General features: G+C 38.7%; 1 pseudogene; it reads left to right on the top strand.

The window, feature by feature from the left end:
• Positions 1–52034: 52034 nt before the first annotated feature.
• On the top strand, positions 52035–52677 carry LOC137487376 (glycogenin-1 pseudogene; annotated as a pseudogene).
• The last annotated feature ends 19412 nt before the right edge of the window (positions 52678–72089 follow it).

The raw sequence follows: 72089 nt of genomic DNA, 5'->3' as shown, positions 1-72089 counted from the left end.
AAAAATCTCAAACAGTGAACAAGTGAAAGTTAAATAAATGCTAAATAAATGTTGAATAAATACATTTTTAGTTTTGGGTGAACTATTCCTTTTAAATAGGGTCCAGAGATCATCAATGCATCAATTTATTAGAATTAATCTTTATTTCTTTCTATAGCCCTTTTGCTATAGCAGCTTAACACTGAAATTCTATTAAATTGAAACTGTGTCAGTCCAACTGAATGATTGAATTTACAGTAGTACAAATCCTTTAATTGACATCAGCTTTGCCACAACAAATTTGTGAAGGACAACGTGGTTTAACTATCTACTGTGTGGCAATATGAAAGCAGTCCGAAATAAATGTAATGTAAGCTATGCAAGCATTTTGTGAGGTGGTGGGAGTGAGGTAGCGCTTCCTTCAGTGCTACCAATTTAATACAGCACATAAAAGCTAAACAATCAACAGAGTACAGCATGTTCTCTAAACTTATGCAAAACACTGGCACTGTGATAAACTGCTGGAACAGCCTTCACTGCATCTCTTTCTTTGTGCTGTCTCTGAATGAAGATATGGAGCAAAAATTGTGCAGCGAGATGTGTTTACAGAGTTGGAAATTTGAAATTAAGTAACCAGCACTAGGGTAAAGGCCTGCTTACTGTGATTAAAATCAATGTATGCCACACATTTTCATACGATTATGGTTTCTATGATTATGAGCTTAAAACATATTGTGTTTAATGAGGTAAAGCTTAATTGCTGTATTGAATAAACCTCAACATGAAGAGTTTTTGATGCTCATGCTTAGTATACTGCAGTTTTATTAAAATTCTCCAACTGTTAGTATAAGAAATTGCATTTAGCTAATCTGGAAAACTACACAAGTTTAAACAATAGTTAGGGCTTTTATATTTGTAAAAACCCAGCTAATGTTGTTTTTGTGGTTTACTGTTTTTGACATTAAATCAAGAAATGATGTAAAGAATACTCTGTGAAAATATAACCTTGATATATTTAATATTGGTGAGATAGGATATGTCAAAGGGTTCTTCATTTTAGACTCTGAAAATCATCTTTTTGAAATATGTTCAATTTCAAGACAATAGCTATTGAATGTGGTACAGCAGCTTTATTTTAAAATAAAATATTATTAGAAAATATTGCAAAATTTATAATAATATAATACAATATAATATCCATTTATTAATTTTCTTTTTGGCTCAGTCCCTTTATTAATCCAGGGTCGCCACAGCAGAATGACCTGCCAACTTAATCAGCACATATTTTACGCCGCGGATATCCTTCCAGCTGCAACCCATCACTGGGAATCATCCACACACACGCATTCACACACATACACTACGGACAATTTGGCCTACCCAATTCACCTGTACTGCATGTCTTTGCACTGTGGGGGAAACCGGAACACCCGGAGGAAACCCACACGAACGCAGGGAGAACATGCAAACTCCACACAGAAATGCCAACTGACCCAGCCGAGGCAACCTTCTCGGATTAATAAAGGGACTAAGCTGGAAAGAAAATGAGTTAATGAATGAATAATGTAATATAATATATATTGAATTAGGGCGAAGCAGTGGCGCAGTAGGTAGCGCTGTCGCCTCACAGCAAAAAGGTTGCTGGGTCGCTGGTTTAAGCCTCGGCTCAGTTGGCGTTTCTGTGTGGAGTTTGCATGTTCTCCTGCGTTCGCGTGGGTTTCCTCTGAGTGCTCCGGTTACCCCCACAGTCCAAAGACATGTGGTACAGGTGAATTGGGAGGGCTAAATTGTCCGTAGTGTGTGTGTGTGTGTGTGTGTTTGTTTCCCAGAGATGGGTTGCGGCTGGAAGGGCATCCGCTGCGTAAAAACTTGCTGGATAAGTTGGCGGTTCATTCCGCTGTGACAACCCCGGATTAATAAAGGGACTAAGCCGACAAAAAAAATCAATGAATGAATATACTGCATGAAAAAGGGACTAAGCTGAAAAGAAAATGAATGAATGAATGAATAATATAATATAATATAATATAATATAATATAATATAATATAATATAATATAATATAATATAATATAATTCAATATAATATAATATAATATAATATAATATAATATAATATAATATAATATAATATAATATAATATAATATAATATATCAATAACTATAAAATTCCAACCTCTTTCTGGATTATGTGCCAATTATGACATGATAGTTCATCATGACAGTTACAATATGCTGTAACATCAAACAAAACAAACAAACAAAGAGTTGCTAAATTGTACATGCTGTACTTGTATTGAGTAGCTAGACTTTAATATGACTTAATACACTATAGTATTTTTTTTTGTTAGCAAAATCGGCTGTACTGTATATAGATTAGCAAAAAAAAAAAAAAAGTATATTAAGAGACAAACTTTCCTTCAAATTCCTTCCCAGCTTTGTCTGGGAATGAGTCTTGCTCATTGTCCTCAAAAAATTACTTAAGTTTTATGTCACATTAGCTGTTAAACTATTTGCTTTCTGTTCCTCAACTGCTGACCTTAGCATGAGAATTAGCATCAATGTGTTCTCTCACCAAATTATTTTGTGTTGTATCATCTATAAAATTCACTTCAAATAAGACATATGTAGAATTGTAAAACAAACTGTTCTTGAAATGTTGGCGATAAAGTGTAAAAATCTCAACAGAAAGTGTGAGCAGACTAAATTTGCTAAAGCCTGTCATTCCAGAGACTGACCTGACGTTCACGCTTGTTGGGACATAATAAATTACAATTAAATTTCAGTAAAAAATTCAGTTTTGACATTACATTTGAAAATTATACACCACGTTATTGCATTATTGATTTTTGATAAATACATGCATGCAGCTTGATTAGCATTAATAGTATGTTGTATATTCCTTAACATATTTAATAATTAATATTAATAATAATTATTTTAAGTCCTTACATTTACACAGCACTTCTCTGGACACTCAAATTGTTTTAAACACATTTTTGGGGGAAATTTCCTTATCCACCATCAGTGTCCAGCATCCACCTGAATGACATGACGGCAGCCATATTGCGTGATGAAGCCAATTATGATATGCGGATGGTTAGGAGGCCATGGTGGACAGAGGCCAGTGAACAAATTCGGCCAAGATGCCAGGATTAAACCCCTACCCTTTTTAACGGACATTATGGGATTTAAAACGACCACAGAGAGTCAGGACCCTTTAGATTCCTTGAAGTTTTAATTATATATTTTTTTACATTATATAGAGAACAACAAGTTTCAGCATTCCAAAGCTAAAGTAATTTCACATTTAAAATGTCAATAACTCAGATGTTATTTTCTACAAATTTATGAGGCCATTTACAGTTTGTAGGTCCGAACAAAGCAATTAAAAATCTTCATTTATTTACTGAGCAGTAGTTAAGCTCCTCTAGGCTGTTTACTTATGTGGAGAAGATGGACTTCATTTCATAATCATTTGTTTATTTACTTGCTACTGTGTTTCCCCAAACGGACAAAGAGATTAATTCTGAAAAGGACAGCAGAGCCCAAGTTGCAGTCTGGATGAAACGCCACTGCAGTTTGTGAACAAGTCCAAAGCTCATCAAAACCGGGTTTGTTGTTAGATGCATGGAAATACACACCCACTGATGCCGGGCCGACACTTTCTAATTAAACCTGCTGCGTGTCGTGCAGTGGAGATGAAAGAGCTCTTTTTTGCTCTTCTGTGAGATTCTCGTTCTTAGTCTTCACATGCGCTGTAGCGAGGCCAGCCGTGAGTTCAGAAAGATGAGCGGAGCTGACGATTGTGAATGTTGCTTTGAGGGATTTTCTCACTATACTGCAAACAAACAGGAGAAAGAGAATGTCTCATTAGACACATCTAAATGGTGGATGTTATATTGTAAATAATGTATGTCCAAAAACAGCCCTTCATCTTTCTTTTGATGTTGTATCCACAGATGGGTATAATATACCCTACATAAATGTATTTGAAATAAAAATACAACTAATATATACATGTTTAAAACAGCTCTGATAAAAATTGAAGCACTGACTACACTTTTGTACACCGTTAAGCGTCTTAATGCATTTGTGTAAACGAAGAAATTACACAGTAAAGAGATCTCAAACCAAGTACTGTAAAACCCAATAAGTTAAGGTAACTCAAACCATTTGAGGAAACTGATTGCAACAAACTATTTAGGTTCAAAAATTAATTCTAATGAGTAGTGTAAACTTAATCCTTTTGAGTAAACTAAGCAATTTGAGCATACTAAAACCCAATAAATGAAGAGACCTCAAACCAATTAAGTACTGTAAAACCCAATGAGTTAAGGCCACTCAAAACCATTTGGAAACCGACTGCTGCTAACCATTTGAGTTAAAAAACTAATTCTAATGAGTACTGTAAACTAAATCCATTTCAGTAAACAAAGCAATTTGAGCACAGTTAAGGCCCGTTCCCACTAAGTGGTTTGGTACAGTACAGTCCACTGTCAAAAGTTGAACAACAGTACCACTTTTTGGCACCCTTTCGAAGGTACCAAACACGAGAAAGGTTATCAAAAGGTGGAGCTTGTGTGGAGCTAGCCAGAATGAAAACAAAGGAACTGCCATGTTTTAAATACACAGCCGAGAGATTACACCGTAAAACTATATGCATATAATAACGAGCCATGGATGACCCAAGCTCAAACAAACCTTGTCGTTGTCTTAATGTACACAAAGCCACGAAGAACAAAATTGCTGTGTCCTGTTGTTGTTTTATTAGGCCGTCTAAAAGTTTTAGCACTTTTTTCTTTTCACTTTCTTCAGAGAGCTTGCGATTGCATCTATATTTGATTTAACGAACTTCTTGAGGTGATCATAATGATGTGTGCATGATTATTGAAGTATCTCTGTCATTGGATCCTTTCAGAAAGAAAAAGACAAACGTGAGAGTGACGCATTGTTTCAGCAACCTGAATCATGAACAAACTGCCCTGTTTATCATCGCTTTTTGGACTATTACGAATTTGGAATGACAGAATTACTCTCTAACAGAGCTTACATGTGCTGCTGAAGATTACAGACACAGATGAGAGGTTTAAACTGACTGTGGGCTATGTTGCATGTTATTTTTTTAACCTAAATAAGGACTAAATGTATGTTGTGTGCAGTTTTTCTGTAAGTGGTAACATATCGGTGACTGTAAGGGTCTGTATGTGTTCATATGTGTTGCATTTAAATATTAATTTATATAATTGCAGATGTAACAGTAGGGTATTTCGCACTTCGTCGTCATTGATCTGCGGTTATAATCAAATTATGTTCATAGACAGGTTAGTAATGAACATTTATACAGTTTTTATATTTATTTTGTATAAAGCCTCAGTGTTGTGAGAAGTGCTTCTTATATGATATGTGAATGACCTGTACAGCTTTACTGTAGACATTTATTAGAGCGAGAATGACGTCAACTGAATTTCTGTTGTATACCACGCCCACCAAAAGGAAGCCACAGCCATATCACCCTGCAGCCCAAGACCGGTTACTCACTGAAGCTAAGCAGGGCTGAGCCTGGTTAGTACCTGGATGGGAGACCACTAGGGAACACTAGGTTGCTGTTGGAAGTGGTGTTAGTGAGGCCAGCAGGGGGCACTCAACCGGTGGTCTATGTGAGTCTTAATGCCCCAGTAAAAGTGAAGGGGACACTACACTGTCAGTGGGCGCCGTCTTTCGGATGAGACGTTAAACCGAGGTCCTGACTCTCTGTGGTCATTAAAAATCCCATGGCACTTCTCGTGAAAGAGCAAGGGTGTAACCCCGGTGTCCTGGCCAAAGTCCCTCTATTGGCCCATACGATCATGGCCTCCCAATCATCCCCTCAATAGCTGGTGTGCGGTGAGCGCACTGGCACCGTTGTCCTGTGGCTGCCGTCGCATCATCCAAGTAAATGCTGCACACTGGTGGTGGTGTGAAGAGAACCCCCCCCCCCCCCCCCCCCCCCCCTCATGATTGTGAAGCGCTTTGGGTGTATGGCCATACACAATAAATGTGCTATATAAATACACATCACTCACACCAAAAGGGTACCCTTGGCAGTGGAACTGCAAGTCTAATAAAGGTGACCCGAACCGAACCGAACTGTACCATACTGTACCAGTCAGTGGAAATGGTCCATAAAACCCAATAAATAAAGGGAACCCAAACCAACTAAGTGCTGTAAAACTCAATGAGTTAAGGCAACTCAAACTGTTTGAGGAAACTGATGCTACAAACCATTTAAGTAAAAAAAACTAATTTATGAGTACTGGGAACTTCATTTATGTTGAAATAACAATGTATTTAATTAACTCATTACCTTCAACACTGAGTTTAAAACTCTTTTCAAATAAGTAAAATTTGAGTTAACCACATTTCATTTGATAAAGTTGACTGTTAGGTTTTACAGTGTACAAGTAAAAGTAAAGCCTCAAAAATGTACTTAAGTAAATGGTATCATTACTGCAACTGTTTTTAGTTTTATGCTGGTAACTAGACCACATAACTATACTCATTTAAAGAAAATACCTTATTTTAATGTAAAAAAAAAAAAAAAAAAAGTCAGTTTTTAGCAGGAAAGAAGCCAAGCAACATCGCTCTGCAATATCACCTAACAAGTTGGTCCATGTATCATCAGCTTTATACAAGCTCACAGCATTCAGCATGTAGTTTTGCACTTGTTAAGAACAACAGCTGCCACTTCATAAAATATCTCTAGGCCTATATCTTTATAAATAATAAATAGCTTAAATTCAGCTTAAATTCAACATGTAATTCTGTTAAAAACATTTTTTTTTTTTTTGTGGTAAAAAATACTTAACATATCTGAAAACAATTTGTCCTGCATTTGGCAAAATCCAACAGGGGACAAACCCATGGACCATGAGAAAATCCTAAGGACCCTTTTCGCAAGCCTGTTATGATACGTTTACAGGGAGCAATTCCAATGGACCTTCGGAAGATCCTAAGGATCCTTTTCACAAGCCTGTTATGACGCATTTAACAGTAGTCAGCATCTTAAATCCTTAAAAGTTTTTAATATTTAGATTTTTTTAAATGTATGAACATTTATATGTATTAATATATGGAGAATATCATCTTTGTTTCAAATTAGAAAAAATGTATTACCCCTCCAGTACATTTGACCTTGCTCTCTCTGCTGCTGTCATTAGTCTCACACAATTTTTTTCTTTTTTCTGTAAGTCTGGATAACACCATTGGGGAGTTTTTCTTTTATTATTTGAGCAAATAAAATAAAATATGTTTTCCCCACTATGACAACTTAGATAACTGAATTGACAACTGAGATACTCGAAAATGTGAAAAGGGTCTAGAAAAGGATTAAGACTTTCTTTAGAAAAAAAAGCATTCCAAAAACAAGCATTGCTCTTTTAAATAGCACTTAGAAAATATTTGAAAAATAATTACAATTATTTTATTATTCTAATAATTATTTTGTCTTCAATTGTATACATTTTGATGGCTGTCACTAACGCCAAAAAAAAAAAAAAAAGTTACAGAAGCAAAATAAAAGAGTAAAATATTCAAATCCAACTATTTAAAAACTGAAAAAAAAAACAAAAAAAAAAAAACTTGTGAACTGGTGGTACTTTCACCGACTCGGTCCCAGTCATTCCCCTCTCTGGCCAGCAGAGGTCATCATCACCGGACATCATCACCAGAGATTACATCATCCACTTAAACTGATAAGCGCACACACCTGTTCCTCATCCCGATAACGACCCACACTCACCTATTTAAGCCACACGCTCACTACAGTTCTGTGCGAAGTCTTGTTCTGCCCCAGCTAACACTACTGAGTGTTTCCTGATCATTGCCTGCTTACCCGTTGACAACTTTGGACAGTATTCTCGACTCTGTATTGCCTGCCGCCTGCCCTGAACTCTAGCCTGCATCCTGACTTAGATCCTCGCCACCTGCCTTTGACCTAAGCATGATTACTCACCTTGTAATTGCCAGGCGCCAGGCCTTCGACTAACTACAACTCTGTTTTATGTGAGTACACGCCGTACACGCTTAACATCTGTGTGCTGTCTGTTATTAAACTCTGTTTAAAAAAATATACTGCAAATGAATGCCTCTGTGTCAGACCCTCCGTTACAGGTACATTTTTGTTTGTAACGGAGCATTTTTGTTTGTTTTCTTTGATTGGGTCAGTACAGAATCACAGCCAATTGAGGTCTTTTATTAACTAACATATTTAAAAAAATAAAAATAAATAAGTGAATAAGAGAGTCCATCGAAATCTAGTCAAATGAGCTCAGTAGTGCCTTATAAAATCTCTGACACTTAGAACAGTCTGCTGCTGCATCAAGAAATGCAACTTGAATCTTTGTTCCTCATGCTGAAACATGTACATAAGCTCTGTGCAGTGAAGCTGCTGGTTCTCCAGGCCCGGGGTCCGTTCTTCGTACCTCGCTTAAATGATCTAAGATGATTTGGCAGATCCTGGATCTTTTAATCTCGATAACTGATCTCTCGCTAATTTGGTTCTTTAAACAAGTTCGCGAATCAGATTAGAATGTCTGGATAAACTGATCTGAGATCGCTGCGTGTGTTGTGAAGGACAGATCTATCGATCCTCGAAATCATGATCAGCAATGCAACGATTGGCTGACGGCACAGCAGCGTAATGACATCATCTGATTAATATTCAATTATCCATGTGAGCAAAATTACATCAAATTAGCAGTAAACAGTTTGTTGAATATGACACGCAATAACCTTCCACATTTGTTGTGAGCTGCAGGCTTTACACTTTCATGTGTCAAGTGTATTCATCATGTATTTCAATGCATATCAGTGTATTTAGTTCTACATTTAGAAAAGATTTTCTTTATTATAGTAGCCGTTTTTAATCGGTGTAAAGAATAACTGGTTGTTTACAAAAGCATTTTGATATTGGTAAAGGCGTCTGCAACTTTTGTGAAGCATCAAATCACCGGCATATTAACTGTCAAAACATGTTCATGACCGCATATGTATTATTGCTTTAAAAAAAAGGGTCACATATTGTGCATTTCTATTATACACAATTTGTACTAAAGCGATCTAAAAAGATTATATCAATAAGTTTTCTCTTTGTACCACCAGGTGGCAGTCTTTGTACTTTCATTTCAAGGGTGCAGATTGCATAAGTTTTATTAATATGTATAACTTTATTTATTTTATTAATGACTATAACTTTATATATATATATATATAGTTAAAAAATATGTACCATTTTCCCAAGTGTATATAACTACTACTGTAAGAAAAAATCAGAATTCGGAACATACTTTCTGTATTATCTTTGCTTGAACTGAGCCGGTCTAATCCTGTTTATATGATTTGAACCTGCTCCCGATCAGGTTTGACCTAGCAGAACTGTTGCTATGACAACAACTCTCGGATCAGTTTTGAAGAACGAAATGATCCTGGATCTTGTCAAATCGTCAATATCCAAATCCAGCTAACTGAGTAATCCACGTACGAAGAACGGACCCCCGAACTCAACTTGGATAATCAAAACAACTCTGAAATTTTCATTCTGGGAAATTCAGACATTGAGTTGTCAGTGTCAAAATCCAAGGGAGCATTCAGACTTTCATGAGTGACAGATGCAAAAGCAAATGTCTATTATGATTCATGGAGCAGCAGAACAAACGGCATTAGTAACAGGCAGATGTGTGCAAAGTTACTATTGACATAGAGGCATATATTGGGAGAGTACCAAGACATTTTCTGCCATCAAGATGATGTATTCCATGTTGATGATTAATAGATCAAGACTTGCTCTGCATGTGCCACAATGGTCTGATTTGGTAGACACAGACTGAATGTGCTTGACTGGTCAGTCTGCAATCCATACTAAAACTGTATGGGTCTTCATGAAAAGGCGAAACATTTTTTCAATATTTTCAAAATTCAAAAGATATTCCAAAATTTCTTGTAAAACTTAAACAGTCAGTATCCTCAATTTCCAGATGAATAAACATTGTATCAAAGGGAAAGTTAATGTGACATCATGTTAAACATGTCACTGTCACAACAATTTTTTTTTTTTTTTTTTTTTTTTTTTTTTTTTTTTTTTTGCGCAGCGTGTTGCAGCCATCAAAATCAATATTTTGGTACACTGCTCAAAAATAAATAAAAGCTATACTTTTTAATCGAAGTATAGCATCACGTGAATAAAACCTGAACTCCAGCAGACCTCTCTGGTCAATACCAATAGAATAATATAATAGAAAAAAAAATATCAGTTTGTAACATCAAGCAGCAAAACAGCCTATTTTTAACATCTAAAATTAATAGAAGTGAATGAGACCAGAAGTCTCGGGCCAAAAAGATTCAAATGATTGTGCCTAAAGAACAAGGTGAATATGGTTAATTTAGTTTACCCAATTCACTTATAGTGTGTGTCTTTGAACTGAGGGGGAAACCAGAGAACATGTAAACTTCACACAGAAATGCCAACTGACTCAAACGTGACAATTACAACCACTAAATCACAGTACCACCTTAAACTAACATCACCAATATGGGTATAGTAAGATCCTTCTGTGCCTACTGGTAGACGGCTGTTATCATCCATTCACATGGTTAAACAGCTATAGATTGCATACAGCAGCTTAACAAAAGTTTCCATTATTGTATTGTATTAACGTCTACCCCTAGGCCAACCCTAAACGATATCTTTCAACATTGAGATGTGAAAATAAGGGATGGCCACCATAATGAGGGATATACGGCGATATTTGGTGGTATAGTTGTGTATAGGGAGGATAATGTTTATTAATGTATCTGTAATGCCACCCTTCAGAGAATTACTGAAAATACGGGAGAAATGCATGAAAATAACTTTATGGGATGATAGCGGGATAGAACTGTAAAATAAGAGAGAATCCTGGGAGGGTTGACGAGTATGCCCTAAACCTAACGGGCACAGTAATGTAAAAACAGATCTGAATTTGAAGTCTTCCCTATTAGTATAGCTGATTAACCATGTGAATGGATGATAACATAAACAAAATAATTACATACATATTTTCATCCATTCATTTAAACTATCTCTGCCGATAACCACTGTCAGAGAAATTTATAAAAGAAAATTAAAGAGATTGAGGAGCAGGGAGATAGAGGAATAAAGGTGAATTTGAAAGAAAATAAATGGATTTGGACCCAACCCAAGATTGAACTTGTGCCTTGCTCCACACTGAAGGAGGAAAGTGGACAGGAGAAAAGAGCAGTGGCCACGAGTGATAGAAAAGAGAAAACATTCAAAGGCTTGCTGTTCGGCTTCACAGTCCATCTTTATTCAGATGATGGTTTACTTTCAGTTTTGTCTTTTCTTCACACTGACCCATGCTCCCCATGTGTCCTGTCTCTTTTCTTTTGTGCATGCTTGTTAAAGCCTGCTGTGAGGCATTTTTATCCATCAAATGACATCTGTAAGTTTTCCACGCTGAGGGAAACCTCAGGCTCTAAAATGCATGTCCTTCAGAGATGTGGCTTTAAATGCTGGTGTTTGACAGAGATATGAATTATATCTCAGTTTGAATCAGGGAAAAAAGAAAAGCGGAATCAAAGGAGGATGCTTTTGTGTAATTCAGCAGGAGCACATGCTATGAGGAGAATTCAGGAAGAATGAGAAGCACCTGCTGATTGTGCCGTTTATTTCGTGGGATGTCGCCTCATTCGCTAAAGGAATTATGCAAATGGGGTAATGGCACAAACGTGGTCACCAGTTTAGTGCTAAATTGAATTTGCATCTTTCAATTCATGATCTTGTGGGTTGTGTTTCAGAGGGCAGTTTGTGAAGGATGTAGTGGGTTATTGTTCTCTGTAACACTGGGACTGCATCATCTCTGTATTACTGCAAACCAAGGACAGAATTTGCTCAGTAAAATTGCCAAAGGGTGCTTGGTTACACATGGACCCACATTTAGTGAATTTTTGCTCTGTAAAATTATACTACAAGTATGCTATTGTAAAGGTGTTATCTCTATTTTATCTAGTAAATGTCTGCTATATTATTTGCTATTAAACATAACAGCACTTTTAAAGGTCGCATGAAATGAAAATAAAGTTTTTTAGATGTTAGTATCAGTATTATTTATTTTTAGGATATCTAAAAGCTAGTGTGCTCCAAAACAGTGACAAAATTAGCATTTAGAAAATACAAAACTGATACGAACACAAAGCTTGTAGTTTGTCATTTCTGCCCAAATGGATCAGCGGTTTTATTCACGTCAACACATACTACAGTTTGTCATCACATCTCAACCAATTAAATGCTCTAGTATTTAATAAGCCTGGACGCTTATTTGCTTTTCATTTGATGCACTTGAGCTCAACCACCCTCCATGCAGCTAATTAAAATGTTATAACTTGATTTAAAGGGTGTTATCAGTGGCTATCAGCTGATAGACATGGGTTAGTAGGGGCCTTCTGCGACTACTAGTAGGCTCAGTAGGCTATTCTCCATCCAAATGGTTAATCAGCTATAGATCACATACTGCTGCGGCTGGAAGTTAATGAGAATTCTTTATTCATTCATTCCTTTTCTTTTCGGCTAAGATACTTTAATTTGGGGCCACCATAGTGGAATGAACCGCCAACTTATCCAGCATATGTTTTATGCAGCAGATGCCCTTCCAGCTGCAAATCATCTCTGGGAAACATCCATACACACTCATTCACACTTATACACTACGGACAATTTAGCTTACCCAACTCACCTGTACTGCATGTCTTTGGACTGTGTGGGAAACCGGAGCACCCGGAGGAAACCCACGCAAACGCAGGGAGAACATGCAAACTCCACACAGAAATCCCAACTGACCCAGCCGAGGCTCGAACCAGTGACTTTCTTGCTGTGAGGCGACAGCACTACCTACTGCACCACTGCATCGCCAGAATTATTTATATTATTTAACAAATTTCCCATTAATTGTATTTTATCAACATCTACTCCTACCCCAACCCTAAAACCAACTGTCACAGTAATGTAGAAACAGATCCGGAGAAATCTCTATTATAATAGCTGATTAACCACGAGAATTACACTTACTGGCCCATATCTATCAGCTGATAACCACTGATAACGTCCATTCAATCGAGTAATAACATTCGAAGCAGGTGCTCACTGGCAGAGCTGTGATTAAAAACAAAATGCTATTGGCTTTTTTTTTTTTTTTTTAAAGAGGAGGAGCTACACTATGTCCCACCCTCCCTTTGTGTTACGGTTGAGATCACGTCAAGCATTGAAAAAAAAAATAGCATATTTCAAAGCACATTATTGGACCTTTAACAAATTTGAAGATGTGATTTGGTCATTTAGAGTTTTTTTTTTTTTTAATCAAGTGCAACTGACTTTTTAAAAAGTGTTATTATTACATGTTTTTTCACATGAACCATCTTTCAGAACGACATTTCTTGTGTGTTTCCTGTGTGATTTAACATGAGTTATTTATTTACTAATACACTAATGCAAGTTTCGTTATTGTTACAAAATTGACCTTTTATTTTAGTCATTTAGCAGACACTTTTATCTATGACCTCGTTTACACTAATACCTTTTAGTTTTAAAATGCTGTTTTAGAATGAAATTGATCCGCATCCACCCTGGCATTTCACCCAGCATTTCTGAACAACTCTTTTTAACCTCAATCTCATTTAATTTTAAGATTTAATCTCATTTGTTAAATTTGATATTTAATTCATCTTGTTGTCTATATCTAATGACGTATTCCCCGACTTTGGTCTTTTGAATCTATTACTTGTTCTCAGGTAATGTGTTTTGGCTGGGCGCAAATAATATATTAATTAATGTAACTGGCCGCGTATACTGATTCTGCACATTTGACTGATTGCTTGCCTTTATTTCCTATATTGTGTAAACTTATTGTACATTATGCTTTTATAATGGCTATTATTGATTATTAAAGGGCACCTATGGTGAAAAATCAACTTTTCAAGCTGTTTGGACAGACATATGTGTAGATGTAGTGCATAGACTGTCATATTGGGGTAATATAAAATCACCTAGTCTTTTTTTTTTTAAATTTAACAACATAAAACGGTGGACCAATTGGAGCGGCTTTCAGACCGACCACAACTTGAGGTAGGAGTGCGGTTACCCCGCCCACCGAATTGATTGACAGCTGCACGTATTAACATGTCCCGGTAGTCTTGTTATAATCATATCAACAAGACCAGATGTGCACAAAGCAACCTGGAATAAAAGGTCTGTTCAGTTTGCTAGGATCATCAGTCATCATCAAATGTGATCAAGAGTAACTTTTGCATGTTTCAAAACAGTTCACGTGTGTAATGAATTACATTGATTTACTTCAGAACACTGTCAGAACAATTATAAAGGAAGATGCTTCAATCCCAGTTTGTAGACATTGAATCAGGTTTATTTAGTACACTAACATAACAGATATCCATATAGCAGTGGAGATTAACCTGTATCCTGTCACATTTGTGTGCAAAAAGAGTGTAAAGCTAAACATGCTCTGTCTGTGTGTGTTTGTGTGTGCACGTGCATGAACTTTGTAAAGACATTGTGTGTGACTCATCGATGCAACTGCACAACAAATACTCATTGGTAAAGTTCTAACTGTAGTATTTCTCACAAACGCTACGTGAGATCATTTTCCTTTAAGTCTGTCTGTTGTCTGACGCAGCCGAGGGAGGAGAATAAGGCACGCAGAAAGGCACATAAAAACGGTAGGCGGGGAGGACTAGCCTTAGAGGCGCAGAACAAAAAAAAAAAGCCCCCTGGTGCAAAAATGTATAAAATAGAATCTTGTAAAAGTTATAATGAAAAATATGACAGGTGTTTTGGGCTAAAACTTTACAGACACATTCTGGAGATGCAAAACACTTATATTAAATCTGAAAAAATGGTAACCTACAGTAGGTGCCCTTTAAACTGACATTCAGCAAAAGAGAGGGTATGTTTTGTATTTTCAATAAGGGTGAAAGGAGGCAGTTCTGCTATAGGCTCCGTTTTGTTATAAATATACATATAGTAAAGATGACAGTCATATAAATATAGCTACACGAAGCCTCAACATTTTTGGTGTTTGTTAAGTTAATATCAAAATGAAAATTCCTTGTATCATGTTTTCATTTTATTGTTGAGAATGTGAAACAACGTAGCCAGGGTGATGTGAATGAGGTTTCCTTTGAAGTCTTACCCGACGTGTCCTCTGGAATTTGTTTTCCATATCAAACTTGCAAAGTCTAAACTTACAAGGAAAGCATGCAAGACTGAACTTTGTATAAAACTTTGTAGGCTACTTAATATTGAGGAAAAAACCCCAATCAGATGTCTCCATTTTCCCCCATCCACACTAGCACGGAGCAGCAGCATTTTAAAATGAAAATGGCCTCTTCAGGGTTTCCAAAACGCTTTGTTTTTGGTGCTCGAAAACTCTGGTGTAGTGCGGATGGATGGCATAACTTACACGCAAAACCAGCAAGCAAAACCTACGCGTTTTTAAGCTAAAACGTAATACTGTAAACGGGGCCTAAAGCAAAGTTTCACAAACTCTGTCCTGGAGGGCTGGTGTCCAACTTGCCTCAACACAACTGCCTGGAAGTTTCTAGTATACCTTGATTAACTGGTTCAGGTGTGTTTAATTGTGGTTGAAGTTAAAATCTGCAGGACACCGACCCTCAAGGACTGAGTTTTGGCACCCCTGATCTGAAGCAACTTGCAATGAAGATGGGTTTAAGCAACTCATCGTAAAGAGACAGTACTTGCATCAGATGCTAACAATACCTGAATTTGTCAAAAATATATACAAGCTGGAGTAGGTAGGGACTAAAAAAAAGACTGTTTATTTTTGCTCATGAAAACAAGGGGCTTTTAGATGCCTTTTTAATTTTGCTGCCAAGAATTCAGCAGTTTGTAGGGTCTTGGGGAGATCTTTCCACCAACATGAAACAGTAAGCCAAAAGGTTCTGGAAAGGTATGTAGAGCCTTGTGATGGTACCAAGTCAGCACTCACTTTCTGATCCAAGGCTTCTATCTGGATGTAGATTTGTAGAAAAAAACGTTGAAGAGTGTGCAGAGCTTGTGAGCAAGCATCAAAGCGTCACCTGTGCCATAATATATTTACTAGTCCAACTAAAGATTGAGATTATCAGCAAAACAAAAGCAAATATTTAGCTGCTTAAATGTATTTCATAAACTGCATGAAAAATAGATAAAGTAGCTAAATTGGCTGATCAGCAAACTAATCTCACTCATCAACTAGAAAGAAAAAGCTGGTTTGCTAAGTTGTTATTCTTCTCTCTTCTTATAATACTATTCAGTGAGAAATGTCTTATGGTAAATTGTATTCTACTTTGCCTTGTGGCAGTCAGCCCTGAGCACCATAGTGGCTTTATTTCTTGCTGTTCCAGTTCACATTGAGCAATCCAACAGATGTGTCACATGAATTATTCACATCTTGCCAAAAAAAACTATATTTGGTTGTCCTGTTAAGCCAGGTAATGAAAGATCTTCATATCATCTAATGGCATACTTCATCAGGCATTTTATCAAGTATTTTGGACGCCAAAAATGCCTTTTGTGAAAGTATTTAGTTATTCATTCATTCATTCATTCATTTTCTTTTCAACTTAGTCACTTTACTAATCAGGGGCACCACAGTGGAATGAACCGCCAGTATTTAATTATGAATTACTTATTATTTTGGGGCCATCATTTAAGCACATTTAATTAAAATCCTGCTCATATTGAATAGCATCTGATTATATCTAATATTTTATTGCTGAACTATGACACAAAAGTGATGCAGTTGTTTAGAAATTTCAGCTCTCAAGGATTTTTCACAGTGTCTTTTAAAATCCTCGCTCCTGTGAACCGTTTGACGTCCATTTCCACTCAGTGTTGGCTTATATTTGTGAAGTAGTCATTCTCCACAGAGAGCAGGGGATGATTGTGTGTGTGTGTGTGTGTGTGTGTGCGTGTGTGTGCGTGTGTGTGTGTAAAATATCTCATCCGAGCAAAATAGAGGTGTTAGATGATTTGAATATTGTCAGAACAGAAGAAGGGTGTGCATTTAGATATAGCCCTATTCCAGAGGTTTCACCCTCTATGGTGTATGTGACAGTGACTAAATGAGTGTTTGTTTGCGTGTGTGTTGGTATATGCGACCAAATTAATTTGCAGACAACACCACATCACCAAGAGCAAATTAATTTGCATACAACACCGCATCACATTAGTTTTCAGCAAATGTTTTTCCAAGTGAAGACAATGACAGACATAGAGAAATTTTATATTCATCAATACTGTCAGACATCAAAGACCTGTCTGTCAGAGACGAGGGGAAAAGAGTGAGTTTCCTGTTCCTGTCCATTTTGGCAAAAACACTCTTCTCTTTCTTTCATCATGACATAGATTTTGTTCATTTTAAGGCTCATTTATAGTGGTATTTGTAAAAAAAATATGTAATATACACTGTTACGATTTTTGTAAAGTACACAATATATTACTGTAATGTGAACTGTATTTTACTGTAGAATATTTTTTGCAGTCTGTTACTGTATTTTAAAGATGTATTGTGAACAATACTGTATATTTTACAGGTGAGACAATCAAGGAAACCTGGACACGTCCCCTGCCTCAAGTCTCACGGAGGAGCCCTGAAAGCTAAAACGAGGAGAGACACCAGTGCTGGACAAGAGAAGACCGGGCCCAGGCATATTGTTTTACTTTTGCTTTCAGTTTGACGGCATTCTCAGTGAGGAGCTGCCACCTGTTTGTTTTATTTACTAATTAAAAACGTATTAAAAGTTTGTCGGTTCTCCGCTCTCCAAAATCTGATAATGCAGAGGAACACAAGTGCCTGTTTTTTTTTAAGATCAAAACTTATCAGTTTTTTTTTCAATAAAATAATATTGCATAGGTTTCAGACATTTTGTGCTTCGTAAAATACACATTGTTGTCTATGGAGATGGCAGTAATAAGTATTTTTTACACACTCTGACAATGTGTGTTATATCCAATAGCTCTAATCTCTCCACTACAGTACATAAGGGTTGTGTTTTGCCATGTCATAACCCAGACGCATCATCGCCATGGAAAATAATAGTGATGCAATCTAACCAATGTTTACGTTAGAAAACTTAGACAAAGGGGTCAGCTGAGGTATTAAAAATTCATGTGTACTATGCTTAACTAACTTAAAAACTGTAGAATACTCAAGACATTTTACTTATATAGTTTTGAATGGGGAAAAGTGTAACAGTCAATATAGAGCACAAAGTCCCATCTAGTACAGGAGCCAGTCATCAACTGCTATAGACTGAAGATTCTCCAGGGGGAAGCTCGGATCAGTCATGTGCTTTTACGACAGGTTTTGTGTCAACAAATGCACTGAAATACTAGCAAATAGTAGCAAATAGTACATATATGAGAAATATATCCACATAAAGCTTAAAATTTGTGCTTTTAAAATGAACCAACTACACTTGTAAACAAAAGTTTTCTGGTTTTGTAATCTGCATTAAACAAACGCGAGGTACAGTTCATCTGGTCAAAGGTACATCACATGACAGCAACTTCTCAAACACCCACAAACTTGCAAACAAAGAGTCACTGTAATTTCTGGAAGAGATTCATTATCAAGACCAAGATTTGAATTAGTTTAGAAGACCAGCACAATCATCCAGACCATGATATGATGTAAAATGGCCATAAATGAGGTTGGTGTCATGATCTTGTCTTTTTGAGTGCATATACACAGTAGCTCGGGCAGCTTTAAAAAAACGCAGATTTTGTTTTACTCAAATGTTTAGAAACAAAACTTATAAGACAGTTGTTTAATTTTATTAGTGATTCTAAATGTGTAATGTAATGTAAGCTTGGCAAATTTTGGAGAATCTGATGTTTTCCCATTTAGACAGAATGCCCGAGCATACTGCCTAAGAGGCGTTTCAAAGATGGCTGTCGAGTAAAACGACTTGCCTTAAAGTGACTTTGACTAACTACAGTTGAACAGGGTAAACTTCCCTTCCCCTTAACTTTAACCTAAAGTACTTTTTTCTTTCTTCTTTTTGAGAAATACACTATAATATGTGCACATTTTTATTAGCACTAGGATTATAATTAGCATGAGAATCTATACAACTGTTTAGCATTGTAAATAACTTTGAATGCAGTAATTTTATGATACCCCTTCTCTGTTTAAATGTTAAATATAATCAAACTGATTTTTTGATAGTTTTTTTAAAGTAACAATTAGCAAGAGAGTTAACCTGTACTCTCATCATCAGTTTCACACATCCTGTGTTTATTTCGGCACCCATATTAATAGGTTACAATATTCACACTGCACTTGTGAGCAGCAGTTCCTGTTGATGAAACATGTTATATGCAATGGAATTATAATAAAATTTACCAATGCACTTTTTTTGCAAAATAGGCTGTTATATAGCAATTAGAAATGCTGGAATTACTCTAATGTTATTTAAACACACACAAACACGCACAAACTCTCACACCCACACACGCACATGCACATCAGTCGAGGTTGATTTAAGTTCAGCATGAACTGACAGGCACACAAATAGAATTTACATTCACTAAATCTGACTGAAAGATTTAAGCCATTTATAGCTTCGCTGGGATTTGGCTTCTATGTAAATTAAATAAATCTGAATGTAAGTTTGCTTTCCTCTCCTAATGTAAATGAGATATTTAAGGATCAACTTTGTAATAATTCTCAATAGGTTTTTTCTGTTAAGCATACTATAATTTTACCTGTTTCTAAAGGAAAGATGCAATGGAATAACCTACAAATCCTGGAAAATAGCCATGTTATATTCTTCTTATTATGTATTTTTATTAGGAGTTGCAGCAAACACTGTCACGATGTGAGCCTGCTGTTGTAGTTAAGCTGCAGTAACATAACCTCAACATAAACTCTATAAATCGTAATTTTGCAGCATTTATAAATTTTATGATATTGCAAAAAATATTGTTCAGCAAATGGATCTTCGCGAAAATTATTTTAGTGGTGTTTTAGTAAATACATACATTAAGTATCGTATCATACATCCATAGGCCGTATCATACACCCTGCACAAGGTGCAAGGTGGTCTAAAGTCCAGCTTAGAGCACGTTAGTTATGCGCCTATGTGGGTTTAAACATTTACAAATTGCTTAATGCACACATGATGTGCAGTGCAATACACAAATATCTTTACATATATATAAAAAAAAAAATTAAGGATGAAAATGTTAACTACCACTAACATACCTCCACGCCTTATTATTAATATTTTTTTTCAGTTAATTCATGGCAATTTGCATTTTTGTTATAATGCTGTTATTATTATTATTATTATTATTATTATTAACAATATTATTTATTGTATGCATATTTATGCTTGTTTTAATAAAAACAAGTTTAGATTTTTCCACCTGTAGGGTTTTGGAGATGAATGTATCACCTTATGGGGTATAAGAATAGGATGTGTTTTTAGAAATAAGTTATTTTTATCTTTGACCACACTTTGTTATTATTATTCATTTATTAGTTTGCTGGAAATCAGAACTGAATTTAGAAATAGTTTTGAAACAAAACTTTGTGCGTAAACTAAATTAAACATGTATGGATGTACTCAGTGAAGTGAGTACAACACCGTTTCCTTATCCACGAAAGTAAAGGAGTAAAGTAAATAGTAAATGTAAAGCAAAGAGGCTAAATGGTAGAGGCTCATTCTTTATCCTTGCGTAGATGGTCTGTTTAATTGTTTTCTCATTAGTAAAGCTCTGAGTTTTTCTATTTTTCTAGTTTTTCCACTGACAAAGTCCATCATGTAAATAGCAAATGTGTCATGACGTGAAGCAAATTACTCTTAAAGGGAATGGGAGATGAGAGATTCTGATTGGTTTAATGCACGTTGTGCTCAGGGCCGAATTTAGAACACATTGGGCCCTGGGGCTATTGCAAATTCAAAGGCCTCTCTGAACTATTTAGAAAGCAAACTATATATATATATATATATATATATATATATATATATATATATATATATATATATATATATATATATATATATATATTTATTGTAGCGAGTCTACTGATGCCACGTCGCCCTGGTCACAAATTCACCCCAGCTGGAACCTCATGAGCACCGGATCGCTCACAGCTGGACCTCATCAGCCAGGGAGAGATAAAAGCCAGCCCCACACAGGAGGAAGACAAGCTTCATTTTCACATTACTCCCTGCGCTAACGCTTGTGTCTCTCTGTCTCTCCCACAGCCGACTCCAGCTCGTGAACGATCCAGCACCAGAACTCTCACCTTCCTTCACCACCTCCCCGGAGCACTCGAGCACGCACCTCAAGAAGAGCACCCTTTAAATCACGTATATCACTTGTAAATAAAGCACCCTCCGGGGACCTGGTTGTAACTCTACTCAACTGTGTTTGTGTAACCCTCGCTACAACTGGTGGAGAATGCGGGCATTGCAGAGGGAAAAATTCAGAAGAAACACTTACCAGTAAGAAGAAATAACCGCTGTATTTTTCTTTGTGTGTTACAGACAGGCATCTGCTCTCTCTCTCACTAACGCTTCCTCTTACTCGGCTGTCAACATCCCAGCGCCATGTCTTTGGAAAAGGTACTGATCCACCTAGCGGAGATCTCCAGCAAACAGAATTCCATCTCTGAGCAACTTACAGCCAGACAGGATCGACTAGAACAACAGCTCCGCCAGGCGGCCAGACACCATCCGATTCCTGAAGTGAGTGCGCATCATCATCTCACCAAACTCAGCGACCTGGATGATATTGACGCTTACCTGCATACATTTGAAGTAATTGCCGAGAGAGAAGACTGGCCGAAGGAAAACTGGGCGAGAATGTTGGCTCCATTTCCCACAGGAGAAGCACAACGAGCATATTTCCACTTGAGACACCCAAAAATAAAGATTATAAAGCGTTAAAAACAGTGATATTAGCCAGAATGGGGCTTTCCACGATCAGCGCAGCACAACAGTTTTCCCAGTGGTCTTATGATGAGAAATGGCCAGTACGTACCCAAGCAGCTCAACTTTCTCGGTTGGGAAGATTGTGGTTATTGGGAGGAGATCCTTCGGCGGTCCAGGTCGCACACTCACCAGCATGAGAAATCCTGAATCACTGGCCACCCTGGTGGAGGCGATCGAGCTGGCTGAAGCTCACATCGCCAGAGACAATGGGGAGAGAGCGGCTCTGCCACCCCGGAGGGTATAAGTGCACCATGGCGACCGGTGGGGGGTACAGCACGACCAGGCGGCAGACCAGCGGTCCCCAGCCCGATGGACGAGCCGATGCCCACCGAGCCGACCACGCACTCGACCCCGGCCTGGACAGCAGGTTGCGTGGTACACTGCAACATCCCTCCCGAAGCTCCCACCCATAAAGTCCAACTAGAGGGAAAAACACAAACGGCCACGTTAGACACAGGAAGCGCCATCACTCTGGTCCACCCGAAGACCTTAAAATACCAGCATGAAGGTAAAAGCCGAATTCCAATTACGTGTGTGCACGGCGATACCTGCCACGTACCTGCTCGAAGAGTGACCTTCGTGGCTAAACCAGGCAGCTGGCGCATCGAAGTCGGGGTTGTTCCGGATCTTCTTGTGGCCCTCCTACTGGGCAGAGACTGGCCGGGGTTCGATGAACTCCTTACTCACCACCACGCTCTATCGGCTCATTCCAAGAAGAAGAACAAGTCACGGCCTCATCTGGACCGCAAACCAGCGCTGATGACTACCGAGAGCGACAGAGGGGGTGAGTCATCTACATCCGCTAATTTGTACTTTGATCTGTTCAACAGATAACCGCAGGAGGCGATTTTGGCAGAGCACAAAGGGAAGATGAGACGCTCAAACACTGCTGGCCACAAGTAAGAGTTATTGACGGTAATGAGCGACTTCCCAGCCCTCACCCCCTCCCACACTTTATTGTGGAAAATGGTCTGCTGTACTGTGTTGCAGAGAGGCGGGGGAAAAGAAGACACTACTGGTCGTTCCGAGGACCAAGAGGGAGACGGTCTTAGAATTGGCACATACTCACCCGATGGCTGGACATCTGGGAGCGGCCAACACGGTGAAGAGAATCCACGATCGTTTCCACTGGCCAGGTCTAGACGGAAAGGTAAAAAGGTATTGCCAGGCATGCGACATCTGCCAGAGAACCTCTCCCCAACCACCACCCCCCAGCCCTCTAATACCACATGAACACATCCTTGTTATCCTCGATTATGCCACCAGATACCCTGAAGCGATTCCCCTGAGGAAAGCCACATCATCGGCCATCGCAAAGGAGCTATTTTTATTATGCAGTCGAGTGGGAATTCCAGCAGAGATACTGACCGACCAGGGCACCCCCTTCATGTCCCGGTTGACCTCTTCAGACCTCTGCCACCTCCTCAAGGTAAAACAAATAAAAACCTCAGTGTACCATCCACAGACTGACGGCCTTCTAGAGAGGTTTAACAAAACTCTGAAGCAGATGCTTCGACGGGTGGTGGCAGAGGACGGGCGGGACTGGGACCTCATGATTGAACTGCTGTTTGGCCGCCAACCCGCGGGCTATTGGATGTGGCTCGTCAAGCCTGAGAACAGGAGCCAGCCCCCCAGCGGTCGGTGATTGAACACGTACGGGACATGAGAGATCGCATTGAGAAAGTCATGCCCATCGTCAAACAACACCTGACCGAAGCCCAGCGTGCCCAGCAGAGATTATATAACTGGTCCGCCCAACCCAGAGAGTTCCACCCAGGGGACAAGGTGATGATTTTGATACCCACCACAACCTCAAAGTTCCACGCATCCTGGAAGGGACCATACACGGTGGTAGAAAGGGTAGGGCCGGTAAACTATCGAGTCCGTCAGCCGGTACGAAGACGGGAAGAACAACTATACCACATCAATCTGATGAAGAAGTGGGTTGCAGCTCCAGGACACCTAGTTGCCTTCACTGAAGAAAGTTCTCCCATCGTCCACATAGGTGAGCAACTCACACCAAATCAGAAGGCGGAGCTGCAAGCCTTGGTTGGTCAGGTCAAGGATGTGTTCTCGGAGAAACCGGGCCGAACCACCATCATCCAGCATAACATCATCACTCCACCTAGCACCATCGTCCGGCAGAGGCCTTATCGAGTACCAGAGGCTCGCTGGCTGGCTATCAACGAGGAGATCCAGAAGATGAGAAGGTTAGGAATCATCGAACCATCCCGTAGCCTGTGGTCCAGCCCAATAGTGATGGTCCCCAAACCCGATGGCACCCTCCGTTTCTGCAACAACTTCAGGAAACTCAACGAGATCTCCAAGTTCGATGGGTGGAGCCCGATTCACCTCCACCATCGACCTCACCAAAGGCTACTGGCAATTACCACTAAGTGAAGATGCCAAGGAGAAAACCGCCTTCTCCACACCCGGTGGGCACTGGCAATACCGGGTTCTTCACTTCGGGCTCCAAGGGGCCCCAGCCACATTCCAAAGAATGATGGACATCTTGCTGAGGCCCCACCAGCCATATGCAGCAGCATATTTGGACGACCTCATCGTCCATTCCGAGTCATGGGAGGAACATGGTTACGGAGGGTGCTCTTAGATCTTCGACGGGCTGGGCTCACAGCTAATCCCAAGAAATGCCACCTGGGGCTAGCCGAAGCCAGATACCTCGGATTCCACATTGGAAGAGGTCTCATACAGCCACAACAAAACAAGATCAAAGCACTACAAGAAACTTCACAACCCACCACAAAGACCCAGGTACGTGCATTTCTGGGGTTAGCGGGCTACAATAGATGTTTTATACCTAACTTCTCATCCATAGCCCGCCCTCTGACAGACCTGACCAGAAAGGGGCGGAGCCGGAGAGGATAAGATGGAACAGCTGGACCTCATCAGCCAGGGAGAGATAAAAGCCAGCTCCACACAGTAGGAAGACGAGCTTCATTTTCACTTGACTCCCTGCGCTAACACTTTTGTCTCTCTGTCTCTCCCACAGCTGACTCCAGCTCGTGAACGATCCAGCACCAGAACTCTCACCTTCCTTCACCACCTTCCCGGAGCACTCGAGCACGCTCCTCAAGAAGAGCACCCTTTAAATCACGTATATCACTTGTAAATAAAGCACCCTCCGGGGACTTGTTTGTAACTCTACTCAACTGTGTTTGTGTTTTCCCTCTGCCTCGCTATATATATGTGTATATATATATACACACACACACATATATATACATATATATACACACACACACACACACATATATATATATATATATACATATATATATATATATATATACAYATATATATATATATATATATATATATATATATATAATGTATGTGTGTATGTATATGTATATATATATATATGTATGTATATATATATATAATATTTATACATTGCTCTAAATAGTTCAGTTAGACCTACTGTAAAGCATAACCGAATGTATTTACATAAGATAGATACTCTGCTGTGATGAATATTTTGATAACTGCTTGTGTAGGCTATTTAATTTGCTCACACACTGTCTCAGTTATATAGTGTGATGATGAAGGATTGTGTTGGCTCGCGCCAGTTTGAGTCCAGCTGTAATGGAGACAGCACTTCAGTTATTCATTATGATTCCGCATATCCCAGCTTCTGTTATTACATGTACACGTTTATTAATGATGAAGACAGTTTGAATTTTATTTTTGTTCTAGGACGAGTTTGGTTAGCCTTTGACTTGACGGTCCTCATGGTAGTGTCGAAATAAGGGACTGTCCTGGGAAAATTAGGACATCTGATCACCCATATGGGTGACTAAAACAGGACTATTTAATATTCTGATTGGGCTACAGCCACTCTGAGCCGCATTTTAGCACCAGCATCACTGTTTTTAAACAGCAGTGAACCGAAAGGAATACTTTACATTATCGACAAGAGAAAGCATTATGCAAAGATATGTTTCTCGTGTCATGGCACAAATGAATTCTTCAGCCAATCAAGGGGCTTCAGCCCCACCTAGCCCTTATGTTAATCCGGCCCTGGTTATGCCATAAACAGGGGCATAGCAGACATTTTAAACGTGGAGGGGGCGGCTCTATAAGATCAAAAATTTTTCGTTCATGAATCACGTTTCAAAATCTGTCTCTAAAAGTAAGGGGGACTTTTTGGCACGTATCCCCCCGTCCCCCATTTGCTACACCCCTGCGCATAACTCATTAAGAGAATATGCACAACCCTGTTAGACCATGCACTGCAGCGCAAACCGTAATTTTCTGTCCTTAAAGGGCCATGACACCCCCCTCTTTTGGTTAAAGTCTACTTCAGAATTTTTTCAAAAGATGCATGATTAATGGGCGTGGAGCTCCGCGAGCATCGGGCAGGAGTGGGCGTGGCCAGCAGGGGAGAAGGGGAGCGAATAACTGCTGTTGTCAGTTAGCTCACAAAATGAGACAAACCATGAGGAGACGCATGAGTTTATAGTTTACAAAGTTAAAATGCAAAGAAATGAACAGTGATTTAATGCCCTGCTACATTTGTTATTCGTAATTTCATATACACATAACCACAATTTATATCATTATAAAGATAATCGTGTTCATGTAAACACTATAAATGAGGACTTCTGCCCAATCCCCGTATCCAGCAGACTCAGTGCAGCAGGTCTCCTGACCTGTCTATTTTAACCATTAACCCTGCTGGTAATCTGGAGGATTTAGGCAAACACAGCAGCACGGCGATGAACGAACTGCTGATAAAAGACAGCGTCCGCTATTCTCCAATTCTCGTGCTGCTCTCCCGACAAAAATGCTAGCAGCACACACAGCTTTGCTGTATGATCGGCCCTGACAAGATCGCGGGGGAAAACATGCAACAAACCCCGTGGATGATGGAAACAAACGCATATGAGCCTTCATGAATGGCTAAATACTGTGCCGTGGTTTCCGTGTCTCTCAGCTCGGGCTTGACACTGGCAGGTCTCATGAATAATTAAGCAGCCGGCTCTTCTCATAGGATAAGAAAACTCCGCTATGAATAATAATGAGAAACCGACGCGTCATCATTGCACTTGCAGTTCTGCGCTACGTCGCCGATTTTGATCCTGCCCCAAAAATCATTTTAAACCCAGAAGCTGAAATTAGCTGACAAAAGCTGAAAATTATCCAGTTTTCCCCACAATTAAAGCTGACAGGTGCTAACATTGTCTTAACTAATGCTCAACACACACACACATCTGTTAATATAAAAAAAAAAGTTCTCCGGGGTGTACTGAACCTTTAAATAGAAAAAGTGTATTCGGACATGAGCTTAATGCTTTTGAGTCATGCGCTTTAGATTTTGCGCCTAGACTGTTAAAATAGAGCCCATATATGTGAGCATTGTACTGTATTTAGTCAATTAATGCATGTTAAACAATGTATGTAAGTTAACTAAAGTTCTAATTTGAAAGGATATTTTGAAAAATGCTGGTTTTTGGCACCCATTTACTAAATTTTTTTTTTCCTGTTTTGGAAGTTGATGGGTGCCAGCAACCAGCATTTCTTGAAATATCTTCTTTTGTGTTCTACTTAAGAAAGAAACTCATAAAAGTTTAAACCACAAAAGGGAGAGTATATGATGAGGTAATTTAAATTTTTGGACAAACAATCCCACTTATTTAATATGTTAAACTTTCAGGCATAGCAGAGATGCGGTATGTGTGAAACAGGCCTGGATTTGAGAGATTTAGAAAGTGTATCTCTGTTGATGTTATCTATTAATTTAGGGCAGTGTATGGTAGCTCATGTGCAAATCATGATTATGGCTTCACAAAGAATATTAAAACTGTTGGAGAAGAGTGAATATGAAATGATGTAAAATATGATGTAATTCCCTGCAGTTCTAAAACATTTCAGCCAGACATTTTCAAAGGTTCATTTCCCTTTAACGTATAATCAAGTGTCTGCTGAACTGGCTCGTCTCAGACAGCATAACTGCTCACTGACTGTCTGATGCGTATTGATCACAAAAAAAAAAATAAAAAAAAATTCAAGCTTCTATTTGATTGGCTGCATTTATACAACTTCACTGAAAACAATTTCCTTAAATTATCATGCAGTAATCAGGATATCAAGGTAAATAGGCTGCTTATAGGTGAGCGGGGAAAATGCTTTGACATATTATTGAAGTATTGTTAAAATAAAAAAGACCAAATAAGATGATAATATAATGTAATATAATATAATATAATATAATATAATATAATATAATATAATATAATATAATATAATATAATACAATATAATGTAATATAATATAATATAATATAATATTATATAATATAATATAATATAATATAATATAGGGGCAGCGTGGTGGAGCTGTGGGTATCACTGTTGCCTTACACCAAGAAGGTTGCTGGTTCGAGCCTTGGCTGGGTCAGTTTGCATGTTCTCCCTGTAATTATGTGGGTTTTCTCTGGCTCCAGAGACATGTGGTACAGGTGAATTGGGTTAGATAAATGGTCTGTAGTGTATGTTTGTGAATGAGTGTGTATGGATGTTTCCCAGTGATGGGTTGCGGATGGAAGGGCATCCACTGTGTAAAACATATGCTGGATAAGTTGGTGGTTCATTCCTTTGTGGCAACTCTTGATTAATAAAGGGACTAAGGGACTTTCTGTTTGTGAGTAATGTCCCTTAGTATTATATATATATATATATATATATATATATATATATATATATATATATATATATATATATATATATATTTATATATATTAGGGTTGGGCATCTAAGCTATAATGCCGATCCGATACGCATCTCGATACAAAGAATACGATCCGATATATTAGTGATACATTTGTGACATTGCGATGCAACACGATATGATTTACACCCATATCACGATACAATGCGATAATTCAGCACTAACTTATTAGATCAAGTTTATGAGATGATGTAAGAAAGGATGCTGTGCCATTGAATGAGTTTGATTATTTATTAACCAAGTAAAACCAAGACTTTTTTTTTACAAACTGGCTTTTCTCTCAGAGCCAGAGTGTCAGTTTACAGTAGAGGGCCATTTTAGAACCTATAGCACATATTATTTAAGTATTTTCAAGATAAACAGAATGTATAAGTTCAATATATACTATAAATGTATATATTTGCACTCTTTCAACATAAAGGTTTACCATTGCACAACAAGAATTGTGATTTAACTTTTCAACTATGAAAACAAGTTTTACAAAGATATATTGTGCCACTGCATATTCAAAACTTAAGGTTGTGAACTAGCAGTGTTATGTTGCTTTGAAACATCACTATCACTGTAAACAACAGGCTAATAAAAATATAAATAAATAAAAATTAACAGGAGGTGTTTAAAACCTTTGTTCTCCGTGACACTAGGCTGAACATCTTTGCAGATGAACAATGCAATAGCATTCGTTATTGGTGTAGAGCGAGCAGAACTGTTGCGCATGGAGAAAACTTTCAATACTTTTCTCACCACTTTTGGAGCTGGTAGCTACAGTTGAAGCAGTGCAGGAAGCCGGGGATGCAGGAACACTGGAAGATGCTTCCATAACAACACCGAGGCGCCGCTTCAAGTGAGATTTCAGATTAGTTGTACTGCCCGTGTATTTTACAGATGCGCGGCACATTTTGCAAATTGCATCTGTCCTGTCAAGTCGTCCATCCTTTTTACAGAATTCATAATGTTGCCATACTTTAGATTTAAAACTCAGTGAGGAATAAAATGTTTGTTTTGCTTCTCGCGCTTTCTGAAGGCGCACTACTAGCTTCATCCGCACACCTGATACACTGAGTTGTAGTGTAAGTGTACACATCCGCAAGTCCGTTGCTAATGCATACTTTATATAGGTCGATTAAATTATGCGCCAAAAACAGGTTGACAACACTTGTTAATAAATAAAAAATACATTCTTATATTAAAAATATAAGTTGTATCTTGGAAAAACCGATGGATCTCGCAAAAACCAATGCATCTCGATTTGCTTCCAAAATTTAATTCATCCTCTGCTGCTCTACCGATGCACGCGCATGACCGTGTATCGAAACATATCGGTTAATCTTGCCATCCCTAATATATATATATATATATATATATATATATATATATATATATATATATATATATATATATATATATATATATATATAAATGTAAAATAATATAATATAATATAATTTAATATACACTTGAAATATGTCTATTTTAAATAGTCTTTACACTTAGTTGTATTTAGACTTGAAATTGTTCTTTTTGTTAGACTTTACATTATTGTTATGATCACCAGCAATCTAGTAAACAAGCAGATCGCTAAAGAACTACAAGTACCCTGTTATAAAGACTATATATCCTGTCATGAACCACTCCCACACGTTGCAAGTTTCCATTGATTACACACTCGCAAAGCTGGAAGTTGCTCAAAGACTGGTTACAAGAACTATTTAAACAGCACATACACAGACACACACATGAGCGCTGAGTCTTGTTTTACTGTATTTGTGACATTATAACGTGTTTCCCTTGCCTTGCTGTGTTTTTACCCTCGCTTTGTTTTGTTTGTTTATGTTGCTAGCTGCCCTTACTGACCATTCGCCTGTTTAATGGCCCTGACTTAGGATTGCCCATTTACATCTTTGATCTTGTTGCCCATTGCCTGCCTGACCATTCTTGAATAAACTCTACATTTGGATTCACACCTTTGTTGTCAGAAACTTTCACATTACAATTATTTTATTTTTTCATGTCTAGAACTGTCAACAGTTTTCTGGAGCTCAGTTATCAAACTACATAGATTGTCAACACTCTCAATGGGTAAATCTTAGCTTTCTTAGCTTTTTAGTCATACTTAACTGTATAATTTATTTATTTTTTTAATTTTTTTTTTTTACCAGAACATGCAGATGTGATTAGCTTACTGTTCAATAATGAATATTGCATTTACGATCAATATCAATATTGTTTATTATACTTTTAACACACACACACACAAAATGAAAATACATTTATTTATGTTCAGTGTAAATTGTCATTTAATTAAGAGTTAATACTTTTAATAATGATTATACTTTATTATTATAAAGACCTTTCTGTGTCTGTGTGGGTTTTCGTTAGGTGCTTTGGTTTCTCCCATGCTCCAAACACATGCCATGTAATAATTCCTCACCTTTAATAATAATTCCTTACATTTATATAGCACTTTTCTGGACACTTAAAGCACTTTACACATTGTTGGGGGGAATCTCCTCACCCATCACCTGATGATGCAATGGCAGCCATATTGCACCAGTTCGCACACCACACACCAGCTGATTGGTGGAGAGAAGACAGAGTGATGAAGCCAATTATTTTTATAGGGATAGTTAGAAAGCCATGATGGTCTGGGCAAATTTGTCCAGAATGCCAGGGTTGAACTCCTACTATTTTGCAAAATACAGGACCTTTATAGTCTAACCTGAAAGACAGCACTCACTGAGCAGAATAGAGTCATCTATATACTGGGGCATTAGAACCCACACAGACCACAGGTTAAGCACCCCTAGCAGGTCTCACTAACACCCCTACCAGTAGCAAAATAGCTTTCCAATGCTATCTGCCAACCAGGTACTTTCCGGACGCAGCCCTGCTCATGCCGAGTTCAGACTGCAGGGTTTTTAAAGTAATCATGTCACACATGTTTTCACACTTCATTACTATCTGGGCTAGTGTTTTGTTGCTGCTTTGTTTATGCTGCAAGATGGATCTGCGACAGGGGTTTTCACATTGCATGACTTTACAATAGGATGAATCGCCGACAACTTCGTCCAAACTATGTCTCACAACCAAAAACACATAGGGCTCTATTTTGACATCTATGCGCAAAACGCAAAACGCATGGTGCAAATGCTTTCGGGGCATGTCAGGACGCGTTTTTGCTAATTTAAGGACGGGAAATCTGCCTTGCGCTTCGGCGCATGGTCTAAAATGGTTGAGTTTATTTTCTTAATGAGTTATAGGTGTGTTTTAAGAATAAACCAATTAGAGTCACATCTCTCATTACCTTTAAGAGTCAGCTGCGTCGCGCCAAGAGCGCATTCGCTATTTACAGGACGCAAAGTAAGTCTAAGTGGAAAAAATGAGCATTTCACAAGCAAACAATTAACAGTTAACAGTTTTTTAACAGAAAACTGTTAAACAGAGCATCTACTGCGTGACAATGAGAGATAATGGATCACTTTCACTTTCGCTCTTGGATAGGGAAACCTTTACGCACAGACATTAATTATTAGTCTATAAATAAATACTTTTGTTTGTTAAGCGCAAATATTGGTTTCAAAACTATTTCTAAATTCAGTTCTAATTTCCTGCAAACGAATAAATGAATAATAATAGCAAAATGTGCTCAAAAACCTGAGTTATATCCTAAAACACATGCTTTGCCCCATATGGTCTAAAACCTGACAGGTGGACAAAACTAAGCTTATTTTTATTAAAACAAATATACATATGGATATAATAAATAATACTGCTAATAATAATAACATTATACAAAAGCAAATTGTTATGAATAAACTGAAAAAGCCTCCCGAGATGAAGAAGACATAAAAGCAGTGGTTTTTCATATTTATGTAGGCTAGAAAATAATATGTTTTGTAATATTTTAATCCTTTATATTTATATCCTATATCTATTCTTATTATATCCTATATTTATCCTTAATATTTAAATTTTTTCATATGTAAAGATATTTGCCTATTGTTCTCTTGTGCGTATTAAGCAGTGCGTAAGCGAGGCGCAACTCTGCGCCGGAGTTTAGACCGGGTTAGTTTTGGTCTAATGAAAAATCTATTATAGTTTCTCAAAATAGCAACGCGTCAGCGGTCCGCCTCAGAACGCCTTCCTTTTTAGACCAGAACGCCTATGGGTGCACAAATGAGCGCTAATGCATTTGCTGTTTAAACAGCGTAGCGAAACGCCTCAAAACGACTCTTGCGCCAAGTATATATATAGTATACATAGTATATATTTTGTTATTAACTACATAAAGAGAAAGAAGCTTTCAATGGGGCAGAAAATGTATATATTTGCTCACCTGGGTTTGAAAAGAATTAGCAATTTCCTCTTAAATTTCTTTTTTGACACGGGTACTCCGGCCAAATTTCCTCTACTTTTTCTTCTACATTTCTTGGGTCCAAGTAAACTGAAAATGAATACTTTAACTTCTTGCCTATCCTCCCGCTGGCCTGCAGGTACCCACACTAGTGAATGCTGCTCTCTCATTGGCTGTAGGCAATCGCCGATGTTATTTTCAGTCAAAACTTAATTCACACGGCATGATTTGAATCACCGACAGCTCCAGATATTTAGCATACCAAATATCTCACAGGCATCCGCAACTCATCGGCGATTCTCTTAGATCGCATCTTTGTTAGTTCACGCTGTGTGATTGTTACAAGCATGAACAAGCAACGAAATGCCTGTGATTTCAGGCATTTGTCAGTGATTTCTCTGTCGGCAAGTCAAATTTGGGGCTAAAATCATGCAGTCTGAACTCGGCATTAGTTTTAGTGTGCGACCATGTGAGAGTTGCAGATAGCTAGCTGCCAGCAAACTTGATTAACCCTTCTTAGCTGTAGTGTATGAGTGTGTGTGTGTGTAAATAGGAGAGTGTGTGGGTGTTTCCCAGCACTCAGGGTTGTATTCTTATAGCTGGGTTGTGGCAGGAAGGGCATCTGTAAGTAAATCAAATGCCAGAGCAATTTGTGATTCATTCTGCTGTGGCAACCCTTGATAAAGCAGGAAAAAAAGAAGACGTGTGAATGAGTTAGTGAATTTATAACACAATTATCATCAGTTATTCTATATCTCACTTTCAAAACATGGTTCTTTTGGAGCTTCAACAAAAGGCTCTAATTAAAAGCTAGCATGAGTTCAACTATTGTTAAGCCTAAAAACATAACAAAAATTAAATACTTTTTAGATCTGAGAGGATACATTCATAAAGGCAAAAATAATAAAAGAAATAAAAGGTTTTATATACTGTATTGTATATTTGTAAATGGGTGGCATGATGGCTCAGTGGTTAACACAAGGAAGTCACTGGTTCAAGTCCCGACTGGGTCATTTGGCATTTCTGTGTGGAATTTGCATGTTCTTTCCATGTTCATGTGAGTTTCCTCCAGGTGTTTTGGTTTCCCCCACAGTCCAAAGACATGCGCTTTAAGTAAATTGAATAAATTAAATTGTCCGTAGTGCATGTGTGTGGATGCATGGATGTTTCCCACTACTGGGTTACAGCTGGAAGGGCATCCGCTGTGTAAAATATAAAGGAAAATGAATGAATTTATATATTTGAAGACATGTTTACATCTATTATAAAAGGAAAAACTTTGAAAAATGCATAATCACATAATTGTTTTGGTTTATTTTTTGTTTACGGAAGGCATTTTTTTAAAAATATGACACGATATGGAAGACAAATTTAATATTTCTTTTTTATGCCCACTTGGAATTCTGCTGAGAACCAGTGATTTTGAAAAAAATATTAGCACTGACCATTTCATTCTGCCTTTGTCAGAAACAATAAACCGTCTAGCTAATAATGACTGACAGAGATGCTAATGCTTTCATTTTCAGAGAATTCGACCTGACAAGTTGCTGAAAGAGTTTAGCACAGTGGGGCAAAGGTCAAATCTCAGTGCTAAATCTACACCACAAAATATTACACATCAGACACGATGATGACAACATTACACTTCATTAGAGTTCCCATGATCCTTCAATGCACTCAGGGCGACTGGGTTGTGTTTGTGTTGCAGAGCAGAGAATCTCTAAAAACAATGTTCTCAGGATCCGAAATATGTAGCTTTGTTGTGATATCTCACTTCATGTTTTTGTGCCATCTGAGTTTATTTCATGTTGTGTTTAGGAATAATATTTAAACTGAGCACATGTCAGCCTCCAGGGAAACATAAACTCTGACAAATGTCAAAACACAGCAAGAGAGAGATGGAACAAAACGGGAAAAAGTAAAATATATTGTTTTATGTTATGTTTAGGTTTATTTAAATCTATGTATGTGTTTATTTAGTGCCGTTGCTGCACTAAGCCAAGTGCAGTTGTACAGCGCTTAAATCAGATCCTGTGTACACAAAACCACAAAAGAAGTGTTTAAATAATGAGAGAAATGAGAGTGAAGCTAATTAATTGCAAACGTATTATGTTATTGGTCTCCGAGTGGACATTATACACAGAATCACATTAGCTCTAAGTACAACAAAACTGATCCACACATGCATTATGTATGAATCTCTGCCAGACTGCATAGAGAACTTCCATCTAGTGCTTTATCTCTCTGTTTGCTCCCGTCTGATCCGCTTTTACTGGCTCAAGATTCACTGTGCTATTTATGAGATGCTTCGAAAGCATTTCTAAAATAACACTGCTCCTCAGACTTAAATGTGAAATTACATTTCAAGGAGAGCATGTTTCCTACAGACAGGGAAATCCTATGAGACTCTTGATTTGCTGGTTTTAATGGAAAAAAGCTGTGGAGTTGTGTATAGACAAATGTTTGCATTCACTATTGTGCAGTAAAGAACCATTATTATATGAGTTTGTATAATAAGCCAAGTTTATATGAATGATATTGGTATGAAAAGTGATTTTACTTGCCTTATGATAGCAGTTTTTAGAAAGATAGAGAGAACAAAAGGGTCTTTTTGTCAAACTAAACAATTCTTTTGACCTTCGCATGCATTGTGAACTAAAGTCTTTTTAAAAACTGGAAAGCTCTAATAATTGATTTCTTTTTATCTTAGGTCATATGAAAATGATTTCCTCTGCTAACAGTGAAAATCGCTTCTGTGTCTATTATCAAAGCACAGGACAAGAGAACAGCTCGCTGAATTGCTTTTTCCTGCTCTAACCAAGCACTTAGGCGCAAAAGTGCATCAAAGACACGATCATTTGCCATCTTGATTTTATAAATTGTTGCTTGACTTAGTGGAAAATTCCATTTTCTTCTCTTTATTACTGTATCAGACATCAAATGAAAGGTATATTAGAAAAGATTTAACAAACATTGCCTGCAAAGTGGTGCGGAAGAGGGAAATATTCACAGTAAAAAAGCAGAAATATTGAAGAAACATTGGCTCTTGAAATCTAGAAAGTACAGATCTTGCTGGTGCTTGTTGTGCACTATAGTGTCATACTACTGCAGTGGTCAGTTTAATTGCATGCAGTGGTGGAAAGAGTACTGAAAAATGATACTTAAGTAAAACAACCATTACTTGCCTAAAATGTAGTGCAAGTAGAGTAAAAGCATCTGCTTTAAATATTACTCAAAGTATGTGTAAAAAGTAGCCCTTTCAAAGGTACTCAAGAGTAGTGAGTAATGAGTAGAACTCTGCAAAAAGCTGATGCTTTTACATGTTTTTGTGGATGTGTGTAACTAAACGTAACATTCTGTAGAGCATTTAGTTATTGCTCAGCAGGCATACAATGTCACAAGACGTTAATATTATAGGTTGGATTGAGGTTTTGATGTCAAGTGACCAAAATTCAATGTCTAGCCAGTGTCGAATGACAATGTTATTTTGATGTCCAATAAAGACTTGTTGTGGTTGTGTTAGAAAGTGACCAAAATCTAACCTCGAGCCAACATTATATTGACCAACATCAACCAACCAACCAACGTCATAATGACATCAATTACTGAAATGTATTTGTCAGGTATGGCAACTAAAATCCAACGTCTGATTGACGTCATTGTTACAACATCAATAGTACGTCAAGCTGTAACATCATAAGATATTGGTATTTTGTTGATTTTAGGTTGGACGTTGGACACTGACGTTAGCCTGACATTGAGTTCTGATGTCAACTCCATTTTCATAAAAAAAATAAATAAATGCAACATCCTCACGACATTAGGGTACAACATCATTCTGATGCCAAGTTGACGTCTTGTTGCCTGCTGGATGTTTAAGGCCATTTCAGTCATCATACAATAAATATACGTCATCTCATTTTTTCTTTCAAAAAATGGTTTGCTCTTTCAAATGGTTTGCTGCAATTATAAAGCACCCGTGTCTTGATGTAGTTCATTATGATGCAGTTTATCTTCTATGTGCGATTGGATTGGACAGGAATTTCAAGACTGTGGGAAAGTAAAATTGTACATTTTTAAAATTACATAATAAATTACAATTCCTGAGAAAAAAACTTCTCAGTTACAGTAGTTAGAGTATTTGTAAAAAGTTACTTTACACTACTGATTACATGTGATCTGCATTATGGAACCAGAAAAAAACTACTTAAAATTAGATTATATATTACATGTAATCAGATTACAGTTATTTTTTTATGGGTTATACTTTAAAAAAAGGGTTCAAAAAGGGTTTTTGCATTGGTGTTATAAAAGAATTACATGTAATCTGAATAATGTAAGCAGAAAAAGAATAGTCCTTGAGATTACAGTTTCTTTTCAAAGTTAAAAGGGAAGGTTTTTGCATCGATTCTATAGAACACGGGGGAGGGGTGCTCAAATTTCTTAATTCTTAAATATTAAAGGTAAATATTTCAAGTTTTATTACAAAATTGCCATGGATAATTTCATCATTTATTTAAAAAAAAAAATAGAAAATATTATTTAAATCATATTAACTAACCCATTATATATATATATATATATATATATATATATATATATATATATATATATATATATATATATATATATATATATATATATATACATTGTCAATCTGGCATCATGTTGACGTATTGCGCCTGCTGAATGTTTAAGGCCATTTCAGTCATCATACAGTAAACATCTGTCATTTTCTCATCAGTGACATGCATCTAAACAGTCTCTGGGCCAACGCGTGTAAAGATTTTGGACATCTTGAACACTTTCAAGGCATTCAAACAGTTTGGCGCAATTATAAATTGCCCATGTCTTAAGGTAGTTCATTACAATGCAAATCACTTTCTATGAGTGATTTGATTGGTTAGGAATCACAGCACTGATTTTTTAATCCCTATTGACAAGGAAAAATAAAGTAGTGACTGCAAGTTGAAGGAAAGTAGTAGAGTAAAAGTGCTGACACTGCAAAAAAATGTACTTAAGTGAAAGTAAAAGTACACTTTTTTAAAACTACTTAGTTAATTACAATTTCTGAGAACAACTGCTAAATTACAGTAATTTTCATTCATTCATTCTTGTTGGCTTAGTCCCTTTATTAATCTAGGGTCGCCACAGCAGAATGAACTGCCAACTTATCCAGCACATTTTTACACAGCGGATGCCCTTCCAGCTGCAACTGTGAGGAAAACCGGAGCACCTGGAGGAAACCTACATCAACGCAGGGAGAACATGTAATATCCACACAGAAACGCCAATTGATCCGAGGATTGAACTAGCGACCCAGCGACTTTCTTGCTGTGAGGCAACAGCACTACCTACTGCGCCACTGCTTCGCCCCATTATAATATTTTGAGTGTTTGTAATTTGCTACTTTACACCACTGTTTATAATGAACATATTATAATCAAAACAAGAATTCCTGGCTTCAGGAACCAGAAATGCATGCACTGAGGCAGTTGGCTGCCGAATGTGACATGGCTGGGTTGAGAATCAGCACCTCCAAGTTCGAGACCATGGTGCTCCACCGGAAATAGATGGTTTGCCATCTCCTGGTTGAAGGAAAGTCCTTACAACAGTTGGAGGGTTTCAAGTATCTTAGGGTTTTGTTCATGAGTGAGGGAAAGATGGAATGTAAAATCGACAGGCGGATTGGTGTAGCTGCAGCAGTAATGCGGTCGATGTACTGGTCCGTTGTGGAAAAAGAAGAAGCTGAGCCGAAAGGCAAAGCTCTCAATTTACAGTCTAATTTACAATCCTGCTCTCACCTATGGTCATGAACTTTGGGTCATGACCAAAAGGACAAGATTTCTGATACAAGTAGCCGAAATGTCTGGGAAGTGTCTGGGAAGAGGGAAGTCTGGGGTTCTCTCCTAAGACTGCTGCCATTGCAACCCGACTCCAGAAAAGTGGCAGAAAATGAATGAATGAATGACATAAAAATTCCATTTCTAACAAAATGGTGTTTAATGCTGAATACACTAGTCAAGCTGCACCTGCCTTTGCCTTGGTTTGCTCACTGAGGGCTTCTGAATTGTGGTCTATCCATTGAGCAACAGTATGCTTGCTTTTACATTCTTGTTTTTTGTTGGCTGTGTTGAACCTCTAGTTTGAACCCCTTAAGAGGCAAGCCATGTTTCATTGCCATTTACTTTGTGGCCTTGTTCAAGGCACTTAACCCAAGGTTACTAATAGTCCCTGTTATGAGAGTTGCTTTCGATAACAGTATCTGATAAATGACTACTTAATATTTATTGGATGTGTGTGGTAGAGAGAGAGAGAGAGAGGGAGAGAGAGAGAGAGAGAGAGAGAGAGAGAGAGAGAGAGAGAGAGAGAGAGGGAGAGAGATTTTGGTATTCAAACAAAGCTCTGGCATGTTTCCTTTGGTAAAATAATGAGAGATCTCTGATATTTCTGTTTCAAACATTGAGCCAGTTCTTTAGTCTCCACAGCACATACAGCACAGAGCTCTGGCCCAAACCAGAATGAAAAATGCAAAGGCCTTTGGTTTACTGGGTTTTGATGGAACCCTGGCTGTTAGGGAAATGGACCACGTCCCACATGGCTGTTGGTTTTGATCCCTTGTGAGGATGGTAAGCTTGTCAGATGTGCTAACACCTTCCTCTGCCGACTGTGTCCTTGAAAGAGACACTTAAATCCCATTTTGCTCTGAGAGTAATGTTGCATAGCTGACCCTCTGCTCTGATCCCCTCTTGAAATGTACCTGTACAAGAAAAGAATGAGAATTCCCCATACTCCATTATACTTTTAAGCCAGACTAATTTCAGTTCAGCAACTCAGTATCTGAAAATAATTTCATTCATGTTAGCAGCTAAACCCCACCACAAAATGTAACTCATGTGTATTGCATATCTAAATGCCGGATGGCAGATAGTGGTGTTATTTGGGGAAATGCTGCCCTCTCTTTAATTCATGTTTACAAGATCAATACACAGCCACAGGCAAATTTTACATTCTGGATGCTGGTTTTCCCACCAGAATTCACTGCATGGCCTTTTCTGGCAAATATATATTCACTAATGAGCCAAAAAATTATGGATGATCACAGATGGAGTGAATATTGTTTATCATATTCTTAGTCTAGGTCCACACTATTTTTTTTCTTTTTTAAGAAAAATGATTTTTTTAACTTTTTTTTCTAATATCTAGACCAAGTATTTTCAAATCTTTAAATCAAAAAGTAGTGTTTAGACAACAACAAATAATTAGTCAAATTTAAGTATGGGTTTCCTTAAAACAAGCTAAGCTATCTTCTATAGGGGTAAGTAAAATCATTATGTTTGTTTATATATAAAAATAAAATAAAATAAAAAACTCATTTAAATACAAGTTACTATTTCTAAAAACAAAACAATATATAGTTAAAGTCAGAATTATTAGCCCCCTGAATTTTTACTCCCCCTGTTTACCCCTCCCCCCCTCCATTTCTGTTTAACGAAGAGAGTGTTTTTTAAACAATTTTCGTCACCTTAGAATTATAGGGTTCTATCTGTAATTTTTGTCAAAATTGAGTTGTTGACATATTCTTATTAAAAGTTATTTACTTTATGGGATGCTTTTTTTCAAAAAGATGTTTACATTTTAAGTCTTTATTTTTTAAAAACAAATATTACACACATACTGTTTGCTATGGAATGCAAAATCTTTGAAGCTCAATATCTCAAAATCATTCAGAAAGCAGATAGAACCTCATAATTTCAAGGCGACAATTTGTAAACATAATAGTTTTAATTACTCATTCCTAATAACTGATTTCTTTAATCGGTAACACTTTATGATAACTACACACTTTAAATCATTTGTTAAGCATTAACAAATAGTGAACTCATTATTTGTTAAGCATTAACTCTACATTAATAAGCGTTAGTAAGCAGTTTATAACTGCAGCTACAAATGCTCTATTCTTGACTTATAAGCACCTATATAATGTATTTATTGATTGTATTTTTTATACTTAGTTAATGATTTATTTTTATTACTAAATTAAGTATCGAATTATATACAAACCGTTTGTATTTAAAAGTAGTTGAGAGTTTTTAGGATCATTCAGAATGAGTTAGTAAATGATTAATAAACCATTGAAATCAACATTTATATATCTTATTATTCAGGCATATAGTAATAGTTAACTAATATGTTAATACATGCTTTATTAACTCAACTTCATGCAGTTTTGTGACCTAATCTAAAGTGAGGACTATTCATGCTTTATAAATCCCTTATAATTGACAAAAAATTACTATAAAGTTTAAACATTGCCAAATAACAGGAGTGTCAAAATATGACATCCAACTGGATAAAACAACAACAATATAATAATTAAACAATAAAATAAGATGCAATGTTTAAACTCTACAGTGATTTTATTTTAGATAAGCTTGCAAAGACTTATTTCTCATTTGAAGTACAGTTTCATTTGTGTATCTTTAAATGAATAGGAATGAATAATGTCATTCTTCCTGTTTAGAATTTAACTGAGCCTTTATTTGTCATTTATAAGGGATTTATAAAGCATGAATAGTCCTCACTTTAGATTAGGTCACAAAACTGCATGAAGTTGAGTTAATAAAGCATTTATTAACATATATAGTAACCATTACTATATGCCTGAATAATAAGACATATAAACCTTGATTTCAATAGTTTATTAATCATTTACTAACTCATTCTGCATGATCCTATAAACCCTCAACTACCCCTAAATACAAACGGTTTGTAAATAATGTGATAATTTAGTAATGAAAAATAAATCATTAACTAAGTATGAAAATACAATCATTAAACACATTATATAGGTGCTTATAAGTCAAGAATAGAGCATTTGTAGCTGCAGTTATAAACTGCTTACTAATGCTTATAAATGTAGAGTTAATGCTTAACAGATAATGAATTCACTATTTGCTAATACTTAATAAATGATTTATAGTGTGTAGTTATTATAAAGTGTTAGCCTTTAATCTTTGCCATGATGACAGTAAATAACATTTTACTTGATATTTTTCAAAACACTTCTATTCAGCTTAAAGTGACATTTAAAGGCTTAACTAGGTTAATTAGGCAATTTATTGTATTGGTTTGTTCTGGAGACTGATAATAATTTTGACCTTAAAATTGTGTTAAAAAATTAATAACTGCTTTTATTCTAGCCAAAATAAGACTTTCTCCAAAAGAAAAAAAAATATATTATTAGATATACTGTGAAAATGTCCTTGCTCTGGTAAACATCATTTGGGAAATTTCTAAAAACAGAAAAAAATAAATAAATCAAAGGGGGGCTAATAATTATGACTTCAACTGTATATATATATATATATATTTTTTTTTTAACTTAAGTGCTTTTTGATTATTAAATTTAAATATTAAATTCACAAAGAAATTTGGGCTACAAAATCTTCAAGAATGAAAGATTGTTGCAGTTTAAGATTTTCCAAACAAAAAAAATCTAGATTTCTCTGTTTGGCTGACAAACACACCACACCACACGCCAACAGTCACGCATGTGAATATAGGAAATCTACCCAAAATCTTTTGAGATTGGAGAACAAACATGGTGGAAGAATAAACGAATAAACATTGGTGTTGACACAATTGGCGGAGGATTAAGCAAACAAACTTTTGTGCTGTTGCCACACAATTATAAATCTGATCCTCCATCTCTACTTTCCAATCCATTTGACTTTGAACTGTATCATGACTGTGTTTGTTATGTATTTGTCTTATGCTTTCTTTCTGATAGGATATTGTTGCACTTTCCATTATAATATCCAGCTTGTAAACATTGGGTTTCCCCCACGCATCGAGATTTCTCATTGTATATATTTCACATGTTGAATGGTTGCATTTCGCGATCAGAGAACCTATGTTTTTCCTAGCACATTCAGTCACTTAAAATCTGATAAGATTATCTTCAGAATGACTTAGATAATTAGAACATTTAGTGGAACAGAAAGTGTCTTAAACAAAGCCCAATTATCTTGTGGTGTGCATACAGCCTTACAACTCCACTTATTATGGTCTGGATAGATTAGATGCTGAACAAATTATCAGTTCTTGTAATCAATCTTGTTGAATGCTGAATAAATGGGGAAGAGTAAAAGTCTGAGATGGCCAATGGGCTCTATGCACAGCCAGAGTTTTAAAGCCAATGATAAACTTCCGGTAAAAGCTTAATGTGACTATTTTACAGCATCAATGTTGTAATGTAATTATAATACACTCAGTTAAACAGACTTAAGCATTCATTTAGTTGTTCAAGCATAAAACGAGATGAAAGACTGTTGTAACAGCTTGCGCCGTAGGTAGCAACAGGCTAGCCCAGACTTTCCATTGAAAATACTGGGGTAAAATAAACATATTTTAAAGACATGGCGGGGGGAAATGGAATTTAACATAGTGCTTCTTGTCTGATCTGAGACCCACATCATCAGAAATTAGATCCTAAACATGACAATTTTGTAATGGAACGACAGTTCACCGGAAGCCCTTGGGCAGCCTTGCTGAAAATTAAAGGTTCATATGCATATAGCCCATTGTTGTCAAGACAGTGGGATCAGAGTATTTCTGAAATGACAAGGTGTGGATGGGTTGCTTTTGGTTAGCATGGTTATGAATTTATTAATTGTTATACGACATGTAGTGCATCCTCCTACTCTGCTATGCATGGGACTGAATTACTGCAGACCAACAAGTTAGGTATGTAAGAATTGTAAGAAAGGTTTCCTGGTCTGATGTGTGGCGTAGTATAACGCCAGAGAGACAGTAAAGCTTAAATCACATTTGTTTCTAGGTCTCCAAGCTATGGAGTATGAGTTAGTAAACTGAAGTTTGCAGGTTGTGCCGGTTCAATAACAGAATTGATCAGTTCATTGGTCTCGAGTCCTTGCTTTTCGAACAGTATGTTCAGCAGTGGTGACTGCCAGTTGATGGTAATTAGTCCACACAAACATATCCGTTTTCTTAATTTCTCTAGGTTTCAGATAAGGATGAATGTTTAAGTTGCCCAGTCTTTTTGTGAATATGCTGTCTGCATTGTAAGCCCATTTGTAAAAAAACACATTTTTACAATTTTTGATGTTAATCACCAATGTTGCTCTACTTACTGATCTACGCAGATCCACCTTGGTGCCTACATTACTTGAAAGATCTGCTGGTAACATGCTAGTGCCAGATTACACAAGACACATTTGGGGGTCTTGTAGAGTCCATGCCTCAGTAAGTAGATGTTGGGCAGCATATGTTTATCCTGATGTTTTTTGACATCTGTGCAAGTGTAAAATGAATCTCTATGGAAAGTGTCTAGTATAATGCATATTTCATTTGGAGAATGAAATGAATTGCTTAAAAATAAATTACATGCCTGTGATGCAGTGGATAGCGCTGTCACCTTACAGCAAGAAGGCTGCTGGTTCGAGCCTTGGCTGGGTCAGTTGGCATTTCTGTGTGGAGTTTGCATGTTCTCCCAGTGTTTGCATGTGTTTCCTCCAGGTGCTCTGGTTTCCCCCACGAGTCAAAAGACATGCGCTATAGGTGAATTGGGTAAGGTAAATTGTGTGTTGTGTATGTTTGTGAATGAGTGTGTATGGGTGATGAGTAATAAGTTGCAACTGAAAGGGTATCCGCTGCGTAAAACATATGCTGGATAAGTTGGATGTTTATTCCTCTGTGGCAACCCCAGATTAATAAAGGGACTAGAACATAAAGAAAATTAATGAATGAATAAATTACATATCTGTGCCTAAATTTTTGAATGTGCATTGCAACTGGGATATAATGGCCCCCAAAGGGCACTCCGGGGTGAAAACGTCATTCCCAAACTTACAGAATGAGATATTTTGAAGGGTACAACTGATGGACACTTTGGGCTCCCATGATCCTTTGCGCAGGGAAGATGTCACACACTGCATTTCATTCAGAATGACTACTCCCTATGCCCCAATCCCTTTAAAACTCCAGAGGGTAAACTCTTTAAAGGGTTTAGGGCATAGGGGTGAGCCCTTCCAAATGGAACAGTCCTGACTGTCAATCCTGCCACTTTCCTGCTTTCACTTCTCACCTTCTCTTTTATTCCCAAATGGAAAGTTAGGATTTAATGAAGCTCTAATTAAATATAAATACAATAACATATAAATATTTTAAGCAGGCATTAAAACAAATTTTGAAGCAGATTTTAAGTATACTTATATTTAAACGACTATAATCTAACACAAAGTTGCAAAGTTACTTTCAGTAAACAGAATGTCTAAAGGGGATCATAAAGAGACATACCTTATTTAGCTATTTTAGTTCTGAATAATCTTTTGCCCCTTTTCTGGAATAAATGATAGTCATTTAAAAAATAAAGTGTTTGATGTGCACCAGAATGTTTACAGCATGTTAGTGCTGGGGATTTACAATTTGAAGCCATCAGTAAACAGTTTGACATTTTGACCATGACATAAATGAGATTAAATGAAGGGCCAGAGTTCTATAAGTTTAAAACGGAGCTCAAAGCAGTTGACCAAGCAAAGTTTGCTTCTAGAATATATTCACTATGATGAACTGCTGCAAACTAGCTGCTGCTGTCAGTACACGTTTTAGATTCTGCCTGCGGTGAAACAACAAATACTCGTGTATGTGTGCGTGTGTGAGATCCAATGTTTCCAGCATATTATTTTTGTAACTTTGATAAAAAAAAAATAAATAAAAATAAATAAATAAAAAATCTGATCTCTGGTTTAGCTATAGTTTAACCTTAAAATTGGCTCATAGATGCATTATGGGTTTAACAGGACAGGAGACATTGACTGTCTGAATATCATCAATTCTGTAAACAAATACACAATCAATTGATAGATATTTCATAACTGACCTATGTGTGTCTAAATGCCTCTTCTATTTTTGTGGCCATGTTTGTCCTAGACTGTCTAATGGAAAAGGTTTGTCAGAGTTTGTGACGGAGTCCAGTCTTGTAACTGTGGGAAATGAGAGAGACCACTCAGCCAACCAAGCGTTCATCACCATGGCAGGTACTCAAGTCTCCAGCCAATCAGAGATAATTAACCGCCATGTTCTATCTCAAGTGCACACCGAAACATTGCATGAAGTGAGGAATGTTGTGAAGAGAGAGAGAGAGGGAGAAATACAAGTCAACACCCAGAGAGGGTCATTGGAGACCACAGTTTACAATCTTCTTTAACTATCAGGAGTCTCGTAACGCATGATGGCTACCTTTAGTAAGCGTATTCACAGACGAGCCAGTGACAGCATTTCTAATTCAAAACTACAAGCCAAAAATTGGTAGTATGTAAATGGGCACATACATTAGGATGATGAAACATAACTACAGAATCAGCAAGTGCTTTTTTCAGAGTTTGCATTAGTAAACATAGAGGTGCAATGTATGTTTGTTGTATGGAAAATAACATTCTTAACTGCATTTTTCTCAATTTCAGTAATTTGGTTGAGTAGGGTTAAGTCTAAATTGATCCTAAATTGATTAAGTCTTATGTTTTAGAGCAGCTTAATTTTTTTTTATTTTTACATATACATACAGGTCCTTCTCAAAAAAATTGCATTTTGTGATAAAGTTCATTAAAACACTAAAGACTATATATATATATATATATATATATATATATATATATATATATATATATATATATATAGTCTTTAGTTTTTTTCCCAAATTTCTGTTTAAGGGAGAGAAGATTTTTTCAACACATTTCTAGTCATAATAGTTTTAATAACCAATTTCTTAATAACTTTTTTTTTTTTTTTTTATCTTTGCCATGATGAAAGTAAATTATATTTGACTAGATATTTTTTCAAGACACTTCTATTTAGCTTAAAGTTACATTTAAAGCCTTAACTAGATTAGTTAAGTTAACTAGGCAGGTTAGGGTAATTAGGAAAGTTATTGTATAATGATGGTTTGTTCTGTAAACTTTTGAAAAAATATATAGCTAGGGGGCTAATGATTTTGGCCTTAAAATGTTTTTTGGATAAAAATTAAAACTGCTTTTTTTCTTGCTAAAATGAAACAAATAAGACTTTCTTCAGAAGAAAAAATATTATCAGACATACTGTGAAAATTTCCTTGCTCTGTGAAACATCATTTGGGAAATATTTAAAAAAAAGAAAAATTAAATGTGGGGGCTAATACAGTATTCTGCAATATAGCATTTCCGTTCCCCTCTTCGGGGAATGAGGATTACTTTAGTAACCAGAGCGTTCCCTTTCAGATGTGGAACTTCAATGCTATAAGTGGATTTAATCCACGTATGGGGAAATTTCTGGAAAACACCATAATCACTGCACCTTACCTTCGTCACTGATGAGAGGATAGCCAGGTATAGCGTGAGCGATCCTGCATCATAGAGAGGCGCGGTCTTCTAACATGATCCCTGGCCCTTATTTATCCTACTTCAAAGAAGAATTTCGGATTTAGATATATTTTTTTCTGGAGCCGCAAGCGTCTAGATAATTACTAGGACTTTAATACAACTGTACGTTGTGAAAGCGTGCAGTCCCGATAGCGGAGATATGATGGCAGAATATATAGACTAGACCTGAGAAGGGGGAGTAAGCATATAATAAGATGGTTAGCGGAGAGGGAAGACATGGGTCTGCCTTTGAGGGGGGACTGCACCGTGGCTGAATAAGCATAAGGGATCGCCTGATGGGAATCACGCATAGCAGGCACCTATACCCAAAACACGGGCTGACCAGAGGGCAGACCTACAACGTAATGGGCCAGCAAGTTGGGGGCCTTGGAGGAATCTGCAGGGCTAACCTAAGCGGTGAACTTTACTGACAGAGTGAACAAGCGCACGTATCTCCGTGATAGAGAGAATAGCACAGCAAACGTGTTTCAGCACCTTAACCGAGATGTTTTCTCAATCACCAAGGGTTACCTAATACCCTTGATCAAACTGGCTCCACTAGCAGATTGCAAAACCTTGCAAATGTACTAATTCAATTCAATTCAATTCAGCTTTATTTGTATAGCGCTTTTACAATGTAGATTGTGTCAAAGCAGCTTCACATAAATGGTCATAGTAACTGGAACAGTGTAGTTCAGTTTTTAGTGTTTAAGTTCAGTTCAGTTCAGTTTAGCTCAGTTCAGTGTGATTTAATCATTACTGAGAATTCAAACACTGAAAAGCAAATTCATCGATGTGTAGCTCTACCAATCCTGAACCATGCGAGCCAGTGGCGACAGCGGAGAGGGAAAAAAAACTTCACCTGATGGGAGTGAAGAAAAAAAACCTTGAGAGAACCAGACTCAGTTGGGCACGACCATTTTAATTTCTCCACTGGCCAAAAGTCTTGTGCAGAGCTTCAGTCACCGCGGTGGAGGCTGGAAGATGGCCTCAGCGAAGACTCGTCTGTCCCTGGAGCGTCGCTGGAATCAGACACATGTTCTCCACTCCCCACGACCAGCGCAGCAGCAGCTCAGGATATGCCCTGGTCCCGGATATGGAAACCTTGGGATCATCTCGTCGCTGGTCTTGGTTCCAATCAGTGACTCCGCATAATCTGGGGACCTCGGGATGAGTATCCCCAGGTGAAAATAGAGAATAAAGAGAAGAATTAGCGTAGCTGCTGTTCATAGTGTATATAAGCAAGATGCAGAAGCCTGTGTGGAACCCGCTAGGTGATGCATTGAGTGTATACTTTACTAAACAGATTGGTCTTTAATCTAGTTTTGAACTGGGAGAGTGTGTCTGAGCCTCGGACGTTATCAGGAAGGCTATTCCAGAGTGTAGGAGCCATGAAAGAGAACGCTCGACCTCCTTTACTTGATTTTGCTATTCTAGGTACTACCAGAAGCCCTGAGTTTTGAGATCTTAAAGGGCGAATTGGATTGTTGGGCAGCCAGCAAATAGAGCATTACAGTAATCCAGCCTCGAAGTCATAAAAGCATGGACTAGCTTTTCTGCATCTGAGATGGATAGCATATTTCTTAATTTAGCGATATTTCTCAGATGAAAGAAGGCAGTTTTTGTGACATGGGATATATGGTTTTCAAAAGTTAGATTACTGTCTAATATGACACCCAGATCTTTTATAGTAGACCTAAAGCTAACTTTGTATCCCTCTAATTGTAGATTGAGTTGGGAGATCTGCTGTGTACAAGATTTAGGCCCAAAAAGTAATAATTCTGTTTTGTTCTCTCTGTTTCTTCTCTGAGTTTAAGAGAAGAAAATTGTTTGTCATCCAGTCTTTAATGTCTTTGATACACTCAGTTAGTTTAAACAGTTCAGACGTCTCGTCAGGTTTAGTTGAAATATATTATATAATATATATAATATATAATAGCTGATCCCATGTCTTCTAATAATGTCTCCCAGAGGTAGCATGTAAATTGTAAACAGTAAAGGGCCTAAAACTGATCGTTGAGGCACCCCATACTTTACTGGGCTGACTTGTGAAGGCTGTCCATTAATATTCACAAATTGGTAACGGTCAGTTAAGTATGACTTAAACCATTGTAGAGCTTGTCCCTGGACACCTGTAGACTTTAAGCGATTTATGAGGATATCGTGGTCAATGGTGTCAAATGCCGCACTAAGATCGAGTAAAACTAATAGCGAGAGGCACCCTTTGTCAGCAGCTAAGAGTAAATCATTGGTTATTTTCACTAATGCGGTTTCTGTACTGTGATGAGCCCTGAAACCTGACTGAAACACTTAAAAAATATTGTTCGTCTGCAGAAAAGAGCATAATTGAGTGGAAACAACTTTTTCTAGTATTTTAGACATAAATGGAAGATTTGAAATAGGCCTATAGTTAGCTAAGTTGTTGGGGTCTAGTTGCGGTTTCTTAATAATAGGCTTAATAACAGCTAGCTTGTAAGAGTTTGGAACATGGCTTATAGATAAAGAAGAGTTGATAATGTTAAGAAGAGGTTCTCCTATAGCAGGTAGCAGCTCTTTCAGTAATTTTGTTGGAATTGAGACCAGCATACACATAGCTGGTTTAGAGCTATTTATAATTTTATCTAACTCTTCCTGTTCTATGATTTTGAAGCAGTGTAGGTTATTATTATGATCCAATTAAATATTTACAGGATTTGGAGTATAAGCCGGTGCAGAAAGTTTGGCATCTCCTATTTTCTGTCTAAAGCCTTCTATTTTATCACTGAAAAAAATTCATGAAGTGAAAAAGTGAAAATCACTACTAATTTGCGGTGGAACAGTTTGTTGCAAGGATGACCGATTATTTGCTAATTTAGAGATGGTGTTAAATAAAAATCTAGGATTGTTATGATTATTTTCTATCAGTTTGCGCAGGTGCTCGATCCTTACAGATTTTAGAGCCCTCCTATAGCTGGACATACTGTCTTTGTACGCAATTCTAAAGACCTCTAAATTAGTTTTTTTTTCCATTTACGTTCCAGGGCGCGGGTTGCTGTTTTGAGCGCACAAGTATGACTATTTTACCATGGTGTAGTTTTAATCTCTCTAGCCTTTTTTAATTTGATGGGTGCCACAGTATTTAGTGTGCTAGTAAAGATGGCATCCATACTGCTGGTTACTACATCAAGATCATTTGAGTTTGCGGGTGCATTACGAAATAGAGAAAGATCAGGTAAGTTATTTATAAATTCATCTTTGGTTGACGGAACAATAGTTTTACTAGGGTGGAGTATTGGAGCGGGTTTGCTGATTTCAGGTAAACACAGCTTATATAGTAAGAGGTAGTGATCTGTAATATCATCACTTTGTGGTATAATGTCTACGTCAATAACCTCGATTCCATAAGACAGAATTAGATCTAATGTATGCTTTAAGCGATGGGTTGGACCCACAACGTTTTGCTTTTTCCCAAGTGAGTGTATTAAATCCATAAACGCGAGCCCTAATGTATCGTTAGCGTCATCTATGTGGATGTTAAAGTCACCTACAATTAGCATTTTATCAGTTTTGACTAGTAAGTCAGAAATAAAATCAGAAAATTATTTTAAAAAATTGACATAGGGTCCTGGGGGTCTATATATGGTGATTAAAGCGAGAGATAACATAGGTTTTTGCATAGTATCTGGAAGCTGAACATTAAGCGCTAATACTTCAAAGGAGCTAAACATAAGTCCGTTTCTCTGATTAATATTAAAGAAATCACTAGAGATTGAAGCAACTCAACCACAACGACCAGTTTGACGAGCCTCATGTTTATATAAGAATCCTGGAGGAGTTGCTTCATTTAAGCTAATATAGTCATTTTGTTTCAGCTAGGTTTCAGTGAGACAGAGTGCATTAAGATTATTTTCTGTTATTATTTCATTTATGATAAGTGCTTTAGGTGCAAGTGACCTGATGTTTAGGAGACCAAGCTTTACGAAATTTTCTACTGGTTTTTCTGGTTTGATTCTTAATAGATTTTTTCTGGAGCACACAGTACGTTTATTTCTTAATCTAATAATACGAGGAACAGACACAGTCTCTATAGGATTCGCCAGATATGCGTTACTGATGTTTAAGTGGGACGAACAAGAGTCTAGGTGGCCATAATGTGAATTTTGTGAATTTTTACCTGCTAGTCAGATGGTGCGAAGTAATCTGGAGATGTTGTCCGACAGGAGTTCAGCTCCGGCTCGACTGGGGTGCAAGCAGAAAGATTCCAGTTATTAGCAAAGAGCAATTTCTGTTCTTTACACCATGTTAATAGCCATTCATTCTGTCACACCTGTTGCAGTGCCCTAGTCTGGACACTTGAGGGCACTAGTTTGTTTTGTAGTTTCACTTCATTTCCCATAATCCTTTGTATTACTGATTGTGTTATGTTACAGCTGTTTTGTGTTTGTTAATTTAGTCCTGTCTTTTATAAACCCTCTTGTCCTCTGTTTTAGTTGCCTTAGGATTTTGTTAGTTCCTCACATCTGGTATGTTTGTCTTCCGCCCCTCCAATGAGACCTATGGGAAACTCATCACCGCCTGTTCAGTGGGTGGCAGCTTTGATGGTGGGGATCAGGGTGTCCTCAACAGCTTCTTCAGTGATTGGGCAACAGCAGACATTTCAAAACACCTTCCGTTCATCTACAACCTCAGCAGCATCGCCATCTACACTTATCTCCCAGCATTCAAGCAATACGGCCATGATGCCAAGGTAGTTCATTTCCTTGGCAAAGTCAAACCATGGGATTACAGTTTTGACACTGCAAGCAAAACGGTCAAGGGACAGTCCCACGATGCTGATATGCACCCCAACTACCTGCTGCAGTGGTGGGAGCTGTTCAGTTCTTCAGTGTTGGCTCTCATGAAGGAGGAGTACGGGGACCAACCCTTCTATTCTGGTTGCACAGAGGGTGATATCCATGTTGACGTGGGTCAGATGCACTTATCCCATCCCCCTTCACCTCCGATGTCGTCTCAGGAGCGGAAGCAGAAGTGGGAACAGGGTCAAGCGGACTACATGGGAATGGACTCTTTTGACAACATAGAAAAAAACCTAGATAACCAGACAAACATACCAGATGTGAGGAACTAACAAAATCCTAAGGCAACTAAAACAGAGGACAAGAGGGTTTATAAAAGACAGGACTAAATTAACAAACACAAAACAGCTGTAACATAACACAATCAGTAATACAAAGGATTATGGGAAATGAAGTGAAACTACAAAGCAAACTAGTGCCCTCAAGTGTCCAGACTAGGGCACTGCAACAGGTGTGACACATTCAGAGCAAAAAGTCTACTGAACCTTTCATTTCATCGGCGGTAAGTAGGAAGCGGCCCAGAAACGATGATCTGCATGGCGGGCGAGGTGTGTCGAACCGTCTCGATCAGGCTCCTGAAGTCCTTCTTCAGGATCTCCGACTGCCGGAGCCCGGTGTCGTTTGTCCCCACGTGGAGGACAATGGCACCAGGGCTCTCGGCAGCGCCCAGGATGGTTGAAATCTGTGTAGAAATATTTCTCACACGGGCACCAGGAAAGCAGAAAGTACGTACTTTATTACCTTTTGAGGAGGCGGCACGGACGTGACGAACGATCGAGTCACCGATGATGGCCATATCGGGACCCGACTTGCGGAGAGGGGAGAATCGGTTCTCCGTGGAGATCACGAACACGGGAGGAGGAGACATTCTGCCCCGGGATCTGGCAAGCACCTTACGCGGCTGCACCCAGGCGCCGTGGTAGCCGGGTGTCGGCGTGAACGATGCCTAGCCGAGCCGCGCCCCGGGTGCGCTGGGCCTGGACAGAGAAGGACGCAGAGTTGAGGTAGAGGGAATGATGTGGTTGTTATTTCCACGTACCTTAGATGATGAGGCGGCCTTAGCGTTAGGCACAACAAGCGACGCCCGTTGTTCCTGCAACCGCGTCCGCCTCACCAAAAGTGCCCGGATCTGGGACTCCACTTCTTCCAGCTCCAGCTCCAACGCCTCCATCGATGCTTCTCCTGCACACAAGGACAGAGACGCAAGCGACATTTTACGGGGTAAAGAGCAAGGCCAGTAAGTCAAAAGTGTATGGTAAAAGAGGTCGGTAGCTTTAGCAGGCTAAAGCTACAAACAACAGGCGGATGCTCGAGGGAAAGACCAGTTTAAAGCAGTTTTGTTTGTATAGATGTATTAAGGGTTTGTTCACCCTAAGTAGGAGAGACAAATACTTAGCGATAGCTAAGGCATAGCATCCCAAAATGGCAGAGTTCGAGCTGTCACATCCGGGGAAGTGGAAATGTGCTCTTTCATTGAAGTTTTTATTAATAACAGAATTATTACTTATTGGGCCTAAATCCTGTACACAGCAGATCTCGCAACTCAATCTACAATTAGAGGGATACAAAGTTAGCGTTATTTCTACTATAAAAGATCTGGGTGTCATATTAGACAGCAATTTAACTTTTGAAAATCATATATCCCATGTCATAAAAACTGCCTTCTTTCATCTGAGAAATATTGCTAAATTACGAAGTATGCTATCCATCTCTGATGCAGAAAAGCTAATTCATGCTTTTATGACTTCTAGGCTGGATTACTGTAATGTTCTATTTGCTGGCTGCCCAGCATCCTCTATTAACAAACTTCAATTAGTACAAAATGCAGCTGCAGGAGTTCTTACCGCTTATCTTATCTGTTTAGTAAAGCATACACGCATTGCATCACTTAGAGGGTTTTCACACAAGTTTCTGCATCTTGCTCATATACACTATGATCAACAGCTACTTCTAATTATCTTTTTTCTCCATTTCCACCTGGGGATACTCATACCGAAGTCATCAGATTATACGGAGTCACTGATTGGATCCAAGACCAGTGACGAGATGATCCCAAGGTTTCCATATCCGGGACCAGGCCGTTTCCTGAGCTGCTGTTGCACTGGTGGTCATGGGGGAGTGGAAAGCATGAGACTGATTCCACCGTTGAGACTGGAGCTCTGCACAAGAATTTTGGTCAGCGGAGAAATTAAAATGGTTGTGCCAAACTGAGTCTGGTTCCTCTCAAGGTTTTTTTTCTTCATTCGCCTCTGTGAAGTATTTTTTCCCCTCTCCGCTGTCGCCACTGGCTTGCATGGTTCAGGATCGGTAGACCTACGCATCGATGAATTTGCTCTTCAGTGTTTGGACTCTCAGTAATGATTTTAAATCACACTGAACTGAGCTAAACTGAACTGAACTTAAACACTAAAAACTGAACTACCCTGATCCAGTTACTATGACCATTTATGTGAAGCTGCTTTGACACAATCTACATTGTAAAAGCGCTATACAAATAAAATGAATTGAATTGAATGTTTGCATGGCAGTGAAAAGTGCTGTTGGAAATGGGGCCCGGCCCTCCATTTGGGAAAGAGCAAATTCCCTCTTCTCTGGATGACCTGTCTCAGGTACGCTTCACGGTCCATAACCAGACTTAATTGTGCACTGGGCAGGGGGGGCTGCCTGCTTTCGAGGTGCTCGACACGTCCGCTTTGCCGGAGGTGCAGACGGGGGCTGGGGCAACTCTCGTAGGAGGGCGCCTTTGGCGAAAAGCAGCAGATATGGATGGCTCGGCGGGCGAAGCGGGCTTATGGTCCCGCCAATAGATGACATTACCCATCGCATCAGACTGCTCTCTCACCGCCTTGAATTCCTGGGGGAATTCACAGACGGTGTCGCTGAACAGGCCAGCCTGGCATTCGGGGGAGTCAAGAAAGTGGACTTTGTCGACTCTATGCATATCAGCCAGGTTTAGCCAGAGGTGGCGCTCCTGGACCACTAATGTGGACATTGTCCTCCCTAACGCACATGCAGCGGACTTAGTGGTCCAAAGAGTATAGTCGTTTGCGGTGCGAAGCTCGTAAAGGAAGCTTGGGTCGGACCCACTCTTGTGCAGCTGGGCCAGCGCCTGCGCAGCCTGGCCCGCAGCCTTGTAAACTCTGGCTCTGAAGGAGGAAGATAACCTTCAGGCTTTGGATGGGAGACGAGGCTGACCCAGCCAAGATTAAGAGCCACGCGGACAAAGATTAACCGCAATCGCGCGCTCGACCTGAGGAATTGCCTCATACCCTCTGGCTGCTCCACCATCAAAAAAAGGTGCCCACTGTGCACCTCCGGGCAGAAGGGGACGAGAGGCTTCGAAGGCTTGGCCCTCTTGTCCTCCACTGGAACCCTGCCTGAGTGCCCGCTGCAATGCAGAGAACAGCTGGGGTGGTTCGCCCTTTAGCAAGGGCTGGCCAATATCTTAACTGGTCAACAGACATGGCATCGCAATGATGACATGAACTGCCCCCGAGCACAGCATTAACATGCTGGACCCCTGGACATGCAACGCAGTACTCGTGCCCATCATCCGGGGACAGGTAACCACTGCAGCCAGAAACGCAGGGTCGGAGGGCTGTCCTGAAAAGGACGTGCTGCACGACCGTGTTGCTCTTTAAATGACATTTGCCACTTTATATGCACGGCTCTGGAGGACTGGACCCAAAGAACGCCAGGCAAGGGTGAAGCCTAGCTCGACCGTCTGCCACTGCATGTACACACTCTGGACCGGGAGACCGCTCTCGTTCGCTTGAAATTGCTGGATATCAGCAAGAGGAACCCTCATGGACTCTCTCAGAAGGCTGTAAAGGTCTCTGAAGCGTAAAGGTTAGTGTCTTCTTGCTTTTGCTGTGCTAAATTGATTGCAACAAGCATCAGCTGCGCAAGCTGATGCTGCCAATTAATTTGGCATTTGGCATTTTATTGGCCCGTTTACATATTCTTTCAGACGATTGGCTTTCTGAACTAAATCCCCATACGTGGGTTAAATCCACTTATAGCATTGAAGTTCTGCATCTGAAGGGGAACTTTTTATATGTAACACACCATGCAGATAAAAACCTTCTTTTTAAATATTATAAAATAGGTAGTTTTTTTTTTTTTTTTTTTTTTTTTTTACAAAAATCGCAAAGGGAAAATTGAGTTTTGAACAGACAGTAAACAAACAGTAAAACTCATCTCTGGAAATTATATTTTACAGATAAGACAGATTTTTTAATTTTGTTTATTTTTGTTTTAACAACTTTGTTGTTAACAATTAAAATATATGACCAAGCCTTGAAAGCTTTCCATGTATTTAAAAAGTTTAGGGTTAGCCTATCTTACTATAAATATATATATATATTTTGCTTACTTTTTTTTAGAAATTGAAATGGCTGTAATTGAAATATTCATATATCCTGTAAAAGAATTAAGGAGGCAGTGTGATATTGTGTAATACTGTTGTATTTTTGAACTATAATAAGCATATTGCGCTATACATTATTGTAATGTTACAACCTTTTAATAATGCTACATCATAGTGATTTGATAAACTGTGATAAATATTACTTTAATTTTACTACAGTAAACTGTAAACTTTTTGCATTGCTTGATTTTTATTTGCAGTTTTTTATTTTGCTTGCATAATTCCTTCTTATTTCTCAAACACAAATTTTCCCTTTGTGATTTTTTTGAGATTTGCCTTATTTATTTATTTATTTATTTTTTTATGTTTTGCTCAATACTTTGTTTTTTTTTGTTTGCAAAACTTTCTTTTATGTTGCAGGTATTTATGGCCCTCCATAGATTTTTTTTCTTATGAAGGGAGGTCTGCACAATTAAGCACACACAGCATATATTATCTGATAATTGTTGTCAGCAGATGTATATGCCGAGTTTAGCGTCTAATCAGCCAGAATCAGCTGAGGTGATGTAACTGATTAGCAAGACTCAAGTGGCCATGTCCTTAAATGATGCAGACTCAATATAATCTAATAACAACTAACCGGATGCATTATAAAAAAATGCACCCCCTAATAGTTGTCATGAAATATTAGATATATGCACCAAAACCATGTTTTTATCAGCTGTAAAATTGGCCACTTTAGAATTGCAGTCAGTGAACATCTGAACTTTCTGGAGCCCTAAAAAAGTGAGTCAATGAATTGCAGTTTCAGTTACTTCCGTATTGGCTTCATGACGGAGAGCCAGAGGTTGCCGCTTGCACAAAACTAGACAGTTATTATAGTGGAGCACTTTTCCTCAAAAATAAATAAATAATAATGTAGAGTATGCGTCCAATATTTTGTATGCTTTTATCTTTTACTTTATCTTTTCTTTAGAAAAAAGCTAAAATAAGTGTAAACTATAATTAGTGTAAACTGGGGTGCATCATGATGTATAATTATAGCATGGAAAACTGAAGGCTATTGAATAATTTGTTTATTATACAGTTGTAACATACCACAGCAACAATAATAAAAAAAATTACTACAGCAAGGATTTATCTATAGTATGCTTTCAAACACTACGATCCCACTTTATATTAAGTGTCCCTAACTACTATGTACTTACATCAAAAAATAAATACAATGTACTTACTCTGTTTCTAATGTATTTGAGAACACTTGTGGTGCTTTTGAGTTGGGATAGAGGTTGGGTTATGGACAGGTTTGGTGGCATGGGTAGGTTCTTACCTCCAGTTGTATCTGTCACTCCCTCCCCGGTCGTTACAGTATTGTTTTTTTTTTTTTCAGGGTATTTGATTAATACATTTTTACAAATAAATGATTATGAATACAACAAGAGTCTCTCTGCTAAATAAAAGCCCTTGCTAAATAAACTAATTTGTATATAGCAGTAAATAAATAAATACTTTCCATAAAAAAAAATCATATTGTACAGTCTTTGGCATGACTGTAACTCTTCTGCACAACTCTGTGCAAACTGAAAGCAGAATTTCAAAGAGAAGGCGAGTTAGTGCATGACAGGAAGAATGAAAAAGGTTGGAAGAACAATCGCGACAAAGAGAAAGAGAGAGAGAGAGAGAAAGAGGGAGAAAGGGACAAAGTCAGTGTGGGAATGAAAGAGTCATATATATAGGGAGATGAAAGAGGGCAAAAAAACACCCCTCTATACTCTCACAGTGCCCTCAGCGGCCTGCCAAGCTTCCTGCCACACCGCTATTAATAATGCAGTCCCAGTTCAATAGCTCCAAATTCGGGCACACACACTTCAGTCTCACCCCCCACCAGTAGAAGGAGATCAGCGGAGGAGTCGAGGTGAACAGATTAAACCGGGACATGGAGGTGAAGGAACGCCACTGAAATGAGGGGTCGTAATTGGCAATGATTTTACCCTGGTCTTTCGAGTTCAAGTGCTGCTTTAAAGAGTTTCCCCCTGGGCATGGAAATCAGTTTAAACTCCAAGCACATTTTAGATCAGCGATTGTAATGATCAGTGTGTTTGCCAGAAGCAAACATCTGCATTTCAGCTTGTTTGAGCAGTGTGTGTGTGTGTGTGTTTCTTGAGAAACATAAGTGTGTCTAAGTGGCCGCTGATGTGAAGCCAAGAGATCCTCCTTAGCTCTTGGGCCTTTTTAATCCTCAATCTCCTGTCTTCTCAGAAGAAACACATGTACATGAAGCCAAGTATACAAATAGATATTTATGGTTTTTACATAAAGATGAATACTTTTGCTTAACCCTAACCTGAGCTCATGAAAAAATATGTGGCTGTGGTGACAATTTTTGTTGAAGAATAGAAAGAAAGAAGGCAAAGCAAGTTTATTTATATATTGTATTTCATACACAATGTTAATTCAAAGTGCAATAATTTTATTCATGAACAAGAATAAAAGAAACAAGTATCAGAAAATAAAAACATCTTAGAATAAAAAAAAATATTAAAAACAGATTATAATGTGTTAAGCAGGTTTTAAAAGAATAAAACAAGAAAATAATGACAAAATAGTGTGATCTGTCAGATGTATCACAGTGCTCATTCAGTGAAGGCAAAGCTAAACAGATATGTTTTCAGTTTGATTTGAATGTACCTAATATTGGAGCACGCCAGATTTCATGCTCACGTTTAGATTTACCAACATTGAAATGAACGTGATAATGTGCGTTGGTCCACGCCAAATTCATGTCTGGGTTACGTGCATTTCTTGAGTGTGTTTGTTTTATTTCCATTGGCGAATCCTAGAGACAATTATGTTAAATTGCAAACTACAAAGTATCTTTAATTAGTGCAATGGCAGCTGTATGGGACAGGTTCATCCACATGTCTAGCAGGTATTAATGGTTTCCATTCCATGCAGTTGACAAGCCAAACATTAAAGTGCAATTTGCAGCGATCGCTGGTTTTCCCAATGTAATTAGAGTGATCGACTGTACACACAATGCTATAAAGGCGCCAACTGAAGACGAATTTGCATACGTGAATCAGAAACATTTCCATTTAAAAGTGTGCAAATATGGGTTGCTTGTCACGGTTACAGGTTTGTGCGCTCTTCCGGAGTGTCTGTCTGATCATGTGGGTTAGGTTTGTTTTTGTTGCCCATGTGTATTTGTTTTGGTCACGTGTTATGACGGCACTCAGTTGGTTTGATTAGTTCGCCAGCTGAGGCTCATTATCACGCCTATATATATGCAACGTTTTCTGTGTTTCCTTGTCAGTTCGTTACATGTGCTCATGTGTTCATTTGTCTGTGCTCAGGACTGTGCGGAGTTACCACTGGACCCTGTTTCCTGTCTGATCCCTGCTCTGGTTTCTCCTAGTTCTAGCACCGCACTCCCTGTTACATTTATCTTGACTGTGTCAATAAATACTCTTTCACTTGCACTTGGATCCATCTGAACATTCTTTGTACGTGACAATGCTCAAATGCGCTTAACATAATACACACACTTATTAATGATTCCTACTTGTCTTTCTCGTGATGAAGAGTAGGCAAAACCTGATATGTAATTGTTAAAAGAAGAATGAGTTCATCAGATGCTGGATTTGAACAGTTTCACTTTAAGTTGGATGTTCAAAGAGAATATGCGTGGGATTCCGCATACCCAGTGCTTCATACATCTGAGTTTTTTACTGTGTACGCACATTTACAGCTTTGTGTGTACGTAATGTTTTAGAATGAATTCAACGCAAGTCTTTGTACATGAGGTCCCAGATCATTTCTGGAAGTTGACTCCAGCAGTTGGGGATGAATGCTGGGAATTTCTAATTTATTTGACTTTAAATAACTGAGTGATCTGTTAGGTCTGTATTCAGTGAGTTGTATTCAATTTTTACCATAGGTGCATTTCCACTTCCAGATACAGAATCTAAAAATAAAAATCCAGAAATCACTTTGGATGATTTTTTAACAATTTATTTGTAAATTAGTGTGTCAAATAAGTATTTGATCACTTACTTTTCAGCCAGATTTCTTACCCTCAAAGACCTGTTATTTTGCTTTTAAATAGTTCAGCTACACTCTGCTCAAGATTTTAATTTAATAGCACCTGTTTGAAGTTGTTATCAGTCATAAAGACACCTGTGCACTCCACAATCAGTCAAACGTCTAAGTAGCAACATAAGCAAAACCAAAGAGCTGTCAAAAGACACGAGACAAAATTGTAGACCTTCACAAAGCTGGAAAGGGCTATGGGACAAATGCCAAGCAGCTTGGTGAAAAAAGAACAACCGTTGGACCAGTTGTCAGAAAGTGGAAGAGGCTAATGATGACCGTCAATGTCCCTCGAACTGAGGCCCCATGGAAGATCTTTCCTTGTGGGGTATCAATGATGCTAAGAATGGTCAAGAATCAGCCCAGAACTACACAGGAGGAGCTGGTCAATGCCGTGAAGAGAGATGGAACCATCATTTAAGACGTCACGGTTTAAAATCTTGCATCGCAAGGAAGGTTCCTCTGCTTAAGTCAACCCATGTTTGTAGTTTGCCAGGGACCATCTGGATGATCCAGAGGAGTCATGGGAGAAAGTCCTGTGGTCAGAGAAAACAAAGTAGAACTTTTTGGTCTTAACCCCATTCGTCGTGTTTGGAGGAAGAAGAATGATGAGTATCATCCCAATAAAACCATACCTACAGTGATGCATGGGGCTGGAAGCATCATGCTCTGGGGTTGTTTTTCTGCACAGGAGACAAGACAACTGCACTTTATAAAGGAGAGGATGAACGGGCCATGTATTGTGAAATGTTGGTCAAAAACCTTCTTCCCTCAGTCAGAGCATTAAAGATGGGTCGTGGCTGGGTCTTCCAACCTGAGAATGACCCAAAGCACACAGCTATGTAAACCAAGGAGTGGCTCCGTATGAAGCATATCAAGGTTCTGGAATGGGCTAGCCAGTCTCCAAACCTAAATCCAATAGAAAATCTTTAGAGGGAGCTGAAACTCTGTATTGCCCAGTGACAGCCCCAAAACCTGACAGATCTAGAGTAGATCTGCATGGAGGAGTGGGCCAAAATCCCTCCTGCAGTGTGTGCAAACCTGGTGAAGAACTACAGGAACCGTTTGACCTCTGTAATTGTTAACAAAGGCTTCTGTACCAAATATTAAGATTTTTGACTCAAGTGATTAAATACTTATTTGACCCACTAATTTACAAATAAATTGTTTAAAAATCATACAATTCAATTTCTGGATTTTTATTTTTAGATTCTGTCTCTCACATTGAGAAGGACCGATGGTGAAATTTCTAGACCCCTCCATGATTTCTAAGTAGGAAATATTGAAAAATCACAGGGTGATCAAATACTTATTGACCTCACTGTATATATTATGCAGTATATATACATAGCAATTTTATTATAGGTGTTTATTACTCCACAGTGTACTATTGTAGTAATAATAATTAAAAAATAATATAATTTTAATAATAAAAAAATAAAACCATGTAGTAATAGTGGTAACTTGCTGTTACCTTAAAGAGCTATTTTCCTTCAATCTAACACACAACAGTGTTTTGTTGATCTACAATTTTATTAAGGTTAACGTTTCATATTTAGGTTAATTTACTTTTTCATGTGTTAAGGTTGATTATAATCAGGGAGTGAATTACAGGGTGGGTTTGGAGGAATTGACCCCCATAATTAATGCTTGGTCCCCTCTGAAGGAGGTCAAAACCAGATGCAAGCGTGTTTACTCCTTTAATACTAAAAGTTATTTCACTCTGATCTGCAGATTTAAAATAATACATAATAAAAATATTTTACCACCCCTATAATGATTCAAAACATTGTTAATGAATAATCATGCCAATCAGTCTATTCGAGAAACAAGGCTGAAATTGGCAGATCCAGAGCACTGACAGACTTCGGGTCTTATCATACCCCTGGTGCAATTCGGCGCAAGGCACGGCACAATTGTTGTTTGCTAGTTTCAGCTTGGCACAAGAGTCGTTTTGATGTTTTGCACCACGCTGTTTAAATAGCAAATGCATTTGCACTCATATGGCTTTTTCATTTGTTCTTAAAAAATTTGCTTTTGTATAATGTTTTTTTTATTAGCAGTATTATTTTTTATATGCATATTTACATATTTATATTTGTTTTATTAAAAACAAGCTTAGGTTTGTCCACCTGTCAGGTTTTAGACCATACTGGGCATAGCATGTGTATTAAGATATAACTAGTTTTTTGACCACACTTCACTATTATTGTTTATTTATTTGTTTGCTGGAAATTAGAACTGGACTTAGAAATAGTTTTGAAACAAATCTGTGTGCTTAATAAACGAAATTAATTATGTACAGGTTAATGGAAGTCTGTGCATACAAGTTTCTCTATCAACGAGAGTGAAAGTGTAGGTAAAAAAATGAGGAGGCTCATGTCTTATTCTCGCCTGTAAAATGCTAGTGCGATGCAACTGACTCTTAAAGGGAGTGAGAGATGAGACTCTGATTGGTTTATTCTCCAAACACACCTATAACTCATTAAGAGAATAAGCTCAACCCTGTTTGACGTAAAAAAAAAAAAAAAAAAAAATGACTGAAGCATGTATTACACAAACTAAACCCTAATCGTCAGTGTATCACACATGGATCATGACTGACTAATACTTGTCATGTATATTGTTACGAACTTGTGCATTCAAAATGAAATGCATCACTATTAAGTTTTGATAAAACTTTTATACATTTTGCTGTAACTCATTATAATACAGTAAGGTAAACAGAGTTTTTAACCATTATAAGTATGAGCTTCATAGAAGGTGTCACCAAAATGTTTTCCAGTGAGCCTGTACATTTTCCTTACTATAGGCAGTTTTGTCCTCAAATATAACTACACTCTCTAATTTTCTATGATAGGCTGACTTTCTCTAAATATTACCCTTGTGTTCCACTAAATCTAGAATTTATTCCTGCTCATGTTTATGTGATCATGTTGCTCTTTTCATCCATAATTTTTAAAGTGGTAAAGACATACATTTTAATTCTGCATGTGTACTGTGCACACAAGCGAATGTATACTTAATAGTTATTTACATTCCTAGAAGCTCCATTTTCACTTACTAACTGACAGTTCTGGGGCCTTATTTATCAAATGTTACATAGAAACCATTTAACACTTAACCTAAAATCGTTTCTCAAATGTGCATACGTGTAATTCAGAAAAAAATAACATGCTAGACACACGCACACACACAACATGCATCCTGAATGTTCCTCTTCCAGATATAAATAGCAAATGATCTTTAAATTGGTGTAGCTGAATGGTTAGAGATAATCACCTTTTAAATGCCCTCTAATTAATGTCATTAACATTTAAAAGAGCACCGGTCAATGTCCAAATCCTAGCTGCATCATATGTGGTATTAATCATGGGTGCATGGATTCAAAGTTTGCATAACAGTGTTCTTCTGAGAGCTGGACTGGAGATCATTGGTTTAGATCCTGATGTGGCAAAACTAATTTGTCAAAGAAAATATTTTTTTTTATTACATTTTAACATATAATTGAATTCTTATCAATTATCATCATTTTGAAAGTTTTCAATTATTCACAGCCTACAAAAATCTATAAAAAGGCAATGGTTGAAATGCGTAAGAAACTACACTGTCGAAAATATATATTACAGTTTTTTTTTTTTTTTTTTAACTGCTTAGATACAAAATCTTTTCATGTCACACGATTTCTGATACCTATCACTCAGAAAGGCAAAACTACATTCCAAATCTCCAAAACCAGAAGCTGTTTTTTTCAGAAGCTTGGATCTTGTTTTTTAACCGCATGAAACACATTTATTTAAAACACTACACACAATGCTCTAGCTAAAACACACAAATCTAACAGGAAGCTACTTGCTTTCCTTTTCCATACACAACCATTCAAAATGCAACAATTGTTCACCTGGTCACACACACATTGCTCAACTATGCAAACAGTCATTTATTTACTGATCAATAACCAATCACTTCTTTACTGTAGTACAGGCCTATAAATGTGTCATCCATTGTAATAACAATGGTTTGCCAACCCATTCGCTTGTTACATTTTTTCCCAATTGTTGACACACATTGTCAGAACTCTACAAATATATATATATATAAACATGCACACATTGGGCAACACCCTTTGAAAAGTGAAATTTTGAATGACATGAAAGTTTACATTCAAAACAATGTGATTTCTGCTCAAAATGGTAATTTGTTTTCAATTGACACACACAAACCATCAATAAATAGACATTTATAAGAAACAATTGATGGCTGATGTGCTTAATGTTGACCACTTCTTCTCCATTCATCATAATGACTTACTGTAAGCCTTTTTTGTTCAGTGTAACACTTTCTACAGACAGTTCATAGGCCTACATAAGTGTATCGCAAAATATTTCAGAATGTTGTTCTTATACAAAACACACAAATATATGGTACCAAATATAATTTACTGTATTTTCCCCACAAAAACAGTGTACACTGTTCATCCCAACCAACACAAAAACAGCACATAACGTGGTCTACAACAGAAGTATTTACTGAATACAGTTACAGTAAAAGACAAAAAAAAAAAAAACAGCTATGCTGCATCCTCTCTTCTGTCTGGCCACAGCACCTCATTCACATCACAAGCAATGTTCGTCAGGCCAAGCAGCAGGGGAAACGTTGCCCAGCATGGCAAATACAGCCATGAAACGCATCGACTGCTATATCTTCATAAGCTTTATAAAAAACAATATTCCTCAATAGAATTGAGGAATGGAGAATATAGAGTGAGATAAGGAACTAAAAAAATGTGGATGGGCAGAGAGCCATTTATGAACCAAATGAGCTCTGATTTCTAAATTGCGATTATGTATGACAGGTGTTTACCCATGTGATGAGTTAGTATGCAAAGTAGGGCAATTGACTTTACAAATTTGAATGACAGTGTGTTTCTTACGAAAACAAGAGATTTTATTCATGAAAATTGTGCCAAATGCAGAGAATTGTGTGAAGTGTTTTCTTCTTCTTTTTAAAGTGTGTTTTAAACCTGCAGTTTGAGTGTAAAGCATGAATTGTGCTTGTAGTTTAGCAGAATTGGTTTAGAAGGTTGGTGCATCAGTTACAATGTTGCAGTCGTGTCTGAAGTACAAGTAATTGTTCGTCAACAACTAAGAAAAACTGTAAATATGACGTCAATCAAAGCGGCTTCTGGATCCAAGTGCTATATCAAACTGTATGGGGAGACTATTCAAATGGTAATAATCAGAGTTTACAAAGCGACTTTTGAAAATCATGATTGCAATATATTTATGTCTATGTCTAGCATCCGATGACCAGAAATTATATATTTTTTATAAATAGTTAAAATTTTAGTATTTGTGATGCAGCAAGTTCAGAGACTGTTGTGTAATCCATGATTTTATACTGTATATAGTTCACTTTAATGTGTGATAGGACTAAAAAGTGGTCATGAACAAATATTTTCTCAATTGAAAAGAGTAGCAGCTTGGACCCAGAAACAATATTCCACACATCACGACTTAACAAGCAAATTCACAATTTGTAGTTTTATACCCAATGCATATTCACCTTTTCAAAATTCTAAGTTTCTCTAAAGGAATAAAGGAATTCTTCTCGAAAGTGTATGATGGCCAACCCTAAGCCTGTATGACGCTTCTGCAGGCAATGGACGCTTTTCACGTCAATTGTGTTCTTTACTGTCTTTTAGACAAGAGCATAGAGCATACTGTTGCTTTACATGTGTTCTTTACATTTTTACATACGTATGTTTATGGTTTTGTTGTATGCTATTTTACATTATATACCAGTAATGTTTTGTCCTAATAAATATTTTTTGACCATATGACCATACCTGTTCCTCATCTCAGCAGATTATTTTCACTGAACATTATTGTATTGAAATTTAGATATACCAATGAAAGAGAAAATAACTTTAAATTTAAAACAGCTTTTACATGCTATGACAGAAGTGTTTGCCATTTGAATGCAGTGTTACATTTTTAAATAGATGTGAGGCATTTTGCATTTTGTATGTGCAGTTTTGAGAATAGTATGTAAAGTAAAAAAACAAAACAAAAAAAAATGTGACACTGTTTTGAAAACGTGTGTGAGCAGTTGGAAAAATTGTAATTAACATTTTCTGTATTTTGTGATTTCCAAAGTGTTTTCTTTTTATTTGTGAATTGCATTTTGGGATGTTGATCTCTGTTTTGTCGACTTTTAATGTTAAAAATTCAACTCTGCAGTTTAACAAAGGGAATTTTATTGAAATAAGTAAAATAACAGAAAAGTACTGGCAGTTTGTTACCAGGATTTTGTACCATAAAATACAACACCTACCCAGACAAGTTTCAAGGTTAAAAGTTGTTGGAAGAAAGATCAAGGCCCTCTAATGTAATTCAAAAGCATAAATAAATAGGGAAAAAAATAAGAATCATAAAATATGAAAAAGTATATTATTTAAAGTGCTAGCCGTTCCACTCTTGGATATTTGCCCAAACTCCCTTCCAAGGCGTGCAGGTTATCTGAGTCTCTCATGGCCAGAGCCTACACTGCTGTGGGTCAGGCCGTCTCCGCGCTGCACCCTATGGTCACCGATCAACGCTACCAAGCCGAGAAGCTGGCCGAGATGCAGGAGAGAGGTTCTCCCCTGGGCTTGCTGCATGAGCTCCGTACGGCAACCGATTATGCTCTCATGACCACCAAATCGGCTGCTCGTGCCCTGGGGAAGACGATGGCCACATTAGTGGTCCAGAAACGCCACCTTTGGCTGAGCTTGGCTGATATGAGTGATGTTGACAAAGCTCACATTCTTTCTTGAGGCAATGGGTGAAGTCCTCGATCAGCGGGCCCGGAAAACTGCTCCTCCCGCTGCCCCTTCCGCTGCGGCAGCTCCTCGCCGATGGCGTCCACCTGAGGCTTCAACATCTGCTCCGCTTCCGCTGTCTGCTCCACAGGCCAAGCGGCAATGCCGAGCCTCCTGCCGGACTGCGACGCCACCGCCCTAGGGCGCTGTTAAGTCCGGTAAATGGACCGCGAAACGTTCCTGAGACGGGCCATTCGGAGAAGAGGGGACCTGCTCTTTCCACGGTGGGGGGCCGAGGTTTATTACATCGGTCCTCAATGACTCTAAACTCATTGATTCCGGCCTCCGGGCCAGCAGCAACCAAATTTCCAAAAGAGCAGTTTCCTCTCTCTCCGGATGCGCAAACCCGAGCACTACCAGTCTGGGACGCTCCGCTTTCCAGCTTGCAGTGTCGCGACCCCTCGCCTCAGGCCCTCAAAGTGCAGCAGAACGGACTCCTTTCTCTCACTCCGGCCTCACCACGGGATCCAGGGAGGAAGGTAAGAGAAACTCTCTTATTTTCAGCTCTTCCTCGGGACGCTCTGCTTCCCGGGATGAGCACTCCCATCCCGAGCTGCCCCTCCGCTGGCACATCAGCGATCTCTCTGATAGTGACATTAGCGCGCGCTCTGCTGGCTTGGTTAGCGCCACTCAGCGCGTTGCGGGGGCTCAAACGGACGGTCAGACTCGGCTATGTGATTCAGTTTGCTATTCGTCCTTCCAAGTTCACGGGTGTCATTTTCACGAGGGTGATCCCTGACAGCGCCCCTATCTTGTGAGAGGAGATTGCTGTCCTCCTGGCGAAGGATACAATCGAGCAAGTCCCTCCAGTTGAGATGAGGTCCGAGTTTTACAGCCCGTATTTCATCGTGCCCAAAAAGAGGGGGGGACGATCTGCGCAGACTGAACTGTCATTTATACAAAATGCCTTTCAGAATGCTCACACAGAAACGTTTGATTCAGAGCATCCGTCCAAAGGATTGGTTTGCAGCCATAGACCTGAAGGACGCATGTTTTTACGTCTCCTTTCTTCCACGCCACCGCCCTTTTCTCCGGTTCGCGTACAAAGGATGAGCGTGGCAATACAAAGTCCTCCCCTTCGGGCTCTCTCTGTCTCACCAAGCTCGCGGAGGGTGCCCTAGCGCTCCTGCACCTTGCGGGCATCCGCATACTCAGCTATCGCGACGATTGGCTCATTATAGCCTCATTCCGCGATCAGCCGATTATGCACAGAGACAAAGTGCTTTGTCACCTCGACCAGTTGGGGTTTTAGGTCAACCGAGAGAAGAGCAATCTTTGCCCCATGCAGAGGATCTCTCATCTCGGGCTGGAGCTGGATTCGGTCGCTATGGTTGCGCGCCTCTCCGAGGAGCGTGTCAGACTGATGCTTTCCTGTGCGAACGGCCTTCACAGGAAGAAAGTGGTCCTACTGAAACGTTTTCAGAGGCTCCTGGGGCATATGGCATCCGCAGCCGGGGTCACGCCGCTCGGTTTGCTTCATATGAGATCACTTCGGCGTTGGCTTTGCGATCTAGTTCCCAGATGGGCATGGCGCGTGGGCACACACCGGGTACGCGTCACTCCGCTGTGTCCCCGCACCCTCAGCCCCTGGACGGATCTGGTTTTTCTACAGTCCGGATTGCCCCTAGGGCTAGTATCCAGGCATGTTGTCATGACGACAGATGCCTCCAGCATGGGCTGGGGGGCCATGTACAACGAGCATGCAGCCGCGGGTTCGTGGTCCGGACCCCGCCTGCATTGGCATATCAACTGCCTGGAGCTGTTGGCAGTGTATCTGGCTTTCCGCCGCTTTTTACCGGTGCTGGAGCGGGAACACATGCTGGTCAGGACGGACAGCATGGCGACGGTGGCCTATATCAACCATATGGGGGGTATACGCTCTCGCCGCTTGTCTCAGCTCGCTCGCCGTCTGCTCCTTTGGAGTCACACATGGCTGAAATCGCTGCGTGCCATCCACATTCCGGGCGAGCTCAACCGTGCAGCCAGTTCGCTCTCACGACCGCTAGTGTCCCAAGGGGAGTGGAGACTCCACCCCGATTCGGTCCAGCTGATATGGACGCACTTCGGGGAAGCCCAGATCGATCTGTTTCTTCCACCGAGAACGCACATTGCCAGCTGTTTTATTCCCTGACCAAGGCCCTCCTCGGCACGGATGCACTGGCTCACAGCTGGCGATTCGGGCACGCGCAAATATGCGTTTCCTCCAGTGAGCCTAATCGCACAAACTTTGTGCAAAGTCAGGGAGGACGAGGAGCAGGTCTTGTTTGTTGCGCCTCTCTGGCCCAACCGGACCTGGGTTTCGGAGCTCACACTCCTCGCGGCGGCCCCTCCTTGGTGCATTCCCCTAAGGGAGGACCTCCTCTCTCAGGGACGGGGCTCCATCTGGCACCCACGCCCAGATCTCTGGAACCTCCACGTGTGGTCCATAGATGGAGCGCGGAAGACTTAGGTGACTTACCGCCCGTGATACTTAACACCATCACTCAGGCTAGAGCACCCTCTACGAGGCATGCCTATGCCCTGAAGTGGAGTCTATTCTCTGAGTGGTGCGCTTCACGCCACGAAGACCCCCGAACTTGCCAGAATAGCATTGTGTTATTCTTCCTTCGGTTAAATCTGTCCCGCCCCCCTCTCATGCCCTCTTGGGATCTCTCTCTAGTCCTAGCGGGTCTGCAGAGAGATCCGTTCGAGCCACTCGAGTCAGTATCACTTAAAATTCTGTCTTTAAAGACAGCTCTGCTGATCGCATTGGCGTCATTCAAGAGAGTTAGGGATCTGGAGCCATTTTCAGTCAGCGAATCGTGCCTTGAATTCGGGCCCGGTTACTCTCACGTTGTCCTGAGACCCCGGCCTGGCTATCTGCCCAAGGTTCCTACCACCCCATTTAGAGATCAGGTGGTGAACCTGCAAGCGCTGCCTTCGGAGGAGGTAGGCTTAACCCACTCACTGCTTTGTCCCGTTCGCACTTTGCACCTTAAGTGGAACAAGCACAAAATGTAAGATCATGTGAACAGCTCTTTATCTGTTACGGTGGTCGGCAAAAGGGAAGTGCCGTATCAAAACAGAGGTTGGCCCACTGGTTAGTTGATGCCATCGCCCTCTATTATCAATGCCAGGGCGAGCCGTGCCCTCCTAACGTGAGAGCGCACTCTACTAGAGCTTTCGCTTCCTCATGGGCGTTATCACGGGGGGCCTCTCTCACAAATATCTGCAGAGCTGCGGGTTGGGCAACACCTAACACATTCGCGAGGTTTTATAATCTTCGAGTGGAGCCAGTTTCCTCCCGGTTATTCGGTTACCCCAATCTATCGGGGGGTAATTAAGCTCGGTGTCACAAACGCTTGCTGCGCCATGCTCCCTAAGCCGAAGATGCGTGCGCCTTTTTTTCTACTCTGCTAGTAAGTTTCCCTTCTCAGGCGAACCCTAAAGAGTTCCTCGAGGCCCCCATCATCGACTCATAGTAGGAGTCGAATGCATGGCTCAGTGTGCGGTTGGTACGCCCATTTGGTCTACACGCATATTGAGGATCGGTGCCAGCTATGCGCATCCCCACTTGGTGATGCCATATGCATTATTACCACGGTGTGTTTCCCCTTATCAGGCGGTCCCGTGTCTTCCCTAAACCGCTAACCAGCTTATCATATGTAGCACTCCCCCTCTTTAGGGCTAGTCCATATGCCCCCTTACCATCAGGTCTCCCCTTCTGGGTAGCAGAAGGTCTCCGCCGCGTCCTCCCCCTGCGGGGACTGACGCTTTCCCAACGTACTGTCATATTTCCAAAAAATCCCTAGTCTATATTAGTTAGGTAAAAGCACACTTATGACCCTGATTAAACATTAAACATTTATTCCCATGTAATGGTAATATGTTGGGCCTAGGGGACGTTGGAAGGTTGCACTCTTGGTGATGTCAGTGCGCTCACGCTTTGGCTTGGCAAACTGCACATCAGGAGTGTGACAGGCTTGGTTGCTGTGGCACTTTCCATACAGTCTCCCAAAGTCTGTTTATACAGACACACATCGAAGTTCCCATGAAGAGGAACGTCCAGGTTACGTACATAACCCATGTTCCCCGAATAGGGAACGGAGACGTGTGTCTCCACTGCCACAACACTTGAGTCTCCAGCTGGGAGCTGAGTGATCGGCTCTTCAGCAGGCAAAATTCTGATGAGCTAACTCACACAGCCGACTGATATAGCCCTAATTGGCTCATCAGTTTCAGCTGTGGAGCTAAGCTCCGCCAATTCAATTGACATTTCAATGGCCCATTTTTATATCTTCAGAAAATAAAAAGTCGTCTAAATCAAGGCTAAGTCGTCATAAAAGTTGTCTTAATCACTCCCAAAGTCTGTTTATACAGACACACGTCTCCGTTCCCTA

This window comes from Danio rerio, chromosome 13, assembly GCF_049306965.1.
Source record: "Danio rerio strain Tuebingen ecotype United States chromosome 13, GRCz12tu, whole genome shotgun sequence".
NCBI classification, from domain to species: domain Eukaryota; kingdom Metazoa; phylum Chordata; class Actinopteri; order Cypriniformes; family Danionidae; genus Danio; species Danio rerio.
The sequence above is the reverse complement of the archived record's forward strand: the minus strand, read 5'-3'. Positions and strand labels throughout refer to the sequence as shown.